The sequence below is a fragment of the Cololabis saira genome, chromosome 1 (genome assembly GCF_033807715.1).
Source record: "Cololabis saira isolate AMF1-May2022 chromosome 1, fColSai1.1, whole genome shotgun sequence".
NCBI classification, from domain to species: domain Eukaryota; kingdom Metazoa; phylum Chordata; class Actinopteri; order Beloniformes; family Belonidae; genus Cololabis; species Cololabis saira.
The window spans coordinates 40,455,017-40,506,958 of record NC_084587.1 but is presented as its reverse complement, the minus strand read 5'-3'; the positions used below and the strand labels follow the sequence as shown (position 1 = coordinate 40,506,958).

General features: G+C 38.7%; 2 protein-coding genes across 6 annotated transcripts; both read left to right on the top strand.

Annotated features, from left to right (window-relative positions):
• Positions 1-5,340: 5,340 nt before the first annotated feature.
• LOC133445642 (interleukin enhancer-binding factor 3-like) lies at positions 5,341-37,947 on the top strand. Of its 4 annotated transcripts, XM_061722974.1 has the most exons (21): positions 5,341-5,478; positions 5,959-6,099; positions 10,101-10,212; positions 11,789-11,982; positions 14,104-14,272; positions 14,392-14,545; positions 24,526-24,617; positions 25,828-25,923; positions 26,247-26,358; positions 26,443-26,540; positions 26,633-26,741; positions 26,835-26,975; positions 27,396-27,586; positions 27,677-27,784; positions 27,927-28,058; positions 33,384-33,545; positions 33,631-33,754; positions 33,854-33,892; positions 36,157-36,483; positions 37,361-37,490; positions 37,583-37,947. In XM_061722974.1, the coding sequence occupies exons 2-20, from the start codon at positions 5,993-5,995 to the stop codon at positions 37,468-37,470; spliced, it is 2,577 nt and encodes an 858-aa protein (XP_061578958.1). In that variant the 5' UTR covers positions 5,341-5,478; positions 5,959-5,992; the 3' UTR covers positions 37,471-37,490; positions 37,583-37,947. The 4 variants fall into 4 exon arrangements, with proteins under 4 accessions (XP_061578958.1, XP_061578965.1, XP_061578951.1 ...); XM_061722981.1 differs by having other exon boundaries at positions 14,107-14,272; positions 37,361-37,947; XM_061722967.1 differs by having other exon boundaries at positions 37,361-37,947.
• Positions 37,948-39,272: 1,325 nt separating this feature from the next.
• Positions 39,273-41,473, top strand: acp5a (acid phosphatase 5a, tartrate resistant). Of its 2 annotated transcripts, XM_061723116.1 has the most exons (6): positions 39,273-39,297; positions 39,863-39,953; positions 40,042-40,241; positions 40,318-40,442; positions 40,534-40,879; positions 40,960-41,473. In XM_061723116.1, the coding sequence occupies exons 2-6, from the start codon at positions 39,863-39,865 to the stop codon at positions 41,197-41,199; spliced, it is 1,002 nt and encodes a 333-aa protein (XP_061579100.1). In that variant the 5' UTR covers positions 39,273-39,297; the 3' UTR covers positions 41,200-41,473. The 2 variants fall into 2 exon arrangements, with proteins under 2 accessions (XP_061579100.1, XP_061579089.1); XM_061723105.1 differs by lacking the exon at positions 39,273-39,297 and having other exon boundaries at positions 39,352-39,953.
• Positions 41,474-51,942: the final 10,469 nt, after the last annotated feature.

The window sequence follows — 51,942 nt, the reverse complement described above, 5'->3', positions numbered from 1 at the left end:
CCTCTCAGATGTCCAGTCTTCATGCAGCCAATAGTTTTCCTAGAGAAACTTGAAGAAACTGTTATCACAGACATTCGCAAAACAGGCTTCTCTTGGCGAGAGACGCACATTTTGCAGATTTCTGTCCTGGAGCACGGACATGACTCAAACAACTAAAACTGCTTTCCCCTCCATGGATATGCATTTCCAAAAGTTATTATGCAGAAATCTCTAGGTTGAATGCTAATTAAGGCACCCCTAATAAGGGGCTTGACAATGTTTTTACATTGGCACATCTTAAAATTGCTTATATGATTCTAAAATATAAATATGTTTATATTTCTGCTCTAATTTGTAGGAATCCTGTCTTTTTCTAGCTCAGATTCTGGTTGTCTCCCATTTGACACACACACACACACAAAACTTTGTTGGGATTTCATTTTTCATAAAAGCAAGAAGTCAGCTTTTCATTGAAAAGTTGTTAGTACTTAATATGTCGTCCAATTGTGCTCTGTGGATCTGGAGAAGACATTCGAGCGTGTCCCTCACGATATTCTGTGGGGAGTGCGCCGCAAGTATGTTTAGTGCGTAGTGAGTAACAAAAGATAAAATTGTAGTCACCTTTAGCTGGGCGCTGGAGCTTTACACATGTCCACTCCTAGAGAACGTAAGAATGTCCAAACAACTTGCCTTTGAATTGATCCGTTTCCATGTATTACAGATGTTGAATTTAGCAGATGAAACAACACAGGCTTGAGGTTATTAATGATGCTGATATCCAGAAAATTGGTGATAGGATTAATTAAACCAAAAAACAGGAAATCCAAAATACTGAACTCATTGTCACCCACTGCCATGGTAAAAAGTGTGTGCTTCACCTGTGTGCTCCAACCAATACACACCTGTGATACTTCAATAACCTCACCTGACCAGTGAGTGACAGATTACCTCCTACTCTAGTGCAGGAAAGCATACTATAGCCAGATAGGGGCCAATACCATCAACTAAACAAAAATCAAATGGCTCCTAAAGTGTCTGGGTAAGGGGAGGGGCATCTCTGCTGAGACTGCTGCCCCCGCGACCCGGTTCCTGATAGGTGGATGAGAATGGATGTATGGATGTTGTTAATGTATCAATAAACTTTAAAGCCATAGAATGCCATGATAATATTTGGCTTATTGTGGGCTTCTTTTAGCTTCTGCAGTTGCTTCTTTATGTCAGGAGAGTTGTGAACACTGTTCAGAAGATCTAGTAAGAGATGCATCAGAGTAGAGATGCAGTACTCTCTTACCTTCATTGTAATAGCAGTGAAGAAGTTCAAGTTGATAATTCCATATTCAAAGATTAATGAGAGCTATGCATATTCAATAAATAAAGATGACTTTGACCGTAACACGATAAAAAAGGGCATTAAGACAATCAATATCTTCAAATCAATATGAAACCACCAGACTAGAAAGAAGCTCAAGAATGTACTGAATTCCTTAAAGTCAACTGTCAACAAATGTCCTGCACGTGTTTAATTCAGTTAGTGGTGGTAAGTTTCTGTTTAAATGCGATATTACATTCACAAAAAAGGCCTGGGCATAATAATTTTTTAACAACTACTTGCTATATTTGGAATTTAAAAAAAATAAAGATATCTTTTTCTTTTTTAATTAAAAAATGTTTCACAACAATTTAGTTTTAGTTGAAAATGTGTTTATCCTGTTGGACGTCTAACATAAAGGATTTCTTTGTAAATTCCGAATAACAATTTTCCAAAATAATATGTTATAGTTTTGGATACTAAACCTATAGTGGTATGTTGCAGCTTGTCAAAAGTTTAGAGACAAATACTCCATTATTAGACCTTATAGGGCTCTTGCATGAACCCTATAAGGGATTAAGCAAGTATATGTCACACTTCATCCCTGAATTTAGCCTTGAGTCATTGCATAAAAACAGGGACCAATAAGTTACCATAGAGATTGATCCTGTGCAGCTGGGCTGGTCAACATCAGACTAACAATCAGGATTTTTTCATCTTTTTGCGCCGTCTGTCCAGTCAGCAGTCACTCCAATCAGAAATAAAACTGACAGGGGAATGTCTCTGTCTTGCCATATATTCAAAATTACAGATTATTTCCGTTTATTAATAACAGCTATAGGTGTTTGAGTTTCTTTTGAAACTTTTGAATTTCCTTTTTTAAGCTGTTGCTTTCTTGGTAAAACATATACAACGTCTCTATTTGAGTCAGTAATGGTGGTATATTCCTTAGAGGGGTTAAAATACTGCGAAAAAAAATATATCATAAATACATACGGTACATACTTGCAAGATGTAACTTTCCCTCAGGAAGATTTTTTAGGATTCAATACTTAGAGCATTTCAAAATTCTACACTGAATATACTGTACCTAGTTAAAAGAATGATTTTATCTTTTTACCGAATATACCCTTTGTGGAGTTGAGGGACAAACCGTTTTCCATTTGTTATTTTTAGATATTTTATACCATGAAAGCTTCACGATAAAGACATTGTTATCTGTGATGGAAGGACAAAGAAATTATTTTCGTCTCAGCTGATAATTTCGTTCGTTCATTTTTGTTTATTTCGAACATGTATAAAAAACAAGAAAAAAGATAAGAAAACAAATATAGGTGGGCATTCCACCACATAAAGAACAAAAAAACAACAACATCAAAACACATATTTCAGTTACATGTTTGAAAAGGAGTGGGAGGAAGTATAAACTTATTTAATCCCACCCCCTTTCCACAATTAAACATACAATAACAAAAATAACCTGTTCAATACAAGATATAAGCTCTATCATAAATATAATATAACTATGATATAAATATAATACGTATATCTAAGTATATAATCATACAAAGACAGCATGACAAAATAGCAGAACACACACAGCTGGTGATCTTTAAACACAGTCTTCACTTGTATACCTCAAAGAAACTATGTCTTTATATTTCTTCTTAAATTGTTTTATGTTTTTACATTCTTTTAACTCCAAATTCAAACCATTCCACCGTTTAATTCCACAAACTGATACACAAAAACTTATTTTTGTTGTACGCACAAGTAAAAATTTGAAGTTTAGGTTACCCCTTAAATTATATAATGAGAAGAGATATAGACTCCAAAGTGAGTTACAAATATTTCCTGTAAGAATTGAAATAAAAACGGTCAAAATCACCCCCCCTGTAAAACTACCATCCCCCTTTCCATCCCTTATGTCATTTCATCACAGAATGCGGTATTACTGCTATTTCAACATTTAGAGTCATCACCAGAAAAATAACACCAGAAAAATAACTTATTTGACAATTTTCACCTGTTTCAAGTAAATTTTCACTTGAAATATGTAGAAAAATCTGCCAGTGGGACAAGATTTATCTTCTCATTACAAGCAAAAAAAATCTTGTTCCACTGGCAGATTTTTCTACTTATTTTAAGGGAAAATCTACTTGAAACAGGTGAAAATTGTTGTTTTTTCCAGTGATGAGTCTTGTTTTAAATGTAATGATATTTGCTTTACTAAAATGAGACATTTTAACTAGAAATAAGACAAATATTCTTGTTAAGATTTTGAGTTCTTGCAGAGCTCCATTTTACTTATCCTGTGAAGGACAGAGTCATATTGATAAGTTCAGAAAACTGTTTTTTATTGTTGTGTTTTGATGTATTTGATGTAAGCCCAGTGGATATTTAAAGCTTACAGAAGGCTGCATTTAACTGCTGCTATGTCATTCCTGCAGTATTTCTGCAGGTGTTTTGGTCAGTGCTATTATTTGTAATATATTATATTATTTGTAATCAGCACAAATTATCTGTCCCCATATGGTAAAATCCACCATCCCCCCTGACTTTTTTTTACAACTCGAGTACTGTCTACCAGTGAATGTGAGCATTTTCTTGTGTACATATTATTTGTTTGGAAAATTCAATAAAACAATTTTCTTTTTAAAAATCAGGATCATGTCCTAGTATTTAAATATATCACTTAATCATCTGCTGTTACCCACCACCTAAATTACCTGACATCAGTTGAATAAGGGGAGTACCGGCACTTATTTTTGTCCACTTAAAGCACTGCTTGAAACAGGTGAAAATTGTTGTTCTTTTCCAGTGATGAGTCTTGTTTTAAATGTAATGAGATTTTTTACTAAAATGAGACATTTTAACTAGAAATAAGACAAATATTCTTGTTAAGATTTTGAGTTTTTGCAGAGCTCCATTTTACTTATCCTGTGAAGGACAGAGTCATATTGATAAGTTCAGAAAACAGTTTTTTATTGTTGTGTTTTGATGTATTTGATGTAAGCCCAGTGGATATTTAAAGCTTACAGAAGGCTGCATTTATGTCATTCCTGCAGTATTTCTGCAGGTGTTTTGGTCAGAGCTATTATTTGTAATATATTATTTGCAGGGGTGGAAAGTAACAAATTACATTTACTCACGTTACTGTAATTGAGTACTTTTTATGAGTAATTTGTAATTTTCTAAGTAGTTTTTGAAATATGTAATTTGTACTTTTACTCAAGTACATTTTGACCCAAGTATTTTACTTCGCTACATTTGAACCCCCTCACGTTACTGAGTACAAAATTTATGGTGAAAATCTTGTGGGCATTTTATTTTGGTTTATTGTGAATAGCAGGATCCTGCGGCATTGGGCGCTTTATTTTGTGTTTGAATACTTTGATTCTGGTTTTAGTGTTGTCGGTTGGACAATACTGAAAATAGTTTGCACTTTACAGTACAGGTTGTGACTGTCCTTTTTGTCCTGTTCTGTGGAAGTAAGAGCTTTTACAAGTGTTGATGTTAAATTAATTAAATGAATACTTTAATATGCCTCGAAGTTAATTAAAACAACTTGTGCTGGATTTGATTTGTGACTCATCCTTTTTTTGCATTAAATAACTGAAAGTAACTTTTACTCAAATTACATTTTAAATGAAGTACTTTTGTACTTTTACTCGAGTACATTTTTAAATGAGTACTTTTACTTTTACTTTGAGTAGGATTTAAGCAAAGTAAAGATACTTTTACTCAATTACAATTTTTCAGTACTTTTTCCACCTCTGATTATTTGTAATAAGCACAAATTACCTGTCCCCATATGATAAAATCCACCACCCCCCCTGATTTTTTTTTTTTTTTTTTTACAACTCGAGTGCTGATTAAGACACTATGGCACAATGACAAAACGACAATTAAATTGTGTTTAAAATAACCCTAAAAAAAACTACAACAACAACAATAAAAAAAAAATATTCCCAACAAACCAGCAGACAGACAGGGGGAGCGTCACCGCCATGCCGGAGCAGGAGAGGGCGATGATAGTCCGCACTCTCCGCTGCTGCTCGGCCAGAAAAAGAAAAGAATAACATCGTGGATGTGATACAGGCGGCCATAAAGCATCAAAAAACGACATTAAAACGGATAGCGAGTTCTCCTAAAAGGTCAACGACGGCATTATTCTTTTGCTGAAAAGCGTAAGTAGTAAAACCACAACAGAAACGTCTATATGGTATTTGCGGTGTTGTGTGAAATTGATCATTTTGACAGCGAAGTGAAATAGTGGACCTGACGTGCTGGCTTACGTTAGCATAGTGTGGACCTACTGAAACAGCAGGGAATAGCAGTCACGGGGGTCTTCACCCTTTTCTGTTTAACTAGCATGTGTTTAGTTTGTGGTAATACAAGCAGACGTGCAGAAGTTGCTCATTTGCATGTAAACGAGCCTCCTAAACCGCGCTGCGCACTTTAACCTGTTAAGCCTGATTTATGGTTCCGCGTTACACCGACGCAGAGGCTACGCCGTACGGTGCGCGTCGCCGCGTACCTTTACGCCGTAGGTTCTGCGTCGATTTAACTCAGAACCATAAATCAGGCTTTAGCGCCTACAGTCACCTGCCAGCGGTTCCTGCATGCAAGGTTTCTGCCCCACTAACGCCTAACATGAACTCTTGCAGCAGGAGGAAGCCTAGTTGCTGTGCTTGCGAGGCCATGGCTGCAGCAGCGATGTGGGACGAGCAGCAGGCGTACGAGGAGCTGCTGTACTGGGACAGCCTGATCCAGCAGGGCCACCGCCTCCTGCCGGAGGACTTCGACAGGTGCGAGGAGAGCTGCACATGCACACAATATATAGAGCAGGCAATGGTATTTAGGGGTGGGTATTGGGAAGGACCTCACGATACGATACGCATCACGATACTTGAGCCACGATACGATACAAATTGCGATATCCCGATTATGCGATATATCACGATATTCTACATAGTTCCCCGAAAAATTTAAAAATGCATTACACATCTTAAAATCCAAGTTGTATATATGTACATCAGATGATGGTGATAATGCATTGGACAGACTGAGTCAAAACAATGTAATTCAAACTTTCCATTTTATTTATGCAACATATTTGCATGAAAAAACACACTGAAACACAATGAAAAGTGCAGTGTGTGCATTATTCTTAGATACAAAATACTCAAAATAAAATGCAGTGTCTCACCCACACTGAAATTGAAATCACAAAAATACAGTACAGCTACTTGCCCCTGACTTAAAATGACAAAAATAAAATGCAGTGTCTCACCCACACTGAAATCACAAAATAAAGTGCAGCTAGGGGTGGGCAAAAATATTGATACGGCAATATATCGCGATACATACATTGAATATCGATATCGTATCGGGAGACTATGTATCGCAATATATTGCCGTATCAATATTTTTGCCCACCCCTAATGGTATTAACATACCTGTCAAGTTTTGGATTTAAAAATACGGGAAATTATCCGCCGCTCTTCCACCAGTCCAACCGAGGTCCAGTATCTTACATTTTAAGACAGATTAACGAGAAATCTAAAATAACTACCCGTCAACCACTTAGGCCGCGTTCAGACTGCCAGCCAATATCCGATTTTTAGCCCATCCAGATTGAAACTGGATGACTCTTTTGAAGCCTGAACAGTCCCAAACCGCATGAGATCTGATTTTTGCAAACCAGATGGAAACCACCTCCGGGAGGTAGTTTCATATCTCATTTGGGAAGATGCGTCTCAGTCTGAACAGCTCCAAACACTAAGATCGGTTTTGACTGTCCAATTACATGACGTCACACAATACACGCGCTGGGTGACGCCTCCGCTCCGACGTCGTTGCTACGGCAACCCGTCAGATCAGTCAGATGTGGCCCAGTCTGAACAGAGCCAGATCCGATATGGACACTTGCTAAAAACAGTGTGGACAGTCAGCCCTGAAAATCGGATATGAGAAGGAATCAGATATGAATCAGATTTGCCTGCAGTCTGAACGCGGACTTAAAGCAGCACTATGCACTAACTTTTCCACCTTAATATAATATTTCCAGAGTCATTGTGATGGTACATCAACTTCCAACAGGTTTAATGAACCTCTGTCATGGTCTGGGGGGGTCTGTATCACCTTCACTGGCACTATGTAACTTTGAGGAGCATGGTAGGAATCCCTCCACACTAAAAAAACTACACATTTTTACGGCTTTGACTGCTTTACGGCATACGTCACTTCCCCCTCCTTCCCGATTCGTAGTCGAGACAAAAGCTGAGCGGGGCTTGGAGCGCAGAGCTCAGGAGAAGCTGGTATCATGGCCGAAGCAGCGAAAAAAACGAAGAAAATAAAAGTTTTATCGGCTGAGGCGAAAAAAAGAAAGCGGGAGAGTAACAAACTAAATGCCCGGACAAAAAAAAAAATGAATATGTGAAAGACGAGGAGGGGTGTCCGACAAGAGAGACAGAATTGTTATGACACAAATGTAAATGTAGAGTTCTACATGTTCAATAAGAATCAAAATTAGAATGTTTTCACATACATTCGTCTTGAGTTCTAGTATTTTTCCTGAGAACTGTAAAATTGTGCAGGGCTGATTTGCAAAATATAAGGAATGGGCATTCAGTTATTCACAGGTTATAAAGTATTTTTTAATTTTGTCAGTAAGTATGTTTGACTACTGATTTATGACGAAGTCCCTCTAAAAAAACGTTTGTAGTTTGGGGCGCATTATCTCGCTGAAACAGCACAGGGGGGCGGGGGTGACTTCACTAATAAAACAAAATTGAACTTAGTGATTTTCAACATCGTCATATTATATTGTTGAGCCAAAAATAGGTACATTACCTCTTCGCTATCCATCCTGCAAACGACCGCTGAAAACAGAAAAAGTAGTTTTGAAAGTCCGTCCCGTCTCATTTCATTATCAAAACAAATGCAGCGGCGGGGACAGGAGTTTTCGGCAGTACGCGCTGGTGCTCATGGGAAATGTAATGTTCTTTCTGGTAAAGCACTACCGCTTTTGTCCAAAGGAGCCGCCAAAATCAACAAAAGCTGAAAGTTACATTGTGCTGCTTTAAAAACTACAATTATGTGCTCAGAATCTGATACGCCTATCTTTGTTGACTGAAATGCTGTGGACATTCCTATGTATGTAATTCCTATAATACAGTTTCTCAATCCTGGTGCTCGTGGGCCCCTGTCCTGCATGTTTTAGATGCTCCCCTGCTTCAGCACACCGTGATACAAGTACCTGTGTCATTAACAGAGCTGTGCAGACCTTGGTGACAAGCTAATGAGGACCTTTAATTAGATCCAGGTGTGTTGGTGCAGGGAAACATCTAAAACATGCAGGACAGGAGCCCACGAGGACCAGGATTGAGAAACACTGTAAATGAAAACACAAAAGTGGATTAAAGCACATTTATTTATTTTAAATATGTAAGGGATAATGCCCGACAAAGTGTACATTATCATAAATATATTGACGAGGGGGCGTGCCGTGAACCATCCAACGCGAAGTGAAGGACGGTTTTGCCTCCGCTAACTCCATATATTAATCTTAAAGTACACCTCGAAAGGGCATTATCCCGCTTATACCACGGTTACTTACCAAAAAACATAAATATTAAAGTTATTCATGCTTTAATGTGTTTTCAGTTGAAATCATTAGTTTTATAACAAGCCGCGGTTGAGCGGACTATTTAATCTCTCGTCTACAGCCATTGTAACCTGGTAAGTTACAAAGTGTTTTTTAACAAGCCATAACTCAGTTTCCCTGGTAACGGGATATATTGTAGTCCGCTCAGCTCCGCTATTTTCTTTTCTCTCCTCTTCTGCATCCCAGTCATCAAAATTGTTAAATTCACCAAATAAATTAAAATAAATGAATCACTCATGTCAACGTCCTGCGCTAGCCGGCTCTTCTTCTCTGAATCTCCGTTGCCGTGGTTACCACCTGGCAGTTGATCCAGCCCAATGATATTAAAGATATCAGGCAATTTGACCAAACTTGTTTTCTAGGTGTAGGTTATAACTTATAACCTACACCTGCCAGCCAATCAGAATCGAGTATTCACACAGACCGTGGTATAATTTCAGTTAATATACACATTGATTGTCTTCAAGTGAAACATTTACATTTTCTTTTAAGTTGTCATTTTCCCTCATGTGGCTCTCTGGCAATCACTGACTGGTGACACAGACGCATGTTTCTGTATCTCTTCTTTAGGAAAGTAAATTGTATCCCAATTTGGTTTCCCATTTTTGGGGATATTTACACCAAGTCTTCTTCTTTTTTGTCAGAAATATCTTCTCTCTGGTTACATCCATCCATCTCTTATTTGTTGCTCCGAGTTTGCTCCCGTTGTTGCCACTAACCTCGTGAGAACTACCACCCAGGCTGCAGCAGGTGGCAGTTCTTGCGAGGCTAGTGGCAATTCAGTTTGCTGTTTAAAGATTAATTATATTATAAAACTGGAAATTTACGGGAAAATACTAATACGGGAGGGCAGCGGGAAAGAGGGGTAAAATACGTTAGTAGCCAAAACGGGAGACTTGACAGGTATGTATTAATCTACAACAAACATGGAAGTTAACCTGTATGTTTAATGTGAATCCACACAGCAAGGGATTGCTTTCAAATGAGAACCCAGCTAGTAAAATTAAATCCCTTTTGTAAAGTTGGTGTATAATGAATAGAAGGTCTTAAAGGATTTTGGAAGTGTTTCAGATAGCATGTTCATAGTTCTGGCATCTATTTTGACTTAACATGCCTCATGTTGGCATTTCCTCCCTGCAGATATGAGGACCTGCGTTACTGGTATGACTGCCTGTGTTACGAGGAGGAGCTGAGACAGTACCACGATTACATCGCCTCTATTGAGGATATGCAAGACAAACATCATATTGAGGTTTTTTCATTAGCCTTTAACCCATATACTTGCATGTCTTTGTCTACCTTTGTCCTTTTATAACTGAACATGTATATTACCAATGAGGCTTTATTTACTTTTTGTACTTGAAAAGGATTAATTGCCCTGTGATGATGAAGCAAATTTGATTTGGTGAAGCAAATCTGTATCCTGTGCATAATAACAGTCGTAGGGTTTTCTATTTACCACCACTAATGGGAGACTTCAGTAGACGTTTTATTTATTTTTTTCTTAGATAAGGTAGTTCACTGAGATGTTATTAAATAGATGAAAAGTAAGATATCAAATGTTCTTCAATGAATAGCTAAATCACACAATTTATGTATGTGTTTGTATGTATGTTTTTTTATATATATATATATATATTACCGTATTTTCACGACCATATGGCGCACTGTGTGGAAAGGCGCACCCTCAGTTTTGTGTGTCATTTTTGGTTTTAAAACACACATACGGCGCACCGACCCAAAAGGCGCCGTCTACGGAGACAGAGCTGCAAACACGCGCGTTGCAAAACACACACGCGCTGGAGAACACACACACACACAAGAGTGCTTATTTAAATAGAGCAGGAGCAAAACTTAGTTTGATATTTTATTTCACTTTTCACATCAATCAAACCCTTCAAAGGTTCATATTCTGTTTCTGCATTAAAGAATTTAAAAAAACCACCGGGGCGCCGCACATAAACCTGTCTCAGCCACCCGATCATCTCCTCATCCATCCAGCCCTTCATTTCACTCTGGCTGGAAAAGTCTGTTTAGGCAACGCTTTTCTTTTAAAAATCACCATAGCTGGCAGTTTCTGTCCATCAGCGTGGCAGGCAAGCACCAGAGTAAATAAACTTTTCATACCCCGTTGTGCTGCGGATCCCGACCGCGCTGGACCGGGTCCCGCTCCGCCCCCCCCGCGCTGGACCGGGTCCCGGGTCCGGAGGGTGAAGCTGATCTGACCTGAGACAGACCCCAGAAATCTCTGCTCTTAAAGCGGCCAGGAACCAGGTCGATCGGACCCGCTTGGGGAACCAGGAAGTCGGGAGGAGCAGCGCCCATCACCGCGGCTTCAACCGGGGAACGTGGACGGTTCCGACATGCAAAACACACGCGCGCTGCAGAAGTGTGGTTATTTAAATAGAGCGGAGCAAAACTTAGTTTGATTGTATTTTATTTCACTTTACGCATCAACATCTGTTTCACATTAAACAGCTCAGTGGAGTCTCATTCACGTCGCAACTCACAGGGGCTTCACCCGCCCCCTTCTCCCTTTACCGTTCTCATGGCCTTACATTACCGTAATTCAGGTAATAGACACGGCGCACCGTTTCTTAAGGCGCCCGGCACATAAAAAAAAAAAAAAAAGTTGCGCCTTATGGTCGCGAAAATACGGTACATACATCCATTTTTTTTATTTTTCCCCAGATTACTTATGATTTCACTGTAAAATCTTAAATTACAGTGTGAACACGTATAATTACCTTAATTTTAATTGCGTTTTTTTTTCTCTCCTAAACAAATCTTTATTATTCTTTTTTTCCAAATGTCATCATTCCTTCTAGGAGCCCGTTGCCCCTCAGAAGTACACAGGTGCCCATGATCGGATTGTAATGGCCAAACACTCTGAAGTGTACCCTTCAGCAGAGGAACTTGAGGCGGTGCAGACCATAGTTTCCCATGTGGAGTGTGCCCTCAAGACGGTGTCTGACCAGATGGATACTCCTAAAGATGGAAATGAAGATAGCGAATCAGGGAGGTAGGTAACATTTTCAAAAGGGCTGTGGTAATTTTTATTATTATTATTATTATTTTTTTTAAAGATTTGTGTGGCTCTAGTGGCCTTTATTGAAGTGTAGACAGGAAGGGGGTAGAGAGAGAGAATGGGGAAGACATGCAGCAAAAGGCCACAGGCCGGGACTCAAACCTGCAACCGCTGCAGAAAGACTGTAGCCTCAGAACACGGGCCGCTTGCTTAACTGTGCCATCCAGCGGCCGGGGCTTCGGTAGTTTTAGTAATTACAAATGGATGACAAATGTCATGAAAAGCCTGAAACCTCTCGATCAGTGAAGGCCTTTAGTGTTTTTCTTTTTTCTTTCAAAAAATAGATTTTGTTTTTTGGGGGCTTTTTGATTCCACTTTTCTCATTTCAGGGAAAGTTAATTTTAGCTTAGCTGGATATGAAATTTGTTTCTCAGTGTTGGGAGAGATTCCCCTGCCCTGCTTCACACGAGGGAGATTTTGTAAACATACTACATGCAGCATTTTGTATTTCTGTATTTGTTTCTACTTACTTGGTATGCTGCTCCTTTTCTCACCAAAAATTGAAATTGTTTCTGCTCTTTCTCATCTCTTAGAGCTCCTATAGAGTACATGATTTCTGCAGTTGTAAAAGATTATTGCATCTTGCACTATAGGAACTCATTAGTTTAATATTTCGTACATTGTCACAACTGGTATGTCTCAACTGTGTGATGATGAGACCTCCTGAATAATAGGTGGCGATGGATGAACAATGATGCCATCAACATGTTCTGACAGTAAACATGAATGTAATCCTGGTTAGGCAGAAGAGTGGTTGAAATAATTGCCTTTTTATGTTGCACTTATATTGGCTTGTAGGATTTTTTTTTAAATTAAAAAATAATATATTTTTAATATTATTAGCAAATTGTCAAGTGGTCTTTGGTCGTAAGACATTTGAGATGCCTGTCGCCAAAAAACTCTGATTTGGAGCAACAGAAGATCCATTCTGACTCTGTTGACTCTGTTCGGATTGAAGTTAGTGCTTTTTTTCAGTCTACAATTGTATGAATGTTAAAATGGTTTGGATTTTGGGCCGCTGGATGGCAGAGTGGTTAAAGCGAGCGGCCCATGTATTGAGATTACTGTCCTCCTGCAGCGGTCGCAGGTTTGAGTCCCGGCTTGCGGCCCTATGCCGCATGTCTTCCCAATTGTCTCTCTCTCTACTAGGGCTGTTCGATTAATCGATTTTAAATCGTAATTGCGATTATGTAATTAGAACGATGTTAAAACGTGAAACTCGTAAAATCGATTTTTCACTTTTTTTTTTTACCTTGTCTGCACACATATTAATGATTGATACCATATTAATGATTGATGGAAATACCTCTCAATACCTGCGACAAGTGCCCCATGGGAGAGGCTCTTTAGTGTAGGAGGGGGCGTTGTAACACGCCACCGGGCATCCCTCAAGCCAGATGCCGTAGACCGGCTCGTGTTCCTTGCAAAAAACTTGCAAATGTGAATATCAAATGTAATGACTGACATTACACACCTCTACCTCCTTCATGGGTTGCATTATTATTTAGCATGCAAAGACCCAGTTTAGTTTAATTAGAAAATGTCTTGTTTTATTTAATTGGAAATGTAACTTACTGTAAGTTTGCAAGTGCTGATTTGCTGATTTATTTTTTCAGAGATAAAACTTTATATTTTATTATATTTTTTAAAACTTTTTTTCAACTTATTTTACAGAGTTTTGCACTTTATTCATTCATTTTTGGTTTAATAAGAGCAAAGTTTGCACTTAAAGCCCAATGGGGCAAATGTTCAATAAAAAAACGGCATATTTGAAATAATTTCTTTGCCTTTTGTCAATTCACAAAATAATCGTAATCGTAATCGAAAATTGGATTTTGAGAGAAAAAAATCGAGATTTTATTTTTGGGCAAAATCGAACAGCCCTACTCTCTACCCCCTTCCTGTCTACACTTCAGATGAAGGCCAGTAGAGCCACAAAATCTTGAAAAAAAAACAAAAATATTTGGATTTTAAAAATACCTTTTTCCACCAACCAAGTATAAATGATTAACATTTTTTTTCTTCTTCTGCCCTGCCATTACTTTGAATCACAAGTAGTGATGTGAAAGAGCGCGTCCTCCGTGGAGTCATGAGGGTCGGCCTGGTGGCCAAAGGCCTTATATTGAAAGGAGACCCGAACTTGGAGTTGGTGCTGCTTTGTTCCAACAAGCCTACGATCTTTCTGCTTCAACAAGTGGCTGACAAGTTAACTGAACAGTTAGAGGTACAGATCAAGGCTTTCCATTGTTTTAAGGAATATTTAATACATATTTCGCAGATTTGGAATTACGTTTCTTATTTTTTTTCCCCTATTAAGCATTCTTTTATTCACATTTTTCATAGTCAATTTCTCCTGGAGGCTATACCGCAAGCCAGTGTCCAGAGGATGCAACCATTATCGTGAAAAGCAACAAGGAGTCTGTCCCATCTCTCGTCATTCACCTGACATCACCTCTTGTCAGGACAGAAGAAATGAGTAAAGCTGCAGAGGAGGAAGGTGCGTGTGATGGTCTAGCTTCCAGTTTAGACCTTAGTATGCTGTCACTGTACTGCTCCACTGATCTAGAAGACTGCACTGAATCCTACTGGCCATGGTTCAACAACGTCTCAGCTCCACAGTTTTGTTTCATTTCCCAAATCAAACCATATCCATTCGTTTCATATCAAATTGGGAATGTTTCTGAAACGGTGACCAAACAAGAGAAATTCAGCAGACCAAAATTATGTATTTTGAAGTTATATACAGTGGGGAGAACAAGTATTTGATACACTGCTGATTTTGCAGGTTTTCCCACTTGAAAAGCATGTAGAAGTCTGTAATTTTTATCATAGGTACTCTTCAACTGTGAGTGATGGAATCTAAAAAAAAAAATCCAGAAAATCGCATTGTATGATTTTTAAGTAATTAATTTGCATTTTATTGCATGACATAAGTATTTGATACATCAGAAAAACAGAACTTAATATTTGGTACAGAAACCTTTGTTTGCAATTACAGAGATCAGACGTTTCCTGTAGTTCTTGACCAGGTTTGCACACACTGCAGCAGGGATTTTGGCCCACTCCTCCATACAGATCTTCTCCAGATCCTTCAGGTTTCGGGGCTGTCGCTGGGCAATACGGACTTTCAGCTCCCTCCAAAGATTTTCTATTGGGTTCAGGTCTGGAGACTGGCTAGGCCACTCCAGGACCTTGAAATGCTTCTTACGGAGCCACTCCTTAGTTGCCCTGGCTATGTGTTTCGGGTCGTTGTCATGCTGGAAGACCCAGCCACGACTCATCTTCAATGCTCTTACTGAGGGAAGGAGGTTGTTGGCCAAGATCTCGCGATACATGGCCCCATCCATCCTCCCCTCAATACGGTGCAGTCGTCCTGTCCCCTTTGCAGAAAAGCATCCCCAAAGAATGATGTTTCCACCTCCATGCGTCACGGTTGGGATGGTGTTCTTGGGGTTGTACTCATCCTTCTTCTTCCTCCAATGAGTGGAGAACAGGAGGGCTTCTTAAAGAAGAACTAACAGGTCTGTGAGAGCCGGAAGTCTTACTGGTTGACAGGTGATCAAATACTTATGTCATGCAATAAAATGCAAATTAATTATTTAAAAATCATACAATGTGATTTTCTGGATTTTTTTTTAGATTCTGTCACTCACAGTTGAAGAGTACCTATGATAAAAATTACAGACTTGTACATGCTTTGCAAGTGGGAAAACCTGCAAAATCGGCAGTGTATCAAATACTTGTTCTCCCCACTGTGTTGTAAGTTAGCTCCCTTTTACTCTGAAATGTATTTTTCTTCTCACTAGTGTTCTTTCTGATTAGTTTTTGTCCTATCAGATAATACCCTGCGTTAACCTTTTGTCTGACTACTTTATGCTTTATCTATGGTTGAATTTCTATTAGCAATTGATTACTTTGTTGATGGCACCAGAAATCTTGATGGAGTGAAATAATGTGTCATTCAATTTAAATAAGCAGCCACATCCAGTGGAATTGAGCAGTCCACAGGTTTTCATTTGCATCTCAGTCTCCTCAGTAGAGCTTGTACAGTGACTGATGCTAGTGAACAAAAGCTTAGGATTACTCTTCTTTTGCTCATAAAACCTGGCGTCGCTTTGTGATTAAATTGAGGCACTACATTTACTTAGTAGTGGCTAATACGTTCTGACATACTTGTAGTGGCGATGCCTCAGTTTTGAAAACAAATCTGTTCTTGTTTTTCATTTTAAATGTGAAGGCTTTTTCAAGAGAAGTCTAAGCGCGCATTGCATGCCCCTTGATGCTGAACATGTATATTTGAAGCCGGCTGCAGCAAAACTGAAAGGCAGTAGGGACATTTCTACAGCGTACCTCTTCAGTTTAAAGGAGAAAAAGATGCAGATTTTCTAAAAAAGCATAGACACAGCCAAATCATTACATTTTTTGTTTAGATTAATGTTCTACTGTGTTTGTGTTGCTTCTGTGTTAAAGGGTATGAGCTGAATTCACATGCAGTCCTGAAGTTTCTGTAATTAATTTAAAGAGCAACCTCACATGTAAAACCATACCAGTCTCAGTGCAGTTTTAGTCTATTTACTATACTGCACAACGGGCCTGCTAACTAGAACTCATAGAGGTTTATTGGTTGAATGCTGACTCAGCATTGGATGGTGCTGACTCAGCATTCAACCCATTGCAATGTTTTTACTCTTTTATTCATTTAATCTTCTTCAGCCATTTTTTGCATGTAACTAGTTACGCATTTATGGAGCTATTTCACCGTTCATATATCAGAACTTTCAGCTCGTTCCAGCGATGACTTTTCGTGCTTCAAATCCTTAAACCTTTTAAGATATTCCAGGTTTTCCAAAACCCAAGGCCCATTGAAATATCATGGTGAAATATTGCAATTTCTTTGATTTTCAGTGATTTAGCTGTGGTTGTTTTTTTTTTTTTTTTTTAGCCAATTTCAGGTCTCATTCAGCACCTCAGCGTTCACCTGTATTTTCAAAAGAAATGAACCCACAAGAGTTGGCGTTAATATAGTGAGTGAGCAGAACCACCACAGAATAAAGAACAAGACCGGAACAGAACCAGAACCACCTGAATAGAACCAGAACCACCCTAGTCTCATCCAGAACCCCGTCAGACACAACCAGGACTAGGGGTGGGTATTGGGAAGGACCTCACGATACGATACGCATCACGATACTTGAGCCACGATACGATACACATTGCGATATCCCGATTATGCGATATCCCGATTATTATATTCTACATAGTTCACCGAAAAATTTAAAAATGCATTACACATCTTAAAATCCAAGTTGTATATATGTACATCAGATGATAGTGATGGATCTTAAAATCCTAGTTGCACGTTCATCAGATTATAGTGACAATTCATGGGACAAACTGAGTCAAAACAATGTTTTATTATAACTATACAAGCTAAAGTTACAACATATTTGTATATGTTTTTCATATTATTTACATCATATGAAATTAACATAAAATTTAGTATGAGGTTGCTTTAATTATGTGGCAAATGATAATAAACACAAGAAAGATGGTACTAAAACCAAGGACAGGCACAGTGATCAGTCAGTATAGATATAAATCCATAAATAAATAAACCTCTGTCCATTATTTTTCATTTTTTAAGGACAGGCAATTGTGTTATATAAAATATAAATTATAAAATGAAATAAAACGTGAAGTAAAACCTGAGCTCAGTGCAGGGCCCTCCCAGGGTTGGTAGAGAGTGGCAATGCCCAGGACTGTTACTTAGGTAGGAGCACTGGGTGATAGAATGGGAAAAAATCGGGGATAAAAAATATTTAAAAAAAATAAAAAAAATAAAAAAAATCGATATTCAAATTTTTAATATCGATATTGAATCGGCTGGAAAAGTATCACTATATATTGCCATATCGATATTTTTGCCCACCCCTAACCAAGACCAGAACTATCATCATCTCTTACTCTTCCTTCTACTTAGTTCCATTATAATTCCTCTTCTCCTTCTTTCCCCTTCTTCCTCCTCTTCTTACTCTTGATTTTTATTTGGATGAATTTTAAGTTCTTAATTAAGTTTAAATGGTTTTTCATCTTTCCCCAGTTCATCTTCCTCTCTTCAGCTCATCTTCTTTAAATTCGATCTTCCTGCCTTGAAATTATTTTTCTCCTCTTCAGCCTCTCTTCCTGTCTTCAGCTCGTAATCCAGCTGATACTCATTCTTTGAGGTCAACTTGTTGTCTTTAGCTCATCTTCCTGGCTTCATCTGATCTTTCTCTTTTGACGTATAAAGAGTACTAAATTGCGTGTGCACTGAAAAAGTTTGCGCGTGCTGTTGTTGTGTGTTTTGCGGGTGATCAACTAAGATTGCGTGCGCAATTGATAACAGGTGCAAACCGCAGTATTTAAATGAGGTGTTGCGCGTCTTACGGTTTGCGGCGCAAACTTTGCGCCATGGAGAGTCTGGATGGAAAGCAGGATATAGTTGCAAGCGCAAAATGAAATTTGACGAGTTGGAGTTAGAGATATTAGTGGAAGAGGCAAATTGTTGTGCCGTATTCAGCACCCCTGCCGTGAAAAGCACCCCCTCGTATATTCAATGATAAGTAGACCAAGAAAAAAAACAACACACTGACACTTCAATATATTTATATATACACACTCACACAAACACATACTTAGGAGTTTATATTATATATATTTACAAATATTATGGAAGACAACACAATAAGCAGGCTATTAATTAATGACATCAATAACCATTTACCCGGTTTTTGTTATCTGTGACTGTGATTGTGGGAATGTATGACTATTGTGGAATCCATGAGCACATTTAAACATGAATCATTAACACAAAACTGGACGCTAAACAGAACGTGACACGGAATGAGAATATCATTTTTGTCAGACGAGGGGGTGCTTTTCACGGCAGGGGTGCTGAATACGGCACAACACCGGGGTATGACAACTGCAGAACAATAAGAAACACTTTTTTCTCCATGAAAACACGTGATTTATTTATTATCACAAATAAAAAAATGAAGGTGCCTCCTGTGGCAACCTTTTGCTGAATAATACTCGATTTAACATTCAAATAAAATATTTCTCCTTTTGTATGTGGAGATTAGCACCTTCCTTTCGAACGTATTAAATACAGACGCAATCACAATCCATGCAATTACTTTCAGGCTTGGTAAATCTCATTGCGCGTGGTAAATGGACCAATTTGCATCTTCCCCTCCCAGTATTTAGCGCTTTCTGGCGGGTACGCCCCATATTGATTATTCATCAGGGCAAAAGTACTAAATGAATAGCGTGTGCTATTTTGCTCATTTGAGAGACGCAGTCCTCTTTGCACGCTGTTAGTAGATCAGCTTGCACATTGGTTTACGGATGCTGTCAAGTTTGCACACGTTTTTACACACACAAACCTTTAGTAAATCAGGCCCTTAGTCTTCAAATGTCAGCTTTTACTTTCCTTCTCATTGGACAACACTGGTGTCTAATGTCCTTCTGACATCTCTGCATGGATGAAGGACCACCAGCTTCAACTAAAGCTCAGTCCAAGACTGAGCTTATTGTCTGTCCAGCCAGTTATTCCTTACCTCCTCAGATGGATTCCACCACATCCTGTTCCCACGTCTTCTGCTAGGAGTCTTGTTGTCATGTTAGACAGCCCGCTGACCTTTTTAAGGACCATGTTTTCCCGGTTTCCGGGTTTTGCCGATTCGCTCTGTTCAACATCAGGAAAATCATACCCTACATGACAGAACATACGACACAGCTCTTGGTTCAGGCTGTGGTCATGTCATGCATTGACTACTGTAATTGCTTGTTGGTTAGCTTTCCTGTGTGCTCAGTTAAACCTCTGCAGATGATCCAGGATGCAGCAGCACGTCTGGTCTTCAACCGTCCCAGGAGAGCTCATGTTACTCTGCTGCTATTCTCTCTGCACTGGCTTCCAGTTGCAGCATCAAGTTCAAAGCTCTGCTTCTGGCTACCAAACAATTACCCAAACGGCTCCTCAATACCTTCACTCCTTCATCCAGAGCTACACTCCCTCTCCACAGCTCAGCCAGTGAAAAGTGCCTGGTTCTTCCACCACAACGTGGCGTGAAATCAGTAACCAGGCTCTTCTCTTCCACTTTTCCCTGATGGTGGAATTACCTACAAAACTCTGTTCGATCTGCAGGATCTGTACCTACTTTTAAGAGCAAGCTAAAGACTCAGCTCTTTAAGGAGCGATTCTGCATTAAGTTTAATTTTTCTGCTCATCAGAATTAGTTAGATTTGCCCAGCTCTTTGCATGACTCAGCACTGAGAAAGTGGCATGTACTTATCACAAGATGAGACCTACTTTTGCTGTATAATAATAATAACAACAATAATATTAATTTCCTTTATTAGTCCCACAATGGGGAAATGTATTATCTGCATTGAACCCATCTCTAGTTGAAGTAGGAGCAGTGGGCTGCCATTTGCACACCGCCCAGAAAGCAGTAAGGGTTAAGGGCCTTGCTCAGGGGCCCAAAGTGTTTGACCTCGGTTGCAAAGGGACTGTTGTGTTGGGTGGGAAAAAAATCTAGCCCTGACATGGCAGCACCTGTGTCCATCTGGACTCACAGCAGTCTGACCAGCACTGATCCAGCTGGACCCTCCTATGGGATTTCTTGCTTGTGTTGTTCTCTCAGATGTAAGTCACTTTGGATAAAAGCGTCTGCTACATGACAGTAGTAGTAGTAGAAGTAGTAGCTCCGTTTTACCATCTTCCTCAAACTTTAGTCATTTATTTGATTTTCAGCAGTTCAGCTGTTTTTTCAGCAACGTTTAGCTCTTATTCAGCATCTCAGCATTGAACTTGGCATTGTCAATAGAAATGCAGCCTTTTCAAGTTGGTTAAATGCTAGAAAGCATTCAACCTATTGTGATCCTGTTTCTCTTTTTTATTGTTGTTATAGGGCCCGAGCATTGAGGGTGTGAGTACCCTATTGTATCTGTAATTTTTATTATCATTATCATTATTATTATTATTACCCTAAATTAATTGATTTTCTGGAGGCCTTAACATGCTCAAAACCTCACAAAATTTTGCACATAATTCAGGTGTCGTGTAAAATTTCGTATTTTATGGGCGACCGGCATGGGTGTACAGAAATGGGCTTGATGGCGCCACCTACTTCAGGTTTTTCCACAAGCCCTACAATATGCTTTCACTTACAGCAATGACATTTATGTGTTGTATCAGCCTGCAAATAAAGTGATTTGTGTTTGTTCGTTGTCAGTAATTGTGGCGAAGCAAAATGGCGAAGTGAAGTTTTATTTTAAAACTGATCAACTCGAAAGTTGAAGAAATTGCACGGAGGCAAGACAGAGGTGGGGGATGTGGTGGTCGTAATGAATTCGAATAAAAAGAGGAGGCTGGCAAATACGCAGCAGTGATGTTCTGTCCCCCCACAACATCACATAAGTTAACGTGTAATAAATGACTGATACATGGAAACAGGTGTGTTACAAGCTGCAAACTTTTATCTGAAGAATAATGATCACTGTAGAAAAGGATCCAAAGTCAGTAATTTATAGTGCTCACTTATGATTTTTCTATATTTTAATCTTTGTTAATCTGTGTTTACTTCTGTTGATTTGTGGGATTTATGTGAATGACGTCGCAGGGAAGTAGTAGAGTTGATGTTCTGATGCTGGACTGCACGAGTGCGTAAATTACGCAAGTGAAGATGAAGTGAGTATTTTAGTTAAGTCAGCTGTGATTTTTAGGTTTTATAGTGGTTTATAGTTTTGTGTTAATGGTTTTAATATAAATTTGATACAGAATAATGAACGGTTGCTGATTACTTGCCCATATGTGTGTAAATGGATTTCGTGGTTGTTGCAGCAGCTTGTCAAGTGTGATCATATGTGTGCAGTGTATGAGTAGGGGGCCCTGAGTGACTGTAACACTCCCAAACATACTTTTTGTCCCAGTTTGGCATTGGTGCAGACTTCAAACTGTGATATTTTTTAAATCGTGTTGATAGGCCTAGTAAAATAAGTTTGGTAACTAAAATACGGCATGTTTTTTCTGCACATTGCCATCATGTTTAGGTCAGGAATAAATGTGAAAACGAGATGTTTCTTGTGAAAGGGCTGAAGAATGCAAGAGAAAAAACGCAAGCACGGACACACAGAGTTCACAAAAACATGACATCCCTTCTTCTATTGGTGGAAAAATGCACCATATCAACTAATAAAAAAATCTTATGGCAAGTCCAGCATTTTGTTGCTAAGGAAAATTGTGGGAGTAAAAGGTAAAAAGGTAAAGGTGCCTGCAGTTCGATAAAACGTGAAAAGAGACACTGGAGGTGTCAGGACTGCGATGTGAACATCTGTCTGTAGTTGATAAGAAATATTTTTCATGTAGCAGAAATTAGCCCCTTTTACATTGGTGGATACTCTGCATTTAAAGAAAATTTTAAGATTTAAATAAAAACACATTTAGCCCCATAAATGGTTGTGTGTGTGTGTGTTTAAGAATGATGTGTGTCACAACCTCTGCTACACATTCGCTTGAAGCTGAAACTCAGACTTTACCCGGCAACAAAACAATTCTATTTTCTGATTGGCTGGCAGGTTGGTAACTCCAGACAGCTGCTCTCAGAGAGCTCAGCGCACGGTAGCGTACCTTGACTCGTTTGTAAGATGAGCTGTTGGAAATATTATGGGGAATCTTCAAATCCTCAAAAAAGTTGCACCTCTTTCAGACCTTACAAACTTTGCTGAAAAAACAACTGAACTTATGAATATCAAGGAAATTGCTAAAATCCGGTGAACATTTGATGGAATGGAAAAACATAGCTCTAACATTTAAAAACTCTTGAGATGATGGAAGAAGAGAGGAGTTGAAGATACTGATAAGAGGAATATTTACTAAAGAGAAGAAGATGAGCGTAAGACAAGTTAAAGAGAGGAAGATGACTTCAAAAGAGTTAGATCAACTGACGTGAAGATGAAGCCATGAAGATGAGCAAAAGAAAACGAGTTGACCTTAAAAGAGTAATATCAGCTGAAGACTAAGATGGTTGTGGTTGTCTACAGGGACCTAGTTCAGTCTGGAGTGGTTCTGTCCGAGGGGGTTCTGGTTGTGTTTGAGGTGAATCTGGTTCTGATTGGCTGGTTCTGGTTGTAAATTTAGTGGTAGACAGCAAAGTTTCTCAAGTATGCCTGAAGGCTCTGCGATTAAGATCCATTCTGAATGCTCAATTGTTCATAAAATGTAAAAGTTAATATTTTAAGAACCATAAAACATCAAAGAATACAAGAGAAAGAGTAGTAGAAGATAGGAAAAAAAAGTTATGCATGTTTTTCTATTTCAACCATTCAGATATCGAAACATTCAGATCATCTTCCTTCCTTCTTTTCAGTGCCTTCTCCTGTTTTCAACTCTTCTCTTCTATCATCTCATGAGTTTCCAAGTGTTTGAGTTCAGTTTTGCCATTTTCTTCACATTTTTAGCAGTCTTTAGCAGTTTCTTTGATTTTAATCGGTTCAGCTTTTTGTTAAGCATACAGTAGTTCAGCTCTCATTCAACTTTCATTCAGTATCTCAGCATTCAACTCTACATCTTCAAAGGAAATGCAACCTTTTCTAGTTTTAAGTAGTTAATCTCCCTTTTGTTTCAAAAAACACTGGGACAGACGTGCTGTTTATTTGAAGACTTGGACATTTCAAATGTGCAATAATATCATTAGATAAGAAGGAACCTTATTTTAGAGACAATTACCCTGTAATGATCATTTTAACAAAATGTTGTCATTAGGAATATTGCAGAATGCAGCCCTATCGTAAGGATACTTTGTATTGATCAGTTTTTATTATTTTCTTCTAAAAATCAACTTAACTATGATACATTAAATTGTTATCGTTTTGAAAGACATCAAATCTAAAACTCGCTCAGAGCTGGTATGGCTCCTTGTGCTTTAAGTCTTTAATTAGCCACCTTTGGGCAGGGATTGTTCAGTTTTGCTGCAGCATGGAGCAAACGTCAGCTTTCTTTAAATGCTTGTGGTTTACAACTGATTTCCTCATAGTTTGTCAAGTTTTGTAGGAACATTGGACCTTTGACCAACTGGACACACTGTCTCAGGAGAAGGGGGCAAGCAGCAAACCCAAGCCTCGGGGCTGAGGGAAAGGGGTATTTATTTAGTTCAGTACACATACATTCACAGCACACTAGGTAATGTTGGGAGTATTTCTGATACTTTGGTATTATTTCTACTTGCAGTTTTGCATATTATGGTAATGTTGGCAGAGATCTGAGACAGGTGATCTTAAGCCTGCTGAGAACAAAGATGAGCACATTAGGTACTTTGGGTCCCCCTTTCCCTGCTGCTGGTAGTTTGGGAAAAGCTGCTACTCCCTGAGCTGCAAGACAGATCCAACCCCCTTGGTCAAACTGTACCTTTTCTTCTTACCCCACCTCGTCAATAGAAACGCAAACGATCAACGATCCGCCGGACGTTCTGGACAGGCAGAAATGCCTTACTGCCTTGGCGTCTCTCCGCCATGCGAAGTGGTTCCAGGTTTGCATTCCCGTCCTTATTTGTACCTTAGGTTGAAGTGTTTCCTTGACTGATCTTTTTTTTTCTTTCTGTCGTAGAGACAGTGACAGGTTTATCATTGTAAATGTAGTTTATTACTTTGGTAATCTCTGAGTTTGAGAAGAGTTGAAAGATTATCTGCAGATCTCTACTCTTGAAGAATGTGGATGATTGGCAAATCCCTCAAATCTGTAGCTAAGCTCTATCAATTTTAGCTCCAGCACTGTACAGAGATTCTAAATGCCTTGCATACCTCACAAACAGACGTGGGCAAATGTGTTGGTGCCCTTCCACCTAAAAAAAAGAAAGCCCACAAAGGTCACAAAAAAAACCTTGAAACTGAAATTTTACTTATGAAAATGAGACATTGCTTTTGAATTGTGAATACAGAAAAATTGAAAGAAAAAACCCCACAATCTAATGAAACTGGGCCATTTTTTCAAAAATATATAACGACAACCTACAAAGCTTCCAGTAGAACTTCCTTTGGACAGAGGCCGAACCGCAAGTTCTTTGACAAGTCATATCAGTTCTATGTTCACAAATGTATTATTCAAGGAAAAGAATACTGTACCTAATGTAAAATATGGAGAAAGCCCTGTTCAGTTCTGGAGCTGCTTTGCTGTGTCTAACAAACGGTTGTCTTGAATCTGCACAGGTTACAATGTGGCCTTTTATAAGCCCTGACCCAAACGCTATCGAACAGCTGTAGAAAAAGAAGAAACATGCAATCTGGAAAAGAAACCCTTCAAATTTGAGACAGCTGGAGCAGTTTGCTCATGAATGGGCCAAAATACCCGTGTACAGGTGCAGAGGTTTCATTAAGTGTTACAGAAATCTAGTGATTGCAATGATTGCCTCAAAAGATTCCACAACAGAAAATTACGTTTTCTTTGGTTTGCTCTTTTTAAATTATTGTTTTGATGTTTGGTTCAACAGAATGTCTGATTTTTGTATGGTATTTCTTTCAGTAAATTATTATTTATTATTACTTTAGTCAGTTTCAAGGTGTTTCGTGACCATGGTGGGTTTTTCCTACTTTAATAGAAGGGTACTAACAAATTAGTTGATTCCTGCCATTCTGTGCTTCTTTGTTTTGTGAATCGTTTCATGGAAACTAAAAAGGCACAGAGGTGCGGTGACATGATCAGCAAACTCTGTAATTGAACTGGATTTTGTTTTGTACCTCCAGGCCAAAGTCAGTACTCTGAATACTGTTATCATTGTGATCCGAGTCATGAGGGATCTATGTAACCGTGTTCCTACATGGATGCCCCTCTCAGGATGGGTGAGAAATCCACTTATTTTGAAAACATACAGTAGTTGTTATGATACACATTAGTCTTGAAATAGTTTTCTTTGTTTTCACAGTTAAAGGTATGAATTTAATTGATGCTGCTCTGCATATTCTTATTCTCTGTAATTTACCCCTCCTCCATTCAGCTAATTTGGTAGCAGAAGCAAAAAACACCAGCACTGTTTTTGTGTGGATAATGTTGTACTAGGCATGCTCATCTGCTGCCGTTTTCCTGTATTGATAACTTCTGCTCTACGAAACATTTTGACTGAGTTTGTGTCTACATTTGGGTTTGTCTTCTTGTCTCCATGTAGCCCCTTGAACTGATTGTAGAGAAGGCTCTCTGTACATCTGAAAGACCAATGGGAGTAGGAGAGTCCCTTCGCCGGGTTTTAGAATGCATTGCCTCTGGAATCCTCCTGGAAGGTGATATTTTATGGGCTCTCAGATTACCATGGACAGTTCTACATTGGGAATGACACTAATGTAAGAATAAATGTTTGTTCAAAGATGGGCCTGGTATCAAAGATCCATGTGAGAAGGAAGAGGTCGATGCCATTGCAGGTCTAACTGTGCAGCAGTGTGAAGACATCACGCAAAGTGCTCAAGTATGTTCACACTGTGAAACGCATGCATGCTAATATTACAATATTACAACTGTATTATAACAAATTGTACTTAATTTCTGTGTTTTTCCTAGTTTGCCTTGAGGCTTTGTGCATTTGGGCAGATGTACAAGGTGCTGGGGATGAACAGCAAAGCGAATAAACCACGAAAATATGTGGCATTTGCCCGCAAAGATGGCACGGGTAAATTACTGAAATCCTGTCTTTTTTTTCCCATTGATTTAAAAAATATATAATCTGAATCTGTTCTCATATGTGTTTCCTTGTTTCATGCAGCCCAGATATCACCTCCTGAACACTACAGCCTAGCAACAAAAAGATCTTACTCTGAGGTTTATAAAGAAGAGGAAGAACCTCATCTCAACAGCAAACAGAGGAAATTTCTCAAATTCCAGAAACGCTTTCAACGGAAATCATGTCAGTGGAGAATATCATAGGCCTCTGCATTGGCCTCACTTTCTTTTTTTCAATGGGCAAATATTCCACAATAGCTGGATTCATATATCTTCATCAAACCCCATGATTAAACACGTGCCTGGTATTGTTTTGTGTGTTCTCTTGAGTATATCTAACTGTAACTAGCCTTTTCTTTTCTCCCCGCTAACTGAAAAATCTACCATATCAGTCACGTAGTACAAGTATAGCCGTAGTCCTCATTACAGTACAAATTAAATGTACTGTTGAACACGATGCAGCCATCAAGGATTTGTCTTTTAATTGTGAATAGTATTTTTGGATTTAGAGAATTGTTACTGGAAAATGCATTTCATCTCAAAATCCTTTTATTATTTTTGTTTAAGTCTCTCTCTGTTTGTTTACCCGTTCCTTTTCCTGTAGTCACTGATGATCTTAACATGAATGCTGTGATGCGTCTGAACCAGTACAGACCTGGCCTTGAGTACCGACTTACGTCCCAGACTGGGCCAGTCCATGAGCCAGTCTTTACGATGGCCGTGGACCTGAACGAAAAGACTTATGAAGCAACCGGACCCTCGAAAAAAGCTGCCAAACTCAATGTAGCAATCAAGGCAAGACTGTTAACCAACTTTAACTACATCATTTTACAATCATTTGCTGTAATAATATAACCTTGTTATATACACGTTCATCATTCACAGGTACTGCAAGATCTTGGTCTTCCTACAGGCCCTGAATCTGGTGGTGAGACTGAAGGACCCCAGAAAGCAGTTAATGCTTCAGATTCAGCCTCTACAACATCAGAAGAGGTACTGTATGCACCAGAGATTTTTTTTTTAAAGGAAATACACTTACATTTTTCAAATAAGTAGAATAAATTATATGTTTTGGAGTGCCTGGCTTCATCCTTGTATATTTAAAATCTTTTTTTGGTCCAATTTCTGTGAAAAGACTGGTCAAGGTCCTATCCTAACGAAAAATGGGAAAAACCCAGTGATGGAGTTGAATGAAAAGCGCCGTAGCCTGAAGTATGAGCTGTCTTCAGAAACAGGAGGTTCTCATCAAAAGTGCTTTGTCATGGAGGTAAGTCAGCAGTATCACTGCATAGGATTTAAATGTAAACAGATTATTAAAAGCTTTTATTGTTTGGTTGTTTAATGTGAACACTAAAATTAGCCTGATGGTCCCCAGTTACAGTGTGTTATGCAGCTTTAAAATACGGCATTTATCCCACTCAAGATTTCGGAGGAGGACCCTATTCAATCTGTGCTGTTTATTATTAGGATTAGGCCCCAAGCCGAGTGCGAGGTCAATATTGTCATCACGCTGTTTATTATTTGGGCCCGAGCAAGACGGTGTGAGGACCCTATTGTATCTGTAATGTTTATTGTTAGGGGTCCAAGCCTGTGGAGATGCGCGGGAACCAGCGATGCAAGAGCATCACGGTTCCCAGCACTCCAGCAGTCCTATTGTTTTTGTTCTGACTTTTCTTTATTAAATGCATGTCAGTGGCAGCACATATTGCAATGCAATTTGCATAAGCCAAACACGAGCCAAACACATGAGGTGTACTGCATGACAATGCCATGACCCCCCCCCCCCCCCAAAAAAAAGAGAAAAAGACAATTTGACAAGTTGTAATATTGTGTGCAAGCCAAAGATGCAAAACACCCCCTGCAAGGGGTTTATTGCATGACACTGCCCTGATATAGGAGAAAAGGAATAAAAAAAATGAGAAAACACCATTTCGTGAAGGTGATATATTAGATTATTATGGGCATGCCAGTAGTGGCTAGCCCATATTGCATTCCAAAAGAAGAATATGCATAACATGATTGTTTATATTGATGTAACGAGGGGGCGTTCACATTTTGTGTCACTTGACTGCTGTGATTATCAGCTGTTTTGTCAGCCTATTGGATCTGTCAGGTCCAGAATGTTGGACCAGCAAGATCCAATACGCTGACTGTCACACAAAGAATAATTAAATCAATCCAAAATCGGCTTTACATAAACTTGCATTTTCCCGCTTCAAGATAAACTTGTGTTCGAATTAAGTGTTTGTTTTTTTTAATTGAGTAAAGGTCATGGTCTTTATAATAAAGTTAATTTACAAACACAAATGCATTGGAAACACTGCACATTCTATTCCTTATCAAACCATGAAGAAACATGATCACATTTAGTACTGTTACTGTTTATCTAAAAGAAAGTGATAAAACAGCAAAAGTTGTAACAAAAATAACAATAACTTATATGGGCACACCTTGTTGGCCATTCCTCCCCTCTAGCTGCTTGTATTTGGGGTGGTACTGGATGTGTTCAGGGTGGTTCAGGTTCATGGTTCATTCATTAATAGTTAATGGTGGGTCTGGTTCTGGTTGTGTCTGAAGTAGTTCTGGTTGTGTTTGCTGTGGTTAATAATGGCCAATAAACCACACCCCCTGTTGTTTTTCAGGGTGTTTCTGGTTCTGTTTGAGGTGGATCTACTTGTACTGAATTCATTCCTTTGCTCCCCAATGGAAATGCATAGTTTTTTTGTTACCATGGTAACAAGCCCCACATGAATGAATGAAGTCATTTGGCCGGCATTTTGACGTTCATTTTTTGTAAATCACAGCTTCATGAAATGTTAATATGTAGTCCACAATGGGTCGAGTTTTGGAACATTTCAATGATTTCTCTACGATAACCTGTTGTCTAGCAATAAGCGTCCAAAGTCAAATTGACATTTTTTTTAAAGTTCAATATCTCAAAGACTATAATAATTAAAAAAAAATTAGGTTGTAAGATCTTTTAGTCTGAAGTGAACAGAGTCTGGGAACATTTGAATGTTGTCTCTACGTTAAAGTTTGCTGCTTTTTGGCATCTATCTTTGCCACAGTAACACTTTTGACTGAGAAAAGTATTGGATTTCGAGACACGATGGAGCCGCATGTGTTGATGCGCGGGTGCATCTTGCAGTTTGAGCCACATTAATGGATGTTTTTTTTTTTTTCACCATGGTCACAAGCCTCATCCGAATGAATGGGGCAAGAATTTAGCTGTAAAACTTATTTAAATCAAAGCTTCATGATTTTAATATGTTGTAGTGTAGGGAGATTTCTTGGAATACACCTCCAGGGTTTCTGGTGTTTTCTTTTTTTGGGGTGGGGTCAAGGCACGCAAAATTGTTCACCTTGCATGCATATTGACCAAAATGGTCTTTTTGGCCAATATGCAGTCATGCCTTATCAAATTAGTTGTTTTTTTCCTTTATTTTCTCAGCTTTTGTTGTTTTTTTTTTGTTTTTGTTTTTTTTTTCGTTTGGGGGGGGTTGGCAGGGGCTAATGCAATATGTGCTGCCACTGGAATGCACATAATAAAAAGAATAGCAGCTTGCAGTTCAATTAGTGAGGTCACTGATTCTGCAAAAGGAGGTGTCAAACAGGTGGTCCCTTAATAAAATATTGTACATGCTGGTTATGGTACATTTCTCTAAAAATCTGAGTAAAATGTGTAATTTCAGACATCAGTTGACTGGAGATGAAGGACCTGTAAAGAACTGCAAAAATGAAGGCTACTCAGCTAAAATCATTTCAAATGCTTTAAAATGGAAACAAAAGCAGAAAGAGCTGGAAGGAAACAGAAAGTTACCATTTAAATGATAGAAGAATAAATGATGGACATGGCGACCTGTCCACGGTGTATTTTTGCCTGTAATGAGCTCGGATAGGCTTATAGAGTTGAAGAGCTACCTGACAGAGAGCTCAGCCAGACGTTCCCAACTAACACTCACAGTACGTTTGGGTCCAACTTCCTCCTCCGGCAGCTAATCCCACTCACCACCAGGTGGTGATCAGTTGACAGCTCAGCTCCTCTCTTTACCCGAGTGTCCAAGACATACGGTCGATCATCAACCTCCGGCCTGGGGTCTTTACTCAGGAGTGGGCAGCTGCACAAAAAAGATGACCGATTATATGATGAGGAGACACAGCCTCGCCCAGAGCGCTGATCGACTTCAAGCAAACCAGTGCGTTGCAGTTATCCAATCAAAGTTGACATGGCTCTCTGCATCATGGCAATGGGAAAGCTGTTGGCACGTTGCAAAAAAAAAAAAGGTTTCGCTGCACGTTAACTTGAATGCCAAAACAGCATAGAGGAAAAGTTCATTGTTGCTGTTGCAGTTTACAACAGGACATCAAACTGCCGTATTGACATTCTGCAGTACCGATTTAAAAAAAAAAAAAAAAATAATAATTTAGACAAGTTCCTGTCTGAATGAAATTCCCCAAACTGATGCCAGAAAGAGAGAGATATGAGTTTTGAAACACTGCTTCCACGTAGATTAAAAAGGTGAAAAGACCTGCTGGAGGTGTCAGGACTGTGATGTGACAAAGTCTGATGGCAGGCAAATTGTTTGTTTGGCATCTTCTTTTGACACCTGATTGTTTTTTAGTTGTTTTTTATCGAAAAAATGTGTAAGTCATTACTTACATTTTAATGTAAAACGTGTATATAGTTTCGCTAAATTTGTCCATACATTTTTGAAATTTACAACTTATTTTTTATATTTAAGCTATAAAAATGGTATATTAAACATGTTTGGATGTGCCCTGCTTGTTATTCCCGCTTGGTTTTTAAGCTTTTTTATGGGAATTTGCTGCCCCAACATAATTTCTTCTCATGTCGGGACTAAAGAGGATGTGATTATTCATGTCTTAATGACGCATTATTGTGAAAAATAACTTGCATTGTATGTGCGGTGCTGACACTGTTGCAGTATTTTTATGATCCGCCAATTCTGAATGAGACTGACGGTCTCTGACCAGGTGGTCAGCAGCACAGGACCATCACGGACTAGGAGTACAAGAAGGCGTCCTGTCATCTGCAGAAATACTGAGATGGTTCTGCAGTCGTGGGGTGTATCTGTATTTGTTTTTTTGATTGTGCTTTTATCCTCAGAAGGATTAGAGGAATGTCTGATATTGTAGGAAGTTCTTTCACAGAAAGTGTACGTTGAAGGGGAATTGGTGTCGGTATAGAACGTACTTAATGCAATACAGGTAGATGTGAGGGCCCGATCAACGCCGCTTGGAGCTATAACTTTTGATATTTATTTATGTGCCATGACTTATTATTCTTAACTTGATTTATTCAATTAATTTATTTAGAAATTTGCATGATAGAATATGGTTGGTCATAGACTTGGACAATTGGCAATTGAAAGCAGAAAAGAAAAAATAAATGAACTTCCTCACATTAACTTAGGAATTAGGAAACCGTCTCCACAATTTGGGATGCACAGTATCAGACAGGGAATTTAATGATGTTTATGGAAGTAAAATTATGTAATTTTTATCAGCCCGATAAATAAATTAAACACAATTTTAAATTGCTCCAAGACTGCCAGACTGGAAATGAGTTTGAACAATACAATGCTGGAGCTGACACACCAGTCTGGTTATTTTGGTCCGTGCCAGCAGATGCTATGTTCAGTAAGAGTTCTAGGATGAGGAAAGAGGAAACCAGTCCTGTCATCGTCACAGCATACAGTAGCTGAATCCAAATATGAAGCAGCAGCCAGCAGCACAAAGACTAAAATCAATAACACAAAACGTCAATGTTCCCATATGAAAACTAAACTTTTGAGACTGTAAAAATTGTACAGTCATAAACACAGATATGAATTCATAGCATTTCAGTGATAATTTTGTAAATGGCTTTTGGTGAAGATGAACTGTCTTTGTTGTTTAGTGGCTAAGGTTGACATATGCTCATGCATTTTACACACTTTAAAACATTTATACAAACTCCATCTCATCCTCACGCACCTAATATTAAGTTGGTTATACATAAAACGTACATATGAAGTTTATTATTTGCATATAAACCAGTCCTTATGATATACTTGTCATAAACTATACTTATTTAGTTTTAAATGCAATTTGACATATTATTGAGCTCAATTCACGTGTTAAATATTTTGCTATAGTGTTTTAATACACAGCAGCTGACCAAAGGCAGTAAGTTTAAGTTTTGGAAAGTTTAATATTCTGGGTACACACAAATTTACTTGCAATTTACTGCAGTTTTTTTTTTTTTTTCTCCAACCAGTTGACTGTGTTTATTATGAAATATGACAAAGTTACATGGTGTCAGATGATTCAGAGACATAAATACCCACCGGTACTGATACCCTAATTTTCAGCCGTAACAGCGAGTCTTCAGTAATAGAACAACTCGTGTTCCTTTGGGGGGAAAATGAAGAATATCTCCCAGTATCAAATTTAATGAAAGTTACTAACAAGGTTAATTAAAATCATTCTCACTCAGAGAAATCGTGTGTTTCCAGGGTTCCAGTCATACTCAAATAAAATGTAACTGATAAATGTATAGTGAACAGAACCAAACTCTCTTGTTTTTGAGGTTGAAGTTGATGGGCAGAAATTCAAAGGAAGGGGTTCTAACAAGAAGGAAGCGAAGGCCTATGCTGCCCTGGCTGCTCTGGAGAAGCTGTTCCCGGAGGACAGCGGAATTCCAGCTGCTGACAAGAATCCTGTCAAGAAGAAGGTCACCTACACCGACATGGTAATTTACATAGCTGTGGTCCTTAAAGAATCCACCTCAACTTGACTGGAGTTTTCATATTAAACTACCATTTGATGTTCAACAGCACATCCCAGGATTCGGCACCATCCGTGGCATCCCCTCAGACTCCGGGACCCGTGGCGGCAGCTCCAGCCGAGGGGGCAGAGGCCGAGGAAAACCGTTCAACTCGGGACCCAGTTATAACAAGAGTAAGACATTTTACGCTAATAACATGGTAGTTTTTAAACATGTGCAACAACCCAGAGAAAATCCATTAAATAGAATTTTATTTCCTCTTATTTGTAAAGCCAACTACACTTATGAGAGCAACACTGGACCAGGTTATCGTGAGTATCTACTGTAAATCTCAGTATGCTCAGTATGTGGCGTGATAATTGTTTTGCATTCAGTTGATTTATGTGTCTGCATGCTTATTTTTATAGTCGCTGCCTGTTCAAGTGCAGTATATTTTCAATTTTGAAATAATTTCTGGATGGTTTTCCCTAACTTCTAAAAAATAAATGTTGTGATAAACATTTTTGCACTGCACAAAACTTTTTATTGACTTTCACGCAACATGACTTTTGTGGCAATGTAACTTTTGCTTTTCTGTAAAATCAGCCTATATCACAGAGAGCAATCTACTACCTTTTTTTTTTTTTTTTTTTTTTTTTACTATGGGAGCTGATAAAAGAAGACTTCTTAAGTTTGGTCTCTCTAACTTGCTCTAAATCCCAAATAACCCCCACCATATCATTATACTATTTGATGCAACAAGTGTACTTTAGGAGACTAGAGGACTCCCATCTATCCCCGTCTTTCTCTGCATGTCTGCATATCTGTGTGTATCTCAGTCTGTCTATCTTATATTCACACCCTTGTAATGTTGGCTCTCATTCTGCTTATCTTCCTGTCTTGTCTTCTTTTCAGCTGATCTTATTCTTTTCATCTGATCTTCATCTCTTCAGCTTATCTTAACTTGGTCATCTTCTTTTCAGTTGATCCCACAGTTGATCTTTAGGCCATACCCCTTATCTTCCTGTCCTCAGCTCATATTCCTCTCTTCAGCAGATCTTTTTCTTTTCAGCTAATCTTCTTTTCAGCTGATTTTCATCTGTTAAGACCAATTGCTTCACTTCAGAACATCTTCTTTCCAGCTAATTTTCCACTTTTCAATGCATCATCCTTTTCTGGTTTGTATAATTCTTTACAGGATCCAGCAGGTGTCCGATTGCTTTTACAGCAATAAATGAGAAGAATGAAACATAACATTCATGACAAAATTAAAGGATACTTAAAAACAGAGGGGGAAAAATCACATCTTTACTGTATGCTGAAATCCTTGCTGAGTGTCACTTTAGTTAGGATTTCAAAGCAGGAATGTCCGTGGCTGTATGACTATCAGGAGTTAACATGTTCAAAGTCTCACTGAAGCAACTGGAAAAGGGCCCCACTGTTTGTACCTTGACTTTGAAACTTTAAAAATATGTGGGCTGGAAGTTTTAAAATCTTTGCCAGATAAGGCTAGGCCATTATTGGCCTTAAAAACAAACGTCAAGTCTTAAAATCAATTCCACTTGACCTGGAAGCCAGTAACAAGAGTGGAGAAAGAGAGAGGGCTGTGCATGCCTCGGGGCATTTGTTACTTTTCTATCATTTAAGTTTCAAATGTTTTGCCCAAGAACCATACCTGCTCTGGATGCAAAATTATTTATTTGAACCACCGAACATTACATTTTGTACTTCTGCAAACATTTTGTCATCATCACAATTGTTGCCAGGCAACAGATCTGAGATAACAAAATCCCCCCCTCACTGATTTTTATACTGTAGCAGTTACCATTATTAATGAATTAATAAATGTTTATGGGTTACTATGGCATACAGGACTGTCTCAGAAAATTTGAATATTGTGATAAAGTTCTTTATTTTCTGTAATGCAATTTTAAAAAAAAAAAAAAAAAAAAAAAAAAAATGTCATACATTCTGGATTCATTACAAATCAACTGAATTATTGCAAGCCTTTTATTATTTTAATATTGCTGATTATGGCTTACAGTTTAAGATTAAGATTCTCAGAATATTCACATTTTTTTAGATAGGATATTTGAGTTTTCTTAAGCTGTAAGCCATGATCAGCAATATTAAAATAATAAAAGGCTTGGAATATTTCAGTTGATTTTTAATGAATCCAGAATGTGACATTTTTGTTTTTGTAATTGCATTACAGAAAATCACAATATTCTAATTTTCTGAGACAGTCCTGTATATCTATTTCGCCTAAATATCTGGATTCTGTTTTTCAGGGAGTCATTTCAGAGCAGCTCCTCAGACTGATTATGACAAGTTGGTTTATTATAACCAATATTTTATTGTAATCATCTTAAATTTCTCAGTCAGAATTGTATCGTAGCTTATCGGTGGAAAGACACAGGCTTTGTTGAAGTTGGCTCAATGTGATGGATGAACAAAGAAATTCTGTCCTTTAGTCATTTTTTGTTGGGATAGTCCTACATTACACAGAGTATGCCTAGATTTAAGAAAGCAAGGGTGGTAGAAACATTACATGTTTTGCTAAACATTGACATTCAGGCCTTGTTTTGTCTTTCAGATAAAATCTACGACGATACAAATAGTGCCACAGGCAAAGGCGCCAGTGGATCAAGCAGCAACGCTGGTTATGGCACCTTTTACCCTGAGAGCAGTTCCACCTACTCCTCCCCACCTGATTCAAGTTCCAGTACTACAAAGGCACAAAACTACCACACAATGCCTCCTCCTGTTGATCAGGAAAGCCCCTACAGCTACGGGTATGGAGATGAGAAGAAGAAGATGCTGACCCAAGGTCAGAGTGACGGTCAGGGAGGAGGAGGCTACTCCATGTACAGTACAGCTTACCCCAGTTCTGTGACAGGAGGGCAAGGGTATAATAACTATGGTAAGGACAAATGGCAGGTTACAAACCTCTGTCTTACCCAGTGACTGTAGATATTGGTTTACACTAGGGCTGTTCGATTTTGCCCAAAAATAAAATCTCGATTTTTTTATCTCAAAATCCGATTTTCGATTACGATTACGATTATTTTGTGAATTGACAAAAGGCAAAGAAATTATTTCAAATATGCTGTTTTTTTATTGAACATTTGCCCCATTGGGCTTTAAGTGCAAACTTTGCTCTTATTAAACCAAAAGTGAATGAATAAAGTGCAAAACTCTGTAAAATAAGTTGAAAAAAAGTTTTAAAAAATATAATAAAATATAAAGTTTTATCTCTGAAAAAAAAATCAGCAAATCAGCACTTGAAAACATACAGTAGGTTATATTTCCAATTAAATAAAACAAGACATTTTCTAATTAAACTAAACTGGGTCTTTGCATGCTAAATAATAATGCAACCCATGAAGGAGGTAGAGGTGTGTAATGTCAGTCATTACATTTGCTATTCACATTTGCAAGTTTTTTGCAAGGAACACGAGCCGGTCTACGGTCTACCGCATCTGGCTTGAGGGATGCCCGGTGGCATGTTACAACGCCCCCTCCTACACTAAAGAGCCTCTCCGATGGGGCACTTGTCGCAGGTATTGAGAGGTATTTCCATCAATCATTAATATGGTATCAATCATTAATATGTGTGCAGACAAGGTTATAAAAAAAAAAAAGTGAAAAATCGATTTTACGAGTTTCACGTTTTAACATCGTTCTAATTACATAATCGCGATTACGATTTAAAATCGATTAATCGAACAGCCCTAGTTTACACAGGCAAGCGACAGATAAAGGAAATAACACCTTATGGTTTGATCCCTTTTACGCAGGCTGGGGGAACCAATCGTCCTGGGGGAACCAGCAGGGATACGACTCAAACCAGGGCTTTGGAGGACAAAGCCAGGGCTCCTACTCCGGATACAACAATATGAATTACTGATGCTCTCCCCTCACACAACTGTATTTTAAGTCTGAAATGCTACTTCTGTAAATTTAAACAAACAAACATCCATCCATCCATCCATTTTCTATTCCCGTTTTATCCTGTGCAGGGTCACGGGGTCTGCTGGAGCCTCTACCAGCTCATCGCAGCGAGACGCAGGTCCACCCTGGACAGGTCGCCAGTCCATCACAGGGCCAACAAACAAACAAAAAAAAGGCATTCTTTCTGAAACTGGAATTGTGCTGTTTTGTTACTGTTCCTCTAAGTTTCTTTTTCTTTTTTTTTTTAAACTTGTCAAACAGTTGTCGGCAAAGTGTTTGTTTTATTTTTCATCATCACATCCTACATCCTTGTTGTAAGTGTATTTTTTTTAAATTGCCTCATAGATTCTGTAGCAGAATTTGAAGTAAGTTTTGAAGTAAAGATGTATTCATGTGTCATTAAAGATACTTTAACCTTTCTTTAAAAGTTAAATTACTTGTATCTTGTGTCAAGTATCTTACCAGCAGTTTGCTTAATCAGCATTTCAATAGTAATAGAAGTATTTAGCAATTTTAGAGACTGTCTCTTCAGTTTCATCTGATGTATGATGACTGAGGTCAGAGTAGCCTATATGAAAATGTACAGATGCTGTAACTAAAATCAGCTTGATTAGTCCCCTTTAATAATCCCAAAGATGTGCCTCTCGTTGCTGTTACTGGGCATGTTTTGCTACCTACAGTAAGCATGTGGTTAACCATTTGTGGCACATGTGCACTTAATCCATTTTTAATGTTATATAACCACTTTGCAAGCTTGTCCGATATGTCCAGCAAATGCAAACTACAGTGTTCCTAAAAGTTCATACTGTCACAAGACTGCTCCACATTTAATGTTGCTTCAAAGTTCATTAAGCAAATTGATAAAGGGAGCATTGGGATTCACTTATTTTACATGTATAGTACCAATTCAAAAGGTAGTTCAGAATAATCATTTGAAAAAGCGTTATATGTACTGATGTACTGTACTATTGGAAATGGGATCAATTATCATAATACTGGATCTCATAAATCCAGTAATGCCGCTTCATGCCATCGTGGACTTGGCAGACACATCCCAACATCTCAAGCAGAATTTATGAAGATTTGGTTTAAAAAAAGAAAAGAAAAGTGGAATGCCTCTCTAATCACTTTTGCATGGGTAATGAGGACAGAAGTCATTTTCACAGTCTAATTTACTGGACACTGTCAAATAACTGGCTTTCATCTGACTTTTCTGTAGACAGCTTGATTTAAACATGGAAAAAAGTCGACTCATGTGGCAAAGGACTTTTACTTACTGGGTTTTGAAATGTAGTACAAAGGAGAGAAATGTATTTGGCACACGAGTGAAGTCATGAGAATAAAGGTAGGTGTTATATGCTAAAAGTTGCAGAGTAAATTATAAAAATGCATCCAGACAGATAACTGCTTGTTCGTGGCTTGACCCATGTTGAAATAGGCCTTGTACTTCAGACTTTGGAATGATGCATATATACAGTACACACCGTGTTATGAGGTGGGAAAAAATATAGGAAAACTGTGATTAATGCTCACGTGGAAAAACAAAACAAAAAAAGTCTAGACACCAGTTTGGTAGCTTATATGTTGTGGGTCACGTGACACGGGTGACTCCTTCATCCCAACTGAGTCAGTGTGTGAACAATGGTCATGCCTCTGCAGCGTGGCCTCCGCTGCTCCTCCTGCCGCTCCTCCTGCGGCCTCTTCCAGGACCACCGATAAAAGATAAAAGGAAGAGCTGTGCAAGGACGGAGTCAACCTGAGCACATCTCTCCTGTTATCAGTCGTAAGTGTTTTATCTTTGACATTTATAGTCATTGTACTGACATCTAACCTTCACACATGCACACTGTTTTTCTTGAATTTCTCATTGAAGCTGTTAAGTTTTATCGCATCTCTGATCAGTGTGGTGAAGATCTTTTGACTTGTGTGTTTTATAAATTGACAATCCTTATTTAAAAGGGGCAGAGATGTCGTACTCCTTTTGAACACACTTGAAATGGTGACCTTCCCTCTCAGCCACATAGACATGGCCACATTGATTGACTTCTATTAACTCCAGCTGGGACATGTCAACTTCAGTCTACAGCCAATCACAAGTCAACACTAGGCTTAAAGAAAAAAACCCAGTCACACTGAAATAAGGTTGTTTCATGTGGTTGGAAGCATAGGGCCGGATGTGTGTGTGTGGTGAAATGTCCTCAGCTGAGCTTGTTTTATGTTCCGCTTTCGTTTTTCTCTGCTGACATAGGCAGGCACTGCCTTTTATTGGCTGCCAGCTGCACTTCTTCTTTCTTTTTAGTTCTCTTCTGGTCTGTTATTAACCGAAACTTTTATATTTATCTTAAAAGATGGCGCTCACTCTTTTATCCATACTAATTGTTGCCGTCCCTGTGATCTATTGCTACCCTACTGCCTTCCAAGACCTGGAGAAAAGTAACAGTAAGTAGCCCCTCATGAGTTCCTGTGAATAAACTCTTACCGTGAGGATTTGGGAGTAGAAATGATCAGGTTTTTATCTTTTTAACAGGAAACAGAACCTCCATTAAGTTCCTGGCTGTAGGCGACTGGGGAGGAGTGCCGTATCCACCGTATGCGACTGCTGTGCAAAAAGCCACGGCTCGAGAAATGAGTAAAGTAGCGGAGCAGATGGGAGCTGACTTTGTTTTGGCCCTTGGCGATAATTTCTACTACAAAGGTGTAAATAGTGTGGATTCCCCACGGTTTCAGGTTGGTTCAGTATCTCTGATGTTAAATTAAAGCGGGACTGTGGAGGCACTGACTGCTTCTGATTCACCCCGACCAGGAAACATTTGAGTCTGTGTACACGGCAAAGTCCCTCAGAGTCCCTTGGTATGTTGTTGCCGGCAATCATGACCATGCAGGGAATGTCAAAGCCCAGATTGAGTACACACACAGATCTGACAGATGGTAAGCAAGTTTGGAAATTATTTTAATGGTGCAATTTTGGTCATCTTGGTTTCAAACTGAATATTGTTTTGTTCATCTTTCAAACTTTCAGGAAATTTCCCTCGTACTATTACGAGCTGAATTTCCACATTCCCAACACGGAGAAGACGCTGACTATCATCATGCTTGACACTGTAATGCTGTGTGGGAACTCTCTCGATTTCGTGGACAAGAAGCCACAAGGACCCTTGTGTGCAGTCGATGCCAACCGCCAGCTGACCTGGTTGCAGCAGAGGTTGGCTCGATCCAAGGCAGACTTCCTGCTGGTAGCGGGCCACTACCCTGTCTGGTCTGTGTCTGAGCATGGGCCCACAGACTGTCTGTTAAAGAGGGTTCATCCTTTACTCATTAAATACAACGTCACTGCTTATCTCTGCGGCCATGACCACAATCTGCAGGTACGCTCGGCGTTGATGCCTAATATCGAGTCTGTATTGGTACTTGGCTCATAGCTTTTCCTTTTCTTTCCGTCCCACAGTACCTTGAGGAGGCTGGTGTGGGCTATGTAGTGAGTGGTGCCGGAAACTTTCTGGATCCTGATATCCGTCACTGGAACCACGTCCCCAAGGGTTCTCTGAAGTTTTTCACGGGCCAGGCTTCAACATTGGGAGGCTTTGTTCATGCAGAAGTCACAAATGACAAGATTTTCCTGACTTTCTTCCAGGCTAAAGGTACTTCTCTGTATCGTACAGTTCTCCACCAGAGGAAGATGAACTAGACCAGCAAATGAACTCAATCTGTAGACTAGTTTCAAATCGGTTAAGTGTAAGTGTGTGGATTGTTTTTTTGTTTTTTTTTTTCTTTTAAGTGTGGCTTTATTATATGCACAAATCTAAGTAATGTGTTTTTCTTAAAGGGAAGGAATTTTAATGTTATGCTTCAGCTGAGTCAGTGACATGATCTTAACCTGATTTACAACTGCAGCTTAAAAAATTTAATTTTTTATGTTTACTTTTGACATGAATGCACAATGAATAAAATTTCATTTTCAACGTTTTGTCTCCACATGATTGGCTGTTGCTGTTTTGTAAAATGTGAATATGTACTAAAGCCTGGTCTTCAATTCCGGTCTTCTTGGGCCGGTGTCCTGCATGTTTTTAGCCGTTTTCTGCTTCAGCACACGCTGATACAAATGACTGTCCTTATCAGACCTGGATGACATGACAACATGATTCGTCAGGATCAGGTGTGTTAAAGCAGAGACATCTTAAACGTGCAGGACACCGGCCCACGAGGATCTCCGTACTAAAGGATCAAAGGGTGGAGGGGGTTACCATCGCAGAGGATAACCGGCCTGCCAACAGAGGATTAGCCTGGACAACAGCAGATCACAGTGACGGTGTCCACAATGAAACTGAGCCAACCAATAAATTAGCCTGGGATATAAATAAGCAAAGCAGCTGTTTTCTATTTTTCTCGTGTGTTTTGCTGACGTGTAAAAAAAAAAAAAAAAAAAGCCACCTTAATTTCATCTTTGATATTTCAGAAAATCGCTCATTCTTTTTCTGTAGAGGAAAAAAGCTGACTAATGTTAAATAGAATTCACAAATCTGAGGGATGAAAAATGAAAAATCTGAATATACACTAAGTAAATGCATAAAGATGAATAAATGTTTTGGTCATGAAAAAGGCTTTGTTTTTGTCTATGTATTTTGTTTCTACATTTGTCTTTATACATTTTATTACTGTGTCCGTATATCAATGAGGTAGGTGCTTCTAACATTTGTCTGCAGCACAGTTGGTTAGAGTAGTGGAAGACTTGTCTAATAAAAACTTTTATTGTTGCCCCGTTTGATATATAACATTGGTGGACACTTGACAGTGAACTTACTGTTTTCCAGCTGGTCAGCAACATTTTGCAAGAGCTCTGCCAGTAGAGTCCTGCTCCAAGCCATTCTTCTGTGTAATTCTGCTTAGTTTGGCGGTAAACTTTGGCAGAAAACTACGAAAAATGAGCTTTACTGCCACACCATGGAGGAGAGGGTGAACAGGAGAATGTATTCCTGTGCATGTTTGAATCTGCTTGTCTGATTCTCCCAGTTAACCAATCCTGCTGAAGAGAAATGTTGGAACCACCCACCTCAGTAACATAGGGAGAAAGAAATGCAGAAACAAATGTGGAAATGTAGAAATAAAACTAGAAATAAATGAATGTATAAAAATATAACATACACTAATACATAAATAAATAGAAAAATACAAGTACAAAAGGCTTTTTTCTGACCAAAACCTATTTATTTTTATATTAATGCATGTATGTATTTATGTATTTGTCTATTTGTTTATTTTTATAGTTATTTGTTTTACCATTTTTTTGTCCCTCATACAAATCCACCTACAGGCCAACAAAGTCATTTTTTAGTCCTTTGCGTGAGATTTTTTGCTTGGCCTTTTCTGTGGTCTAATCTAAAGCCTATTAAAAGGTTACTAACTGTAGTCGTGGGCTAGCCCAATCCAATTACAATGAATTACAGACGGTTGGTGTAATGTACCATCAGACTGTTGGATGGACAGATCTCAGTCATTACCAAAGAAGCTGGCTGAGGTTGTCTAAGGATAAAGGACAAGTAAAGATCGCTTAACCCTGTGTTACGTAAATCTCCTGTAGACCTGTAAAAAAAAATACATTGGTCGCCTATCAGTTAATAATTATACCATCTAAACCAAAGAGTGAGTTAAAGGCAGATAACGCTAAAAGTCACCTTAAAGTCTATATTGTACACTTTGCAGTAAGTAAATCATGTCCTTGTGCTCTAGATGATTCTATCAGCACATTGGCAGCTATATATATATATATATATATATATATATATATATATATATATATATATATATATATATATACATATATATATAATGTGTGTATATATATATGTATGTAATATATATATATATATATATATATATATATATATATATATATATATATATATATATATACATATGTGTATATATATATACATATGTATATATATATATATATATATATATATATATATATATATATATATATACATATATATATAATGTGTGTATATATATATGTATGTAATATATATATATATATATATATATATATATATATATATATATATACATATGTGTATATATATATACATATGTATATATATATATATATAAATATATATATATATATATATATATATATATATATATATATATATATATATATATATATATATATATATATATTTACAACTGAGAGAAAACACACACATACTGTACAAGCAACAACTTTTTGATTACTTTGGACCACGTCTTTGCTCTTTTATTGTGAAGTTTACCTGGTTTACAGGTACAGTGTGTCCTCTGGGTGAAAGTCCCAGGGCAGTGTTGTTTGTTGAGTTAACATAGCCCAGACCGTATCCGGTTTACATTGTATTTGTTTCTCCTACATGCTTTTACAAGCATAGTCTCGTTCTTGTTAGATCAGCTGAATGCATCACAGTGATGGTCAGTTACAGTGTGTCAAGCAACCACATCCTTGGCTTCACAGCACACCACATGAAATCTCTCACTCAAGCACTTTATTATGCATTTAAATCATACACATTCCCTACTTGCTGCTTCTTCTTTTTTTCACATCCATTTTTCACAGAGAACTGAAAAATGTCTAATTTTGAATGCCTCATACAGCCAGAATAGCAATGTAGAAGTTTGTCCTTGCAGATTGGGGTAAAGCAGTCATTTAATTCTTAAGCTCAAAAGTAATAAAAGGACTTTTTACAGGCTAAGCTGCTCATCTAATCTTCTCTCAATAATCTCCATCCTCTCTTATGGCAGGCACCCCAGGTATCACAGACTGGATGAGCAATGTCAGCTCAATGACAGATCCTGAGATTCATCAAAATAAAAAAAAAAAAAAGACTTTTTTGTACATAAAAGTAACAGAAATAATTTCCTTTTACAGTGATGATACAAACATTACACATTCAAACTGAAATGACAAATTAACAGGATATGTGTGCGCAGGTGTGTGTTTGTGTCGCCACAGCTCTCGCAGGCTTTAAATGTCTTGAATTTCAGGATCTCAGCTAATATGCTGATTAAAACGGACCCCGACATTTTTGTCTAGTATGAAAAAGTTTATTTAATGCTGACAAGCAAAAAGTAGTATTTATTTTGTATACAAAGTTTTCAGTAGTTTAACTGATGTAATCTGAATGATCACCAAAGCAATATTTATGCCATAAAGTTACAACACTTGTGCGATAATGATGTGATAATGTATATTATCTGTCTGTCTGATATAATTCTCCCAATTTTATTTATTTTTTTTAAAAGGGGTGCTTTTATCAAATTTGTTGTGTTAATTTTATATTCAAATAAATATGATAGTTGAATCGATCAGACAGTTAAGATGGTAAAATCTTAATCATGGCATTGACTTGGCACAAATGCACAGTGGGGAAAAAAAATCAAGAAAAACAAGATGTCAAAGTAGTGAATATCCCAAGATATGCCTGAGTGCTAATACTGAACACATTTCCCCACGAGCATTTCACGTGTCTGTTCTTTGTTGTGACCACAAATATTTACTGCTTTAAAGGACATAAAACTGCAATTACAAACTGGTTATATTCACTGCTTTTGAGTTTCCACTTATATTTGGAAAATGGAAGTCTCTTCAGGCCATACGATTCCTATCAGATTTCCAAGAAAATGTGTGAATTTTGGGAATTGTGTATGATGAAAAAAAAGTGTTTCAAAATAAGCTGAAAAAGCTCATGCATCACTCTCCTTGGGCAGTGATATATTGTAGGAAGGGCTGCCCACGTTGAAGGAGTTTGGGAAAAATGAAGGTATGTATGGGATGACAGACATCAAGGGTGTTGTCAGAGGGCTTTCACTTTTGGGAATAGGAATCATGATGTCATCTTGGTCCCAGACATGGAAGGCATTTGGGTGGGAGCAGCTCAGATTAGGTGGAAGGTGAAGTGGGCTGACTCCCTCCACTTTGCCATCTTTTTCCAAATCCTCATCAACTGGGCCCAGCAAACAATCTGTGGTAGGATAAATAACGAGAGATGAGGACACAATAATTCATGTTCAACCACTTCAATCTCAAAACCCACATAAAAAAAAAGTATAGGATTTTTTTCTCTCTCTTATTGATTCATAGACTACATTTCAGCCTGAAAAAACACCAATGAATTCATGATGGGAACTCCTAAGGACCAATCATTTTCTTCTTTTTTTCCCAACATATACTAGCTCAAAATGAACATAATTGTGAGGAAAAATAACACTAAAATGAATCAGGGCCCAGTGATCTAATTCTGTAAGATCTCACCTACAATGCTATCAGATCTTAACAGAAAAGCACAATGATACATCTGCTTTAACTGCACTAGCATCAGTAATATTACATTGAAAGGAGTTTACCTCTACCTGTTATGCCCACAAACCCTTTAAAGCTCATAGATGGTTCTTTTTAAAGAAAAGAAACAGCTTTGAGATTGGAAAGGTTGTTGTAAAAGTTGGATTCACCAATTTTCTTCACTTTTTTTTCCTCCTTTGAGCATTGTGATTTGAAACTACAAATATAAATGAATTTACTTTTCTTTTTCTTGTTGTTTCTTTGAGTTCAGAGGAAAAAAAAAAAAAGAAATAACAGCCACATTTGATATAGTTTGAAATTGTCCCATATAGTGTACGCTTCATCAAACAAAGCCAGTCTTAACTGTGTTAAGATATGAAAATAGCTCAACAATAAATACATGTGTGTTGCCTCCAACAAACCCGAGTATACCTGTTATATCCAGCATGAGATCTTTGATGAGGTGACCAACAATAGCATAAGCCACAGCGACCACGACCATGGCAGCCATAGCGAGGTACAGGATTGATTTAGGTAATTGGATGAGGTCCCTCGGTGGAGGCTTGTACTGCTCATACAGAGGCTTCGTAACTTGGACCAAAATCTGTAATGACTTTCCGCCTGCCTTAGTGAAGTTAAGGCTGTCCATATTTCCAGAATAAGTTATTTTACGTCCTTCTCTGACAAGTTGCTAATCCATTGTCAGAATAAAATGACTCCAAAATTAAGATTTTCTCTTGCTGGGGGAGTTTCTTCCTAAAAGAGAGGGACTGTTAGAGTCTGAAACTTAAAATCATAGTAAAATACTCAGTAAATAAATGCACTTACCTGTCAAAATCAGCTTTTGTTTTTCAGTTTCTACAGTACACGTTTAAATATTTCCACTTCCCGTTCACCAACACATTTGTTTGCCTTAACCCTCACCCTAATCTCTATGATTTTACGGTATTGTTTTTAATAACCAATCCAACCTCTTATGAGCAACTCGAAGAGGATATTTCCAGCAGCCTCTGTGCTTCCATGTGCTGTGTCCTCCGTTCTGACCTAATCCTGGCTTTAGGCAGTGACAGAGTTGCAGAGGAAGGGAAGGGATTACATGAAATCACAACAGCAATCAATCAACTCCTCATCCCAGGTATATTCTGACTAACAGACGGCATTTAGAAAGCATTTGATCCATGACAGTCTTGTGAATGTTGGCTCCACTCTGTTCAACTCCTATCTGCTCCCATTTGCTCAAATTATGAAAAAGAACAAATTGTTTTACCATAACAAAGCAGATGACAGACAAATGTATATAAACATCTCACCAGGAGACTTTTATCCAGTTCAATCACTTATCAAATGCATTGATCAAATTAACGAGTGAATGTGCCACAATTTTCTTCAGTTAAATGAAGATAAAACAGAAATAATTGTGTTTGGAGCCCAGGAAGAAAGATTAAAAGTCAGCACTTAGCTTCAAGCAGTAAAGCTAAAAAAGCAAAAAAGCCAAGCAAGAAATCTGGGCGTGATTCTGGACTCAGACCTGAACATTAAGACGGTAGTGAACTGTTATCACCTAAAGAACATATGGAGGATTAAAGGGCCGATGGTTCAGCAGGACTCAGCAGATACTGGTTCAAGAGATTACCTTTGGCCTAACAAGTCCACCGGAGATCATCTAGCAGAAGAAGATGGAGGCTCTAGAACAGGGGTCGGCAACCCAAAATGTTGAAAGAGCCATACTGGACCAAAAACACAAAAAACAAATATGTCTGGAGCCGCAAAAAATGAAGTCTTGTATCAGCCTTAGAATGAAGGCAACACATGCTGCTTGTTTCTATATTAGTTATAACTGGGGGAAGATTTATTTTTTCATTATGTACTTCGAGAAAAAAGTCGAAATGTCGAGAAAAAAGTTGAAATTTCTAGAAAAAAGTCGAAATTTCGAGAAAAAAGTTGAAATGTCAAGATTAATGTTGAAGTACAATCTCGAAACAAAAGTCGAAATGTGGAGAAAAAAGTCAAAATATTGAGAAAAAAGTCGAAATGTCGAGAAAAAAGTAAAAATTTCCTAAAAAAATTCAGATTTTTGAGAGAAAAATCGAAATATCCAGATTAAAAAAGGAAAAAGGAAGAAAAAAAGGAAAAAAAAGAAAAAAAAGAAGAAAAAAGAAGAAAAAAAAGGAAAAAAAGAAAAAAAAAGGGAAAAAAAGAGTCAAACATTTTTTTAAATGCTCCAGGGAGCCACTAGGGCGGCGCTAAAGAGCCACACGCGGCTCTGGAGCCGCGGGTTGCTGACCCCTGCTCTAGAAGGACTGGAAGGCGTGGCAGTCTTCATGGATGACATCCTCATCTTTGGGACCTTGATAGAGCAACACGATCCCCGACCCGAGAAGGTGCTGCAGCGTGTTGAGTTGGCAGTTGTAACTCAACGAGGAGAAATGCTCCCTCGGACAGAGCCAGCTACGCTTCCTGGGTCATCTCATCGACCAGTCAGGGGTCAGACTGGACCTTGACAAGGTGGAGGAGCTAAAAAGAGTCCTTAGCATGGTGAATTACCTGGGAAGGTTCGTCCCAGCCCCTGCCCCAGCGAGACAGCTGTTGTATGAGCTGCTAAAGAGCAAGAACATCTGGAACTGGGGACACTTGCAGCAGTCAGCTTTTGAGGACATTAAAAGAATGCTGACAAAAGCACCTGTTCTTTCCTTTCATGCAGGGGCGAAAATCCCAGGGGGGACAAGTCCCCCCCATTAGTAAAGCTGTCCCCCCCTAGAATAATTTGAGACAGAATTAATAATTTTGGAACAATGCAGTAGTATTTAGTAGTGATGCACCAAAATGAAAATTTGTGGCCGTAACCGAAATCGAAAATAATAATAAACAGTAAAATCTCATTACATTTAAAACAAGAGTCATCACCAGAAAAATAACTTGTTATTTGACAATTTTCACCTGTTTCAAGTAAATTTTCACTTGAAATAAGTAGAAAAATCTGCCAGTGCGACAAGATTTATCTTATAAGCAAAACAATCTTGTTCCACTGGCAGATTTTTCTACTTATTTTAAGTGAAAATCTACTTGAAACAGGTGAAAATTGTTGTTTTTTTCCAGTGATGAGTCTTGTTTTAAGTGTAATGAGATTTTTTTTTAACTAAAAATGAGATATTTTAACTAGAAATAAGACAAATATTCTTGTTAAGATGTTGGGTTTTTGCAGTGTATTATGTCAGATGTGCTGTATTATTGCCACCTTCCACCTAATACCATTGTTTTGTATTGCTCTAAGAAAGGTCTTCTGCCTGTTTGCGAGATAGAGTTGAAAATGTCAAAATGCTGTATTAAAGGAAGGCTAAAACTTTTATTCCTTGTCCCCCCCTGGATTTATTCTCTAAGATTTTACTGTTTATTGTCCCCCCCAACTATGAAACGGGATTTTCACCCCTGCTTTCATGGCGTCACAAGGCCCACAGCTGTATCTGCAGATGCCAGGAGTTATGGAAGGGGGGCTGCTCAGCTCCAGCTCCACAGAGAAGAGTGGAGGCCGGCAACTGAAACACACTACGCCCAGATAGAGAAGGAGTGGCTGGCTGGTGTGTGGGCTTGTGAAAAGTTCAACAAGTGTCAGTGTGGCTTAGATGAATTCAGGCTTGAGACAGATCATAAGCCGTCAGTGCCACTCATCCCTCCCTCATCGCTCAGCCAGAGCCTTGATAATGTTCCTTTAAGATGTTAACGTCTCCTAACGGGACTTATGAGGTACAAACCGGTGGCTGTGTATGTCCAGGAAAAACACTTGTCATTGCTGATGTTCTGTCCCGAAGCCCAGAGACTTGAACAAAAGAAAAGACTGACACCCATAGCAAGGTGGAGTGTTATGTAGCTTCGGTGGTACAAGGCATCCCAGCATCTCCAAGCAGGATGGAAAGCATCACAATGGCTACTCCAGCTGACAGGGAGCTGCAGTCTGTCATCTAATTCATGAGAAGCAGAAGGCCAGAATACAGTGGAAATGTACCACCAAACATCAGAGTGTACATGAAGGTGAAAAATGAGCTATTAGAGGCTCATGGTTTGCTCATACGTGGAAGCAGGATTGTCATTCCACTGTCACTGAGAGCCAACATCCTACAGGAAATACATGATGGATATCATGGGCTAACAAAGTGTAGAGACAGTGAAAAATGTTCGGTTTGGCGGCCAGGAAGTGAATTGCATGCCAAGAACAAAAGCAGGCCAACAAAAAGAGCTACCGTCTCTCCACCTCTGCCTGGCCGTCCATGGAAAGAATAGCTCTCGACCTCTGGGAACACAAGAACAGCTACCTAGTAATATCAGATTATGACTCACGGTTCCTCAAGTTGCTGCACCCATCATCCACAACAAGCGCTCAAGATATTCAGAGACTTAAAGCAACCGTTGCAAGATTTGGGATCCCGGATGAGGTGGTGAGTGACAATGGTCTTCAGTTCTCCAGTGCAGAATTCCAGGCCCTGGCAAGACAGCTATACATAACGTCTAGTCCTCACCATCCTCAAGGAAATGGTCATGTGGAGAGAGCAGTACAGACTGCAAAGTGAAACACCAACAAGAAGACCCGGTAACAGCCCTCGTGCTACAGATCTACTCCCTGCGTCGCCACAGAAGTCAGTCCTGCAGAACTCTTGAAGGGAAGAAAGATCAGAACAACAAATAAGGCGTTATTTTCATGTATATTAGCCCCAATAACATGAGTCTACAGGTTGCCTTAATCAACCGTGGAAGGGTTATACACTCATGTCTTCCTGAATACAATAAGGCTCGGGTTATAAAACAGAACAGTCCTTTAATGTTTAAAAACCAGATGTCTAAGATCAGACACCCAAAGGGGGGAGGTAGGTTTAACAAAGCATTACTCTGTGTGTGTGTGTGTGTGTGTGTGTGTGTGTGTGTGTGTGTGTGTGTGTGTGTGTGTGTGTGTGTGTAACTGCCTCCTTTCCTGTCACGTGACGACATGCACATACATGTACGCGCAAAAGTGCAACCTGATAAGCTCCTCCCACTTCCTGTGGCACCTAATAAGCTCCTCCCACTTCTTGTGACAGCAGGTGCGTGACACTCACGTGCCGTCACAGGAAGTGTACACATGCAAAGAGTGACTATTATTAGTACTCATACATCACCAACACACCACCAGCAGCAGTGTTGAGGCGGAGCCGCTGCCATCTCCGGCCAGATCTTTCTTCACAAGACCCAAGACACCCTATACTACTCTCATCACGGGAGAGTACGGGAGAGATTTCCCAGTCAGCAAGTGTCATCACTCCAGAGACTGTTTCTTCTAGTCCGAAGGAAGTCACAGGCCTCACACACACACCTGCAGTCAACAGGCCAGTCCTGTAGACAGACAATATTGTGTCAATCACATGGCCTTTGAGGGGAGTGAGGAAACAGAAGGACTCCATTTTTTTTTTTAAAGAGAGACAGAGATAACGAGTCAGATATCTAATATTATTACAACTAATGGCATCTTATGTTTATTATAGAAGAAGAATTTAGAACATGCTAAGGATAAATGTTTGAATATGACTGACTGTTATGTATGTGTTATGATGGTTCAAATTGCACTTTGTGTTATTGATAATAACTTAAAAGGGGGAGCTGGTTTCTGTTCTGTTTTTTTTTTTTGCAGATTTCCAGTGCTCGACGTGCGCCTCCATGTGTGTTCTCGCGTCCTGGATTAGCAGCGGATGTCACCCCCCCCCCCCCCCCCAAAAAAAAACACAAAAAAAGGGTATGTATGTGTATGCGTATGTATGCATATATATATGTATATATATATTAACGAGATAAATATAGTAACAATGCACATATTAGGCCTTAGGTTCTTACCAGCATGGTAGTGCAGACAAGGTCAAATTAAAAAACAAAAACAACCCTCAATCACTTTACAGTGACCATGCTTGTATCTTCAGATACGCTGCTGCCGAGTCCTCACTCCACCAGGAGAGTTGACCATATAACTAAGCTGCTGGTTTTTAAACCTCTGAATGATCTCAGACCAACATACATCTCTGATCTCCTGGTCCATGATGAACCAACCAGAACCCTCAGGTCGTCAGGGTCACGCCTACTTTCTGTACCCAGAGTTAGGACCAA

Excerpts from the sequence above, each read along its gene's own strand:
- acp5a (XM_061723116.1), top strand. The coding sequence starts at position 39,863 with ATGGCGCTCACTCTTTTATCCATACTAATTGTTGCCGTCCCTGTGATC. Across the intron at positions 40,242-40,317 it reads TGGATTCCCCACGGTTTCAG|GAAACATTTGAGTCTGTGTA; the intron begins GTTGGTTCAGTA and ends CACCCCGACCAG. Across the intron at positions 40,880-40,959 it reads GCCATGACCACAATCTGCAG|TACCTTGAGGAGGCTGGTGT; the intron begins GTACGCTCGGCG and ends TCCGTCCCACAG.
- LOC133445642 (XM_061722974.1), top strand. The coding sequence starts at position 5,993 with ATGGCTGCAGCAGCGATGTGGGACGAGCAGCAGGCGTACGAGGAGCTG. Across the intron at positions 24,618-25,827 it reads GCCATGCGAAGTGGTTCCAG|GCCAAAGTCAGTACTCTGAA; the intron begins GTTTGCATTCCC and ends TTGTACCTCCAG. Across the intron at positions 33,893-36,156 it reads CAACACTGGACCAGGTTATC|ATAAAATCTACGACGATACA; the intron begins GTGAGTATCTAC and ends TTTGTCTTTCAG.